Source organism: Ranitomeya imitator, chromosome 1, assembly GCF_032444005.1.
Source record: "Ranitomeya imitator isolate aRanImi1 chromosome 1, aRanImi1.pri, whole genome shotgun sequence".
In the NCBI taxonomy this organism is placed as follows: domain Eukaryota; kingdom Metazoa; phylum Chordata; class Amphibia; order Anura; family Dendrobatidae; genus Ranitomeya; species Ranitomeya imitator.
The window spans coordinates 661,976,879-662,036,243 of record NC_091282.1 but is presented as its reverse complement, the minus strand read 5'-3'; the positions used below and the strand labels follow the sequence as shown (position 1 = coordinate 662,036,243).

Here is a 59,365-nt window from a genome sequence, read left to right as displayed (position 1 = left end):
TGTATACTATGTATATAGATGGCAATATTAGTATAATATCCGTATGTAGAAAAATGGCCGTATAATAGAGGGAAAGGATGGGCACTGAGCAGGCTAAATGAGGGCTATGTAGAAAAATTATATATAAAAAATATATATATACTAATGAAAGTGTAATTTAAGAACACATAACGTGTAAAGTGTCCACAATGGAAAAAGGTGCAAATAAACGTGCAATATAAAGCAAATCAGGCTAGAAGTACAAAAGGACTACTAAGTGATCAAACACCAGTAAACACACAACGTGTAGGAGTGGTGAAAAAATGAGCCCAAGATCACAGAAGCTGCTCAATGTAGAAATGACCATACGGCCACCAACGATAATTACCTCTGTTGTACCTGGAGGACCGGACACTTAGTTGGCAGAGGTAATTATCGTTGGTGGCCGTATGGTCATTTCTACATTGAGCAGCTTCTGTGATCTTGGGCTCATTTTTTCACCACTCCTACACGTTGTGTGTTTACTGGTGTTTGATCACTTAGTAGTCCTTTTGTACTTCTAGCCTGATTTGCTTTATATTGCACGTTTATTTGCACCTTTTTCCATTGTGGACACTTTACACGTTATGTGTTCTTAAATTACACTTTCATTAGTATATATATATTTTTTATATATAATTTTTCTACATAGCCCTCATTTAGCCTGCTCAGTGCCCATCCTTTCCCTCTATTATACGGCCATTTTTCTACATACGGATATTATACTAATATTGCCATCTATATACATAGTATACATATATATATTGCTCTTTATTTCTATTTTTTTGTATATTTTTTGCTTTCTTTTTTATATACACCTAGCCCTCTCTGTGTCCGTTACTATATTGCTGCTATTTTTATTATTCTGTCCTCCAGTTACAGGCACACTTTTTGTGGTTGCCTATTGTTGCCCTGTATAATATATATATATTTATGTAATAAAGGCATTTTAGTTCATTGTACCTTTCCTTGGTTTTATATTTTTATATATTTTTTATTATTTTACCTGGGTATTCTTTATACACCCATGTAGGGTTTTATCATAATCTTGATTTCCATACTTTAGGTTCTTTTTTTCACTCTTAGGCTACGTTCACATTAGCGTTCCGCTAATGTGCGTCGCTGTTGCGTCGGCGACGCAGCGGCGACGCGCCCCTATGTTTAACATGGGGGACGCGTGCGTTTTTTTTGTTGCGTTTTCCAACACGTGCGTCGTTTCCGACGCTAGCGTCGGACGCAAGAAAATGCAACATGTTGCATTTTTCGTGCGTCCGATTTTCGTCAAAAAACAACGCACACGTCGCAAAACGCAGCGTTTTTGCGTGCGTTTGCGCGCGTTTTTTTGTGCGTCGTGCGTTGCTTCGCCGACGCAGCGGCGCGCAACGCTAATGTGAACGTAGCCTTACACCGAATGGTCTGCCATTCATGATTAAGTAGTGGTCCTCTTGTATTTGCACATTTTGCACAACCTTTTAATTATTACTATTTCAGCACATCTGTGGGTGTCATATCGTCAGTTATTTGATCGACCGCTACTTCTGTCCCAGGTCCTACACTTGCCTTTCCTCGCTGAGAATAAACGTCTTCATCTGAATGGGTACCTGCGAAACCTCTTTAGACTAAATTTATCTCTCTCTGTGCAGGGGTATTGGACCTGGAGCAGTCTGAGGCAGAGAGGAAGAAGGGGGCCATGCAGCCACGAGAAGTGCTGCAGCTTCTGGAAGGAGATAGAACAGGGAAGAGAATAAGCTGTAGTGAGCGTGTAGGGATAGTGGAACACAGGAGAGTGAAGAACTGGAGAGTAAACTGCGACTGGGCTACCTCCCTACTGAGCGCAGACACCGGTAGCCGTAAGACCGAGGTTGTGAAGGACTCCACGGCTCACAGCAGAAATTGGTAGGACAGCTGGATTACAAGTCACCTGTCCGCCCTTACACATGACGACACAGTAGCGCATAGAGCCCAGGTCGTGACAGAGACCCTGTAAAAAGGCTCGAGCTACCTGTCGTACGGGTAGTGTCCTACCAACCTGGAGGACAGAGAGAACACATGAGGACCTTGTGAGAGGCTTAAGGCAGCAAGGGACTACACCACAGCGCTAGAAGGAAGGCTTCTAACCCCACCTGGTAAGGAGGACTCCCAACTTGCTTCCAAGCCAGCCGGACCATACCTGGACCTGTGATCCGGTACCCTGGCCTGTGGCTGCCTGAATTCATCAGTAAACCAGGTAAAGAGACTGCAGACCTGTGCCCTCCGTTTCTTGCTACACCACCCACCATCTTCAACTATACACCGGGAGCCCTGGGGATCCAGCTTCACCTGTGGGAAGCCATACCATCTTAGCTGCCATAACATCACCCCAGTGGACCCCTTTAAGCAGCGTCAGTCATATCTAACCGAGAACCATAGGTGGCGTCACAAACTTTATTCACAAAGCCCCTTTAAAGACTATCTCTTTTACTTGGGCACCCAGGCCACGGACCGAGTCGCCGCTGCCGTGACACATCCCTTTAAGTACCAGACCCAGCACCGAGTACTCCTAGGCCCTGGCGGGCGACTCAAAAGCAGACGGCTGGGGGCCGATGTTTATAGTCTGGGAAGGGGTTAATACCCATGCATCTTCCCAAGCTATGAATATCAGGCCGCAGCTGTATATTTAGCCTTTACTGGCTATTAAAATAGGGGGACCCCCCAAAAAATTATGTTGGGCCTCCTATAATAGCCAGAAAGGGTATGCAGACAGCTGAAGGCTGATATTCATAGCCTAGAGAGAGGTGTCATGGATATTGCCCCCCCTGGCTACAAATACCAGCTCCCAGCCGCCCCAGAAATGGCGAATCTGTAAGATGCGCCAATTTCGGCACTTAGCCTCTCTCTTTCCACTGCCCTGTAGCGGTGGCATATGGGGTAATAAGGGGTTAATGTCACCTTTGTACTGTAAGGTGACATTAAGCCCGGTTAGTAAAGGAGAGGCGTCAATAAGACACCTATCCATTACTAATCCTATAGTAGTGAAAGAGTTATAAAAAAGACACAGCCAGAAAAAAGTATTTTAAATTTTCTTAATTTCACCATACTTACAACCACTCCTAATTCCCCGAAGCCATCGATCACCTGCAAAAGATAAAAAATAATAAACCAACAGTATACTCCCTGGTCTGATGCAGTCCAATTAATAACGAGTGTCCCACGGTGATCTCCCCTATAGAACAGTGACATTGGGTGACATCACTGCTCTATAAGCCTCCTGTGAGGCACTGGCACAGATAAGGCTCCTGCAGTGCATCGCTTAAGAGGTTACCTGAGTTCATTCTCTCGCTTTACAGCAATACTGCGTGAGAATTTTCTCACACAGTGTTGCCAGCATATTTAGTATCGCCGCGTCCGTAACGACCCGACCTAGAAAACTGTCCCACTAGTTAACCCCTTTAGTGAACACCATTAAAAAAAAGGCAAAAAAACAATGTTTTATCATCATACCACCGAACAAAAAGTGGAATAACACGCGATCAAAAGACAACTATAAATAAACATGGTACCGCTGAAAACGTCATCTTGTCCCGCAAAAAACAAGCAGCCATATAACTCCATCACCAGAAAAATAAAAAAATTTATAGCCCTCAGAATAAAGCGATGCAAAAGAATTATTTTTTTATATAAAAGTTTTTATTGCATAAAAGCTACAAAACTTAAAAAAAAGAAAAATGAGGTATCGCTGTAATCATACTGAACCAAAAAATAAAACTGCTTTATCAATTTTACCAAACGTGGAACGGTATAAATCCCCCCCCCCCCAAAAAAAAAAAAAAAAAAATTCATGAATTGCTGGTTTTTGTTCATTCTGCCTCACAAAAATCGGAATAAAAAGCGATCAAAAAATGTCATGTGCCCAAAAATGGTACCAATCAAAACGTCACACTCGTCCCGCAATAAACAAGACCTCACATGACTCTGTGGGCCAGAATATGGAAAAATTATAGCTCTCAAAATGTGGTGACGCAAAAACTATTTTTTGCAATGAAAAGCGTCTTTTAGCGTGTGACAGCTGCCAAACATAAAAACCCGCTATAAATAGTAAATCAAACCCCCCTTGGTTAGGGAAAAATAATAAAATAATTTTTTTAAATATATTTCCATTTTCCCATTAGGGTTAGGGCTAAAGTTAGGGTTAGGGATGGATTACGTTTACGGTTGGGATTAGGGGTGTGTTGGGGTTAGGGGTGTGTTGGGGTTAGGGGTGTGGTTAGGGTTGGGATTAGGGTTAGGGGTGTGTTTGGATTAGGGTTTCAGTTAGAATTGGGGGGGTTTCCACTGTTTAGGCAAATCAGGGCTCTCCAAACACGATATGGCGTCCGATCTCAATTCCAGCCAATTCTGTGTTGAAAAAGTATAACGGTGCTCCTTCCCTTCCAAGCTCTGTCGTGCGCCCAAACAGGGGTTTACCCCCACATATGGGGTCCAATTTCTCTTGTTACCCTTGGGAAAATAAAAAATTGCGGGCTAAAAGATCATTTTTGTGGGAAAAAAATGATTTTTTTTATTTTCATGGCTCTACATTATAAACTTTAGTGAAGCACTTGGGGGTTCAAAGTGCTCATCACACATCTAGATAGGTACCTTAGAGGGTCTAGTTTCCAAAATGGGGTCAATTGTGGGGGGTTTCCACTGTTTAGGCACATCAGTAGCTCTCCAAACACGACATGGCGTCCTATTTCAATTCCAGCCAATTTTGCATTGAAAAGTCAAATGGCGCTCCTTTCCTTCCGAGCTCTGCCATGCGCCCAAACAGTGGTTTACCCCCACATATGGGGCATCAGCGTACTCAGGAAAAATTGTACAACAACTTTTGGGGTCCAACTTCTCCTGTTACCCTTGGTAAAATAAAACAAATTGGATCTGAACTGAATTTTTTGTGAAAAAAGTTAAATGTTCTTGTGGCACCCCTAGGGGTATTTGCCACAAAAATAGTTACTGACAGTAAATGCAAATACTAAAATAGCAAGACTGCACTACCACCTCTGGCCAGAAGGGGGAGCTCCAGAGACTCCCCTCGATCCATTCTGGTCTGAGAGAAGAACTGGCAGTTGGGCTAAGGAGCTGAAAGTGAGAGGTCATACAGTTGAATCTCTAACAGCCCTGTGACTGTTACCAGGCCTAAATCACCGGCCTGAGGAGAAGAGGGATAGAGAAAAAGGACATTGTGAGAACCGGGTAGCATTAATCACTACCCAGAACAGGCGCAAAGACGGATACCGGATCCGTGGCTGTATTCATTACATATAATACAGCAACCGGAAAAATGTGAGGTGATATCAGCTTCACTAGGGTCGGACGCAGCAACAGACACAGAGTTCAGCGGTACTCCTGGAGGGGGTAAGCCGATAAAAGGACTCGGGTTGCCCGTCGAACCAGGACCCGGAGGGGACAGATTGGGCCGGCAGCCAGTTCACATACAGCAGCAGGGCCACACAGAAATTGCGTACAATAAGAGGCGAAGACCCCGGCAGGGTAAAAGTAACTCAGAGTTCCCATACAGACTCCGGTGACAGGACTGGTTGTAAATCCTTTTTTGTTAAAGTAAACTGGTTAAACGTTTCAGTGCCTCAGTCTTTCATTTGGACAATAGCCATCTATCCAGGATTGGGATCATCACCGCTGGGAGAACCTGCTGCTGATCAAGTAAGTGCCTGTTCCCTCACGATACCCTTTACACTGTGCATTGCCTGAGGCCACAGCACCGGGTCAAGCCACCCGTGACACCCCCCTCAAGAGACAGACCCCATTGGTCTGGTGCTGGGTACCCCGGTCTCTTGGGCGTTACAATTGGCGTCACGAACAGGATCTAGCCAGCCTGTATACCGGGTATTGTGTGCCGTGATTGGAGCCCAAAACTGTGAAAACTTGGATGAAAAATCTTGAAAATTGACTTTATTAAAGAAAAATCCATTCCCCATTGAAAACTATTGAAAGTGACTTTTCCCCATTGGTTATAATGGAGTAAAGATGGCCGCCATCCCCTGAGGTAATCACTTCATAACCGTTAGGCACGAGACTGTTAATTGAGCTACGCCATCACCTGAGCCCCAGTCTAACTGAAAAACTTCAGAATCCGCCATTATAGAGCGCGGTGGGTGGGAGCAGCAGGGGGCGTGTCATTGTGGGCGGCACCAAGCTGAGCGCTCTGACATCAGAGCAAGGGGAAAATCGATCCTGCAGCACAGCGGAACGAATCTACACTATCCCGACGGAAGCGGAGGACCGGAAGGGTCCGGATTAACTAAGGGGGCACAGTATGTCGCAGCACGGAGACGCCGCAGCACCCGGCGACGCTAATGCAGCTGAAAGACAGAGTGTCGATAGAGAGTCCGGTAGCGCAGCGGTGCAAGGAGTGGCGCCCATCATGCCGGTGCTGATGCCATATACCCCGGGTGGCCCATGGCTTCCAATGTATGAAGGTGAGCCTAATACCCTTGATGATTTCAGAGAAAAGATGCTGGCCCATTTTGACATGTTCCCTGTGGGTGAAGTTCAGCGTGTTAGTCTCCTGATGATGCAGTTAAGTGGCCATGCTAAGCGAGAAGTCACAGCGTGGGCAGCTGATCTAAAAGGCACTGTTGAACGCATATTTGCTGGATTAAAAGCTACATTTGAAACCACTGCCAGCAGCAAAGCTAAAGTACGATTCTTTAATTGCAAACAAAAAGTTAATGAGGGCGTGAGAGACTTTGCCTTAAACCTGCAGGAAGCCCTTAAATCACTTACACTGGCTGAACCCATTTTTAACACCGGAGCGGATAAACTGCTAAGAGATCAATTTATTGAGGGACTCTACACCCCTTCTCACCGGGGGCATGTGAGCATGCTTGTTTTTAAGAACCCTGAATTGACATTTGCCCAATTAAAGGAGAGCGTTATACGTCTCCAGCTGGCAGAGGCACCTCGGGATCAGGATCCTGCGCAACTCATGGCAAAGGCTCCTCAACAACATGGAGTACCAGTGACATCAGCTATGTCCGGGGCCATTGCTAAGCCCCTGGGGCCCAGTACTAATGAGGCTCTTCAACAAAAGCTTGACTCTTTAACTGATGTTGTTGCTTCAATGGCTAAAACCATGCAGGAGATGAGAGGACCCAAGATGGAGTTGTCAAACCGTAGAGAAGGTGTTCCATGGATGAGACCCCGGAGATACCCGACATGGAGAGGACGACCCCGCGACCGCTACCAACCGGATGGACAGCCCATTTGCCGCCGTTGCCAGCAGCCAGGCCACTTTGCACGAGATTGTGATTTAAACGGGAATCCCCTGGGAATGCGGGCCGCTTCGCAGGAATGAACTTTCAAGGCCCAACACCCTGGCACGACAGGTACATCGGAGGACGACCCATTATCCCTATCGTGCTGGACGGAATGCCCCTCAACGCTTTGCTGGACACAGGTTCCCAGATTTCATCTATACCGTATATCCTTTATAAGAGGTACTGGGCTGATGCAGATATTGATAAAGGGCCCTCTGATGTTGAACTAGATATATGGGCCAGTAATGGTAAGTTGGTACCGAAACTAGGATTCAGGGAGATGACCATAAAGATTGGTAAAGTAGAATTGAAGAAACAGGGTATAATTGTTGTTGATGTTGACCGGCGGAACTGTGAACCAACTGTATTGATAGGAATGAATGTGTTAGAGAACTGCTTTTCCGAAGTCATTTCTGTCTTACAGCAAATTGCTGAAACTGCCCAATCCTGCCAGCAGAGAGTTCTCCGGAGGGAAATAAAAGTATTGATGTTAAGGCAACAGGTAGAAGTTGCAGGTGGAGAAATCGGCAGTGTGAGGGTAAGTGATCCAACGTCTATTGTAATCCCACCAAAAACAGAAATGCTGGTATGGTGTAGAGCAGCCATTGGTACTAAGGGACGAGATTATCAAGCCTTAATAGAACCAGTGTACACCGACAGCAGGCCCACTATACTCACAGCACGAGGGATAGTCGAGGTACACCGGGGACGAGTGCCGGTACGACTTTTGAACTGTGGAGAGGAAGAGGTTACTTTGCCAAGGTATGCTACAATGGCAAAGCTATATACTGTTGACAACAATGCCATCACAACCATTGAGCCCTTAGAACCAACCTGTCAGGTGGAAGGCAATGGCTCAGATGGAGAAATGGAGGATTGGTGCCAACAGCTACACGTGGGCATAAATTCAACACCTACCCATCAAAAACAAGGGGTGTATAGGCTAGTGACGGAATATGAACAAGTCTTCAGTAAACACCCATTGGACTTCGGACGGATAGAAGGGGTAGAACACACAATCCCCACCAGTGACCATCCCCCAATAAAAGAAAGATATAGACCCATACCGCCCGCTCACTATCAATGTGCAAAAGATATGCTGAGGGAGATGAAACAGGCCGGGGTAATAAGAGACAGCTGTAGCCCCTGGGCGGCCCCTCTAGTGATTGTCAAAAAAAAGGACGGAACCATGAGAATGTGCGTAGACTACCGGAAGATTAATAACATCACCCATAAAGACACCTACCCCTTGCCTAGGATAGAAGAGTCCTTAACTGCTTTGAAATCTGCTATTTATTTTTCCACCTTAGACTTAACAAGCGGGTATTGGTAAGTCCCTGTGGCTGAGCGAGATAAGGAAAAGACGGCATTCACCACACCAATGGGTCTATGTGAATTTAATCGCATGCCGTTCGGACTCTGCAACGCATCCGGTACCTTCCAGCGGCTGATGGAATGCTGCCTCGGACACAAGAACTTCGAGACCGTCCTCCTGTACCTAGATGATGTGATCGTCTACTCAAAGACTTACGAACAACACTTAATAGACCTGGCAGAAGTGTTCGAAGCCTTATCCAGGTATGGCATGAAAGTCAAGCCATCCAAATGTCACCTTCTCAAGCCAAAGGTACAGTACCTGGGACACATCGTGAGTTCGGAGGGAGTAGCACCAGATCCCGAGAAAATAAGCGCCATAAGGGATTGGCCAAGACCTACCAGCGCAAAAGAAGTGAGACAATTCCTGGGATTGGTGGGTTACTATCGCAGATTTATAAAAGGATTTACCAAGTTGGCAGCACCCTTGCAAGACACCTTGGTAGGGCAGACGAAGAAACCTTCAAACCGAAACCCTCCTTTTCAGTGGAACGACAAAAGGGAAGACTCCTTTGAACAACTAAAGAAGGCACTAACCGGAGAAGAGGTTCTGGCATACCCAGATTACCATCAACCTTTCATCCTCTACACCGATGCCAGTAATGTGGGACTAGGAGCGGTGCTGTCACAAAAGCAAGAAGGTCGGGAGAAAGTCATCGCCTTTGCAAGTAGAAAGCTCCGGCCTACTGAAAGAAATTCAGAAAATTACAGCTCCTTCAAATTGGAACTACTGGCAGTAGTTTGGGCTGTGACTGAACGTTTCAAACACTATCTGGCCGCTGCAGAATTTATTGTCTATACTGACAACAATCCGTTGACCCACCTGGACACAGCCAAATTAGGTGCGTTAGAACAGCGATGGATAGCCCGGTTATCTAATTACAACTTCAAGATCAAGTATCGAGCAGGTCGCAAGAATGGAAATGCCGATGCCCTATCCCGGATGCCACACTTGAGAGATGTAGAAGAAGAAATGGGGGAGCTTGAAGAAATTGAACTACCAGCCTTCCATCATCCCAAGGCAAAACATCATCAGTCAAGTACCTATCAGAAACAACAAGAGGTGAATTTAAATCCGTTAGCACACCATAGATGGGCTGACACCCAAGACAGCAATCCGGCTGTGAAGTTGGTGAAGGAATTGTTAACTGAGCAAAGTGCATATCCCGATGAGGATGCCCCAGAAGAGACGCATCAACTCTGGAAAGAGAGAGGCAAAATGTTCCTGTATCAAGGGAAGCTCTGTAGAAGGTACACCAATCCGAAAACACATGAATTGGTTTGGCAGATTATCGTGCCTAAACAAGATGTCAAGATGGTCCTCGAAGCTTACCATAATGGTGCTGGTCACTTCGGTTGGAAAAAGTTAGAAGTACTTCTAAGAGAAAGATTTTATTGGGTCGGGATGAGAAAATCAATCGAACAGTGGTGCAGAAATTGTGGCCCATGCAACCTCAGAAGAAACGATCAAAAGAACCAAAGAGCACCACTGCAGCCCATAATCACCAAACAACCACTTGAACTTGAAGACACAAAAGAGAATAGTAAAACCAAAAACACTCAGTTTGAAAAAATGTTGCAGTAATCCGCAAGTGCTAGTAAAAGATGTAAAAAACAGGGTATTTGGTTGATACGTTTTTTGCAAAAAATGTATACTAAGCTGCTCTACCAATCTTCACGGTATACCCTTATCAGAGCAGTCCTAACTAATGTATGCAATCCCTATCTGATGTATTTAAAAACCTGATCATCTGTATATAACCTGTGTGAACAGGGTTCAGAGAGGAAAAATCCATGTGTGCATACAGGGTAGAACAGCTTTTGTGCAGATAGCCCAAGAGGAGTGGTGGAACTCCCCAGTCTTGTAGACACAAGAGAACAATTATGGAAACAGGAACACATGGGCTACTTGCACAGTGAACAAGTCTGTATGATCATGTTCACACACCACCAAGAAACCTGAAGACACAAAAGAGAATAGTAAAACCAAAAACACTCAGTTTGAAAAAATGTTGCAGTAATCCGCAAGTGCTAGTAAAAGATGTAAAAAACAGGGTATTTGGTTGATACGTTTTTTGCAAAAAATGTATACTAAGCTGCTCTACCAATCTTCACGGTATACCCTTATCAGAGCAGTCCTAACTAATGTATGCAATCCCTATCTGATGTATTTAAAAACCTGATCATCTGTATATAACCTGTGTGAACAGGGTTCAGAGAGGAAAAATCCATGTGTGCATACAGGGTAGAACAGCTTTTGTGCAGATAGCCCAAGAGGAGTGGTGGAACTCCCCAGTCTTGTAGACACAAGAGAACAATTATGGAAACAGGAACACATGGGCTACTTGCACAGTGAACAAGTCTGTATGATCATGTTCACACACCACCAAGAAACCTGAAGACACAAAAGAGAATAGTAAAACCAAAAACACTCAGTTTGAAAAAATGTTGTAGTAATCCGCAAGTGCTAGTAAAAGATGTAAAAAACAGGGTATTTGGTTGATACGTTTTTTGCAAAAAATGTATACTAAGCTGCTCTACCAATCTTCACGGTATACCCTTATCAGAGCAGTCCTAACTAATGTATGCAATCCCTATCTGATGTATTTAAAAACCTGATCATCTGTATATAACCTGTGTGAACAGGGTTCAGAGAGGAAAAATCCATGTGTGCATACAGGGTAGAACAGCTTTTGTGCAGATAGCCCAAGAGGAGTGGTGGAACTCCCCAGTCTTGTAGACACAAGAGAACAATTATGGAAACAGGAACACATGGGCTACTTGCACAGTGAACAAGTCTGTATGATCATGTTCACACACCACCAAGAAACCTGAAGACACAAAAGAGAATAGTAAAACCAAAAACACTCAGTTTGAAAAAATGTTGCAGTAATCCGCAAGTGCTAGTAAAAGATGTAAAAAACAGGGTATTTGGTTGATACGTTTTTTGCAAAAAATGTATACTAAGCTGCTCTACCAATCTTCACGGTATACCCTTATCAGAGCAGTCCTAACTAATGTATGCAATCCCTATCTGATGTATTTAAAAACCTGATCATCTGTATATAACCTGTGTGAACAGGGTTCAGAGAGGAAAAATCCATGTGTGCATACAGGGTAGAACAGCTTTTGTGCAGATAGCCCAAGAGGAGTGGTGGAACTCCCCAGTCTTGTAGACACAAGAGAACAATTATGGAAACAGGAACACATGGGCTACTTGCACAGTGAACAAGTCTGTATGATCATGTTCACACACCACCAAGAAACCTGAAGACACAAAAGAGAATAGTAAAACCAAAAACACTCAGTTTGAAAAAATGTTGCAGTAATCCGCAAGTGCTAGTAAAAGATGTAAAAAACAGGGTATTTGGTTGATACGTTTTTTGCAAAAAATGTATACTAAGCTGCTCTACCAATCTTCACGGTATACCCTTATCAGAGCAGTCCTAACTAATGTATGCAATCCCTATCTGATGTATTTAAAAACCTGATCATCTGTATATAACCTGTGTGAACAGGGTTCAGAGAGGAAAAATCCATGTGTGCATACAGGGTAGAACAGCTTTTGTGCAGATAGCCCAAGAGGAGTGGTGGAACTCCCCAGTCTTGTAGACACAAGAGAACAATTATGGAAACAGGAACACATGGGCTACTTGCACAGTGAACAAGTCTGTATGATCATGTTCACACACCACCAAGAAACCTGAAGACACAAAAGAGAATAGTAAAACCAAAAACACTCAGTTTGAAAAAATGTTGCAGTAATCCGCAAGTGCTAGTAAAAGATGTAAAAAACGGTTCACACAGGTTATATACAGATGATCGGATTACTGCAACATTTTTTCAACCACTTGAACTTGTAGCCATTGACCACGTGAAGTTGACACCAAGCCGGTCTGGCTATGTCTATGCCTTGACCATCGTGGACCATTATTCACGCTTCTTGGTAGTAGTACCCGTAAAAGATCTGACAGCAAAAACAGCAGCCAAAGCATTCCAAACGTACTTTTGTAGACCCCATGGATATCCGGAACAGGTTCTCACCGACCAAGGTACAGCCTTTGAATCAGAGATCTTCAGAGAATTCTGTAATATGTATGGTTGCAAAAAGATCCGGACGACGGCCTATCATCCACAAACAAACGGCTTATGCGAGAAGATGAACCATATTGTAATAGAACTACTAAAGACTTTACCTGAGGCAGAAAGGAATCAATGGCCAGAGAAATTGCCTGACTTGGTGGATCTGTATAATCATGTCCCGGTGAGTTCCACCAATTGCACCCCAGCTTACCTTATGCGTGCAAGACCCGGCCAATTACCAATCGATCTAGAAATGGGAATTCTGAAACCAGACGCAGAAGTCCAAGACTCCAATTGGGATATGATACGGCAAAAGCAGTATCGCCAAGTGCAAGAGAGTGTGGAAAGAAGCCTTCAGCAAACTAGAGAAAGACAAGAGCGAACTTTCAACCAGAATGCTCTAGCGACCCCATTAAGACCGGGTGACCAAGTGCTCAAGAGAAATCGTCGAACCAATAAACTGGACAATCAGTGGGAAGCCGTACCCTACACAGTTTTACCAACAAGAGTGGATAATCCTAAAATGTGTCTCATTAGCAAAAACGGAGGCTTAACATCTGTACTAGTGTCAAGAGACAATCTTAAATTATGTCCGGAAGCATTGAAAGAGCCAGACGTTGTCCAGCCAGAACCAGAAGTTATTCAACCCATACAGGTTCAACCAGTAAAGGAAAAAGAAGAGGAAGTGTATCACAGCTGTATAGGAGACTTTCCCAAAACCCTACTAACATACCATGGTGCAGTAGTGGTTCCCATGGTGGCCTTTTACCCAACACCGAACCCAATACCAGAAGTCCCAAGACAGGAAGAGGCTGGCCCCGTACTACAGGAGGTTCCAGGCCAGGAAGAACAGATTCCTGGTCAGAGTAATCCCATTCACGGTGGACTTGCCAACTCCATAGTCGTGGAATTATCTTTAGCAGAGCGGGCAGATACTACATCCGCAGTAGACAGTAGTACACCACATGAAGAGACACCGCTATTACGTAGATCACAGCGTAGTACCCAGGGTCAATTACCGGCCAGGTATGCAGATTACCAACTATAAAGCTCATAATGTGAATTGTATATATGTTATGCCGTCTATAGTTAAACAGAAAATGTAGTATAGTCATTGTTATCAGTCTGCAACGTTTAAGCCCAGTGCCTACAGAGACTTGTCTGTATGAACTTCTTGCATATTCTTGAACTTTTTATCAGCCCGGAGGCACTAAATCAAAGCTCCGGAAAGACTGCTTTTTGAACTTTGCTTTTTGCTCTTTTTGAACTTTCTTTAGACTTTATATTGATAACTCCGTTGGAAAAATGGAACTAAATTCCTGGACACTAAGTACAGTGCCTTTCCTAATACCTTCAAGGATAGAACTGTATTAATGGACGCTATTTGAAGTGACTTTTTACAGAACTATATTTTTGTTTCCTTGAGTGGTTTTTGTAACTTTTCATTTTTAAGACTCTGTACATATTAATTGTTATTTCAAAATGTTATTGTCCCACAGTCCCGGAGTACTGTTCTTAACTAAGGGGGAATGTGGCACCCCTAGGGGTATTTGCCACAAAAATAGTTACTGACAGTAAATGCAAATACTAAAATAGCAAGACTGCACTACCACCTCCGGCCAGAAGGGGGAGCTCCAGAGACTCCCCTTGATCCATTCTGGTCTGAGAGAAGAACTGGCAGTTGGGCTAAGGAGCTGAAAGTGAGAGGTCATACAGTTGAATCTCTAACAGCCCTGTGACTGTTACCAGGCCTAAATCACCGGCCTGAGGAGAAGAGGGATAGAGAAAAAGGACATTGTGAGAACTGGGTAGCATTAATCACTACCCAGAACAGGCGCAAAGACGGATACCGGATCCGTGGCTGTATTCATTACATATAATACAGCAACCGGAAAAATGTGAGGTGATATCAGCTTCACTAGGGTCGGACGCAGCAACAGACACAGAGTTCAGCGGTACTCCTGGAGGGGGTAAGCCGATAAAAGGACTCGGGTTGCCCGTCGAACCAGGACCCGGAGGGGACAGATTGGGCCGGCAGCCAGTTCACATACAGCAGCAGGGCCACACAGATATTGCGTACAATAAGAGGCGAAGACCCCGGCAGGGTAAAAGTAACTCAGAGTTCCCTACAGACTCCGGTGACAGGACTGGTTGTAAATCCTTTTTTGTTAAAGTAAACTGGTTAAACGTTTCAGTGCCTCAGTCTTTCATTTGGACAATAGCCATCTATCCAGGATTGGGATCATCACCGCTGGGAGAACCTGCTGCTGATCAAGTAAGTGCCTGTTCCCTCACGATACCCTTTACACTGTGCATTGCCTGAGGCCACAGCACCGGGTCAAGCCACCCGTGACACCCCCCTCAAGAGACAGACCCCATTGGTCCGGTGCTGGGTACCCCGGTCTCTTGGGCGTTACATTCTTTTTTTTAAACATTCCAAAAATTCCTGTGAAGCACCTTAAGGTTAATATACTTCTTGAATGTGGTTTTGAGCACCTTGAGGGGTGCAGTATTTAGAATGGTGTCACACTTGGTTATTTTCTATCATATAGACCCCTCAAAGTGACTTCAAATGTGATGTGGTCCCTAAAAAAAAGTGGTGTTGTAAAAATGAGAAATTGCTGGTCAACTTTTAACCCTTATAACTTCCTAACAAAAAAACATTTTGGTTTCAAAATTGTGCTGATGTAAAGGAAACATGTGGGAAATGTTATTTATAAAGGATTTGTGTGACACATCTCTATGATTTAGGAGCATGAAAATTCAAAGTTGGAAAATTGCGAAATTTTCCACATTTTCGCCAAATTTCCATTTTTGTTCACAAATAAACGCAAGTCATATCAAAGAAATTTTACCGCTATCATGAACTACAATATGTCACGAGAAAACAATGTCAGAATCACTGGGATCCATTGAAGCGTTCCAGAGTTATAACCTCATAAAGGGACAGTGGTCAGAATTGTAAAAATTGGCCCGGTCATTAACGTGCAAACCACTTCGAGGGTAAAGGGGTTAAACATATCCCATTGATTTTGACACTTTTTTCCTGACATATTGTACTTTATGATAATGGTAAATTTGTCATTATTTTCTGCGTTTATTTATAAAAATATCAGAAATTTTACAAAACTGGCAAAAAATTTGCAACTTGTGGTATCTACTATATAATTGTCTAAGGGTCATTTCCGTCTGTCTTTCTGTCTGTCACGGATATTCATTGGTCGCAGCCTCTGTCATGGAAATCCAAGTCACTGATTGGTCGTGGCAAAACGCCCACGACTATTGCCATGACCATTCAGCGACGGCCACAGTCTGGCAGCGAAATGGCCGCTGATTTACTGCCCTGCAGTCAGCACTGAGCGCTCACACAGGGTTAATGCCAGTGGTAATGGACCGCGGTGTTACGCACTCTGTTACCGCAGCTATTAACCCTGTGTGACCAACTTTTTACTATTGATGCTGCGTATGCAGCATCAATAGTAAAACGATCTAATGTTACAAATAATTTCTCACCCTCCGACGTCGCCTGCTGTCCTCGGCAGTGCAAGCGGCAGGTTCCGATGCCAAGGATGCTATGCGAGAAGGACCTGCCATGATGTCACGGTCATGTGACCGCGACGTCATCACAGGTCCTGCGCTCATGCCAACTCTGGGACCGGAAACTGCCGCGTGCACCGCACACAGGCGCCAGGACTTCGGAAGGTGAGTATATGTTTATTTTTTTATTTTGTCTTTTTTAACCATGCATATAGTGCCCACATTGCTATATACTACGTTGGCTGTGTTACATACTGCGTGGGCTCTGTTACATACTACATCTCTGTGCTATACACTATGTAGCTGGGCAATATACAACGTGACTGTGCAATATACAACGTGACTGTCCAATATACTACGTGGCTGTGCAATATACTACGTGCTCTGTGTTATATACTACGTAGCTGTGCAATATACTATGTGGCTGTATCAATTCTGTTATATACTACGTCGACTGTGCAATATACTACGTGGCTCTGTTATATACTATGTGGCTGACCAATATACTACATACCTGTGCAATACACTTTATATACTACGTGGCTATGCAATATACTACGTAGCTATGCAATATACTACGTACCTCTACAATATACTACGTGGCTATGTTATATACTATGTGGCTGACCAATATACTACATACCTGTGCAATACACTACGTGGCTATGTTATATACTACGTACGCTGTGTTACATACTACGTAGCTATGTTAGATACTACGTCGGTTGTGTTATATACTACGTCACTGTGCAATATAGTACATAGCCTGTGCTGTATACTACCTACATATTCTAGAATAGCCGATACGTTAGAATCGGGCCACCATCTAGTAATATAATAGTCCAGTTAGTCATGAAACACAAAAAACATTAATAAATAATATTTCCCTCATGTCTGCTTTCATCAGTGCCATTTGGAAAATGTTGTTTTATTTTGTTAGAATTTTAGTATGTTTAAAAATGTAGAAGTAATTTTTCGTGTTTTCAAGGAAATTTACAAAACTTGTAAATTAAGGACCTTTTAAGTTTTGAAGTGACTTTGGGGATCTTATATGTTGGAAACCTCCAAAAGTGATACCAATTTAAAATCTGTGCCCCTCAACATATTCAAAATTGCTTTCAGGTAGTTTATTAACCTTTCAGGTGTTTTTAAGGAATTAATGCAAAGTGGCATAACAGGAATGAAATAGTTTATTTTTACCACCAAAATGTTGATAACTTCTGAACAGACTGCTGTAGTCGCGAGACTTTAAGGCCGCTATTTGGCCATGAATTTCCATCGCAGACATTTGGACCACACGATCAAGATCCCAGGATGCTGATGGGTTTAACCCCTTAACGACCGCCGATATGCCTTTTAACGGCGGCCGCTAAGGGTACTTAAACCACAGCGCCGTTAATTAAAGGCGCTGTGGAAAAAGTAAATAGCGCCCCCCAGAGTCGGATTTTCTCCGGGGTCTCGGCTGCCGGGGGTAGCCGAGACCCCAGAGAACATGATTCGGGTTTTTTTTTTACCGACCCCGCATTTGTGATCGCCGGTAATTAACCGTTTACCGGCGATCGCAAAAAAAAACCCGCGATTTATTTTTAATTTCTCTGTCCTCCGATGTGATCGCACATCAGAGGACAGAGAAATGGGGTCCCAGGAAGCCCCCCAATACTTACCTGTCTCCCCCGGTGCTCCTCGTGGCTCCCGATGGGCGCCGCCATCTTCAAAATGGCGGGCGCATGCGCAGTGCGCCCGCCCGCCGGCCGGGAGAATCTTTGGGGTCTTGGCTGCCGGGGGTAGCCGAGACCCCAAAGAACATGATCGGGGTCGGTTTTACCGACCCCTGTTTTGCGATTGCCGGTAATTAACTGTTTACCGGTGACCGCAAAAAAAAAAAAAGCAAAGTGTAATTCTCTGTCCTCTGATGTGATCGCACATCAGAGGACAGAGAAATAGGGGGATTCGGGGACCCTATCATACTCACCGGTGTCCCTGGGTCCTCCTGCTGCTCCTCCTGGCCGCCGGGGAAAAGAAAATGGCGGGCGCATGCGCAGTGCACCTGCCATCTATCGCCATCTGCCGGCCGGCAGGAGAAGAGCACTTGGGGCTAAAATTAGGGCTAGGGTTAGGGTTAGGGTTCGGGCTAAATTTAGGGTTGGGGCTAAATTCAGGGTTAGGGTTGGGGCTAAATTTAGGGTTAGGGTTGGGGCTAAATTTAGGGTTAGGGTTGGGGCTAAATTTAGGGTTAGGGTTGGGGCTAAATTTAGGGTTAGGCTTCTTTCACACTTACGTCGGTACAGGGCCGTCGCAATGCATCGGCCCGACATACCGACGCACGTTGTGAAAATTGTGCACAACGTGGGCAGCGGATGTAGTTTTTCACGCAACCCCTGCCCAATCTATGGCCTGGGGAGGAGGGGGCGGAGTTACGGCCACGCATGCGCGGTCAGAAATTTGCGGATGCGACGTACAAAAAAAACGTTTCATTGAATGTTTTTTTGTGCCGACGGTCCACCAAAACACAACTGATCCAGTGCACGACGGACGCGACGTGTGGCCATCCGTCACGATCCGTCGGCAATACAAGTCTATGGGCAAAAAACGCATCCTGCGGGCACATTTGCAGGATCCGTTTCTTGTCCAAAACGACGGATTGCGACGGATGCCAAACGATGCAAGTGTGAAAGTAGCCTTAGGGTTAGGGTTGGGGCTAAAGTTAGGGCTAAAGTTAGGGTTAGAGTTGGGATTAGGGTTAGGGTTTCGATTAGGGTTGGTATTAGGATTAGGGTTGGCATTAGGGTTACGCTTGGGATTAGGGTTAGGTTTGGGATTAGGGTTAAGGTTAGGGTTGTGATTAGGGGTGTATTGGGATTAGGGTTAGGTTTGAGGTTAGGGTTGAGATTAGGATTAGGGGTGTGTTGGATTTAGGGTTTTGATTAGGGTTATGGTTAGGGTTGACATTAGGGTTGTTTTGGGGTAAGGGTTGTGATTATCGTTAGGGTTAGTGATTAGGATTATGGATCGGGTTGGGATTAGGGTTAGGGGTGTGTTGGGGTTAGGGTTGGAGCTAGAATTGGGGGGTTTCCACTGTTTAGGTACATCAGGGGGTCTCCAAACAGGACAGCCAATTTTGCGCTCAAAAAGTCAAATGGTGCTCCCTCCCTTCTGAGCTCTGCCGTGCGCCCAAACAGTGGTTTACCCCCACATATGGGGCATCAGCGTACTCGGGATAAATTGGACAACAACTTTAGTGGTCCAATTTCTCCTGTTACCCTTGTGAAAATAAAAACTTGGGGGCCACAAAATCTTTTTTGTGGAAAAAAAATGATTTTATTTTCACGACTCTGCATTCTAAACTTTGGTGAAGCACTTGGGCATTCAAAGTTCTCACCACACATCTAGATAAGTTCCTTGGGGGGTCTAGTTTCCAAAATGGGGTCACTTGTGGAGGGTTTCTACTGTTTAGGTACATCAGGGGCTCGGCAAACGCAACATAACGCCCGCAGACCATTCTATCAAAGTCTGCATTCCAAAACGGCGCTCCTTCCTTCCGAGCTCTGCCGTGCGCCTAAACAGTGGTTATCCCCACATATGGGGTACCAGCATACTCAGGACAAATTGGACAACAACTTTTGGGGTCTGATTTCTCTTGTTACCCTTGTGAAAATAAAAACTTGGGGGCTAAAAAAATCTTTTTTGTGGAAAAAAAAATCTTTTTTTATTTTCACGACTCTGCATTATAAACTTCTGTGAAGCACTTGGGCATTCAAAGTCCTCACCACACATCTAGATAAGTTCCATGGGGGGTCTAGTTTCCAAAATAGGGTCACTTGTGGGGGGTTTCCACTGTTTAGGCACATCAGGGGCTCTCCAAAGGCGACATGGCGTCCGATCTCAATTCCTGCCAATTCTACATTGAAAAAGTAAAACGGCGCTCCTTCACTTCCAAGCTCTGCGGTGCGCCCAAACAGAGGTGTACCCTCACATATGGGGTATCGACGTATTCAGGAGAAATCGCACAACAACTTTTGTGGTCTAATTTCTCCTGTTACCCTTGTAAAAATAAGAATTTGTGGGTGAAAAGATCATTTTTGTGTAAACAAATACGATTTTTTATTTTCACGGCTCTACGTTATAAACTTCTGTGAAGCTCTTGGGGGTTAAAAGTGCTCACCACACATCTAGATAAGTTCCTTAAGGGGCCTAGTTTACAAAATGGGGTCACTTGTGGGGGGTTTCTACTGTTTAGGCACATCAGGGGCTCTCTAAACGTGACATGGCGTCCGATCTCAATTCCAGCCAATTCTGCATTGAAACGGCGCTCCTTCACTTCCAAGTTCTGCGGTGCGCCCAAACAGTGGTTTACCCCCACATATGGGGTATTGGCGTATTCAGGAGAAATTGCATAACAAAATTTATGGTTACATTTCTGTTTTTACACTTGTGAAAATAAAAAAAATGGTTCTGAATTAAAATGTTTGCAAAAAAAAGTTAAATGTTAATTTTTTCCTTCCACATTGTTTCAGTTCCTGTGAAGCACGTAAAGGGTTAATAAACTTCTTGAATGTGGTTTTGAGAACCTTGAGGGGTGCAGTTTTTAGAATGGTGTCACACTTCGTTATTTTCTATCATATAGACCCCTCAAAATGACTTCAAATGTGATGTGGTCCCTAAAAAAAAAAGGTGTTGTAAAAATGAGAAATTGCTGGTCAACTTTTAACCCTTCTAACTCCCTGACAAAAAAAATGTTGTTTCCAAAATTGTGCTGATGTAAAGCAGAAATGTGGGAAATGTTATTTATTAACTATTTTTCGTGACACATCTCTCTGATTTAAGGGCATAAAAATACAAAGTTTGAAAAATGCAAAATTTTAAAAATTTTCGCCATATTTCCGTTTTTTTCATAAATAATCGCAAGTAATATCGAAGAAATGTTACCACTAACATGAAGTACAATATGTTACGAAAAAACAATCTCAGAATCAGCGGGATCCGTTGAAGCGTTCCAGAGTTATAACCTCATAAAGTGACAGTGGTCAGAATTATAAAAATTGGCTCGGTCATTAAGTACCAAATTATCTCTGTCACTAAGGGGTTAAAGAGGGAGCCCCCACACTGTTAACCATCTAGATGTTGTAGTGATTGACAGCAGCATTTAAGGGATGAAGCGACTATTGTCGGTACCAACACTGATAATGCATGATGCAGCAAGTTGTCAGCTATAGTGTACAGCTGAGAGATATAAGATCGTCACCCGTTGGGGAATGCTACTTTCTTATATGACCGGTCAGTAAAAAGACGTATTGGTGGTCACTAAGGGGTTAAAGTCAGCATAGACCAAGGCAGGGTTCAGGAAAACAGAAGCAGAACCTTCCTGGCTTAACAGAAAACAAAACAAACAAAGTGCCACAGGGTCCTTTCTCTGCAGGTTCCACCTGCAGACACCTGGCAATGTCCTCCGCTCCTCCTGGAGCCAAGTAAGAGTGTTCCCTCTCACAACACACCACACAGACTGTCCCTCATGTCCAGGTATCTAACCAGGACCATGTGATGATCACATGATCGTGACATCACTGCAGGTCCTGCTAGTACACATGCCGCAAGAGGGAATACGGTGAGCACCCTCCCTCCCACTCTATGCATGCTCACATAAAACCAGCCCATTGTAACTTTAAAATTAACCCTCTCAGTACTTAGCATGCTGGAGGCAAAAATGATCTGGTTCTACATCACTGACTGTAGTATATGCAGTGACACCTATCTCCCTTCATACACTGTGTCAGTGAATCATTATATATATAAAAACAATACCGGTCATACGTACAAGAATATAACTATTATAACACTGCCCCCTATGTTCAGGAATATAATTACTATAATACTGCCCCTATGTACAAGAATATAACTACTATAATACTGCCCCCTATGCACAAGAATATAACTACTATAATACTGTCCCCTATGTACAAGAATATAACTACTATAATACTGCTCCTATGTACAAGAATATAACTACTATAATACTGCCCCTATGTACAAGAATATAACTACTATAATACTGCCCCCTATGCACAAGAATATAACTACTATAATACTGCCCCTATGTACAAGAATATAACTACTATAATACTGCCCCCTATGCACAAGAATATAACTACTATAATACTGCTCCTATGTACAAGAATATAACTACTATAATACTGCCCCCTATGCACAAGAATATAACTACTATAATACTGCTCCTATGCACAAGAATATAACTACTATAATACTGCTCCTATGTACAAGAATATAACTACTATAATACTGCCCCCTATGCACAAGAATATAACTACTATAATACTGCTCCTATGCACAAGAATATAACTACTATAATACTGCTCCTATGCACAAGAATATAACTACTATAATACTGCTCCTATGTACAAGAATATAACTACTATAATACTGCCCCCTATGCACAAGAATATAACTACTATAATACTGCTCCTATGCACAAGAATATAACTACTATAATACTGCTCCTATGCACAAGAATATAATTACTATAATACTGCTCCTATGCACAAGAATATAACTACTATAATACTGCTCCTATGTACAAGAATATACCATCTGGACACGTTAAACGCGAAACGGCCATAGTCCTGTTCTTTTGCCTGCATACCTGTATTCGTCCTGCCATCAAAAACCTTGTCCATGAAAAGCTTTCTTAAATAAAGGACTTAGATTTTTATGACACGGTAAATGGCGTGTTGCTGCTTTTTTCTCTATTTTGGATAACTACTATAATACTTCCCCCGTGTACAAGAACATAATTACTATACTACTGCTCCTATGTACAAGAATATAACTACTATAATACTAAGCTTGCATTTAATGTGGTCTTGCTTTTAGTTCATTTAGGAGGCCTTTATGGCACAGCGAATATAAAAAACGTAGTGTAGGACTGCCCCAATATGAGAATGCCGTGAAGAGGCGGGGTGGCTCAAAGAATTGATCAATTGTTTGCTAAATGTCTCATTTTGAAAATACAGTTAGAAATTAATATGTGCATTTGCATTTTATGTATTGCGTCTTAACCTTAGGCTGCGCTGGCTTCTCCCCTTTTTTGCTCTGTTATTGGTAAGTGGCTGACCACCACTGTTGCCGTGCGCCGCGCCGGGTTATGTGCGCCATTCTTTCTGTGTCTCAGTGATTGATAGGCTGCTGTACACACACACAGCAGCCCTGCCCTGCCTCCGGCTTTGTTTAATTATGCACCTGTGTCTCAGCCTGTCTCACTCTTTATCTGTGGTTCTGGATGGGCAGTGTGGAGGTTGGATCTGAAATGTCTGTCTGGACCTGGTCAACCTTTATCCTCGCTTGCCTACTCTGGCGCCATGGGGGTGACTCAGTAATGCTCCAGGTACAGCATGCTTTTAATGTGGTCTTGCTTTTAGTTCACTTAGGAGGACTTTATGGCACAGCGAATATAAAAAACGTAGTGTACGACTGCCCCAATATGAGATTGCCGTGAAGAGGCGGGGTGGCTCAAAGAATTGATCAATTGTTTGCTAAATGTCTCATTTTGAAAATACAGTTAGAAATTAATATGTGCATTTGCATTTTATGTATTGCGTCTTAACCTTAGGCTGCGCTGGCTTCTCCCCTCTTTTGCGTTACTATAATACTGCTCCTATGTTCAAGAATATATCTAGTATAATACTGCCCCTATGTACAAGAATATAACTACTATAATACTGCCCCCTATGTACAAGAATATAACTACTATAATACTGCTCCATATGTACAAGAATATAACTACTATAATACTGCTATGTTTAAGAATATATCTAGTATAATACTGCCCCTTATGTACAAGAATATAACTACTATAATACTGCCCCTTATGTACAAGAGTATAACTACTATAATACTGCCCCTATGTACAAGAATACAACTTCTATAATACTGCTCATATGTACAAGAATATAACTACTATAATACTACTCCTATAATACTGCCCCATATGTACAAGAATATAACTACTATAATACTGCTCCTATGTTCAAGAATATATCTAGTATAATACTGCCCTTATGTACAAGAATATAACTACTATAATACTGCCCCTTATGTACAAGAATATAACTACTATAATACTGCTCCTATGTCTAAGAATATAACTACTATAATACTGCTCCTGTGTCCAAGAATATAACTACTATAATACTGCTCATATGTACAAGAATATAACTACTATAATACTGCCCCCTATGCACAAGAATATAACTACTATAATACTGCTCATATGTACAAGAATATAACTATTATAATACTGCCCCTGTGTCCAAGAATATAACTACTATAATACTGCTCATATATACAAGAATATAACTTCTATAATACTGCCCTCTATGTAGAAGATGTGGTAGATCGACTTACTCATCTGTACATGGAGGTAGACATGGGAACGCTGTCTCTTCAAGGCTGGATTCACATCGCATTAGTGCCAATCGTTTAACAGATCTGTTAAATAGATGTGTAATGCTGATGCACAAAATCTCTTTTTTTTCAACAATCGTGCTAACGCATGCACTAACACATGGTACCATTGCATTGGCATGCGTTAGCAATAGAGGTCTACGCACCGCAAACGTGTCCGCTCACTGTGTGTTAGACCTAATGTACCCGAAAACGCGGTAGACCACGTTCGACGGTGTATCACAAAGTAACGCATCATCGCTAACGCATGCCGGTTTTGACATGCGTTAGGATGCGTTACAATGATGGAAGTCTATGGGCGCGTTAACGGATCCGTTACATAGCGTTAATGAAGCTAAGTAACGGATCCGTTAAACGGATCGCCCAAACGCAATGTGAACCTAGCCTAAGATCTTCACTGGTCAGTTTTATATGCGGCATGAATCATGGTGAAGTACAAATAAACATAGCCCTTTGGGGAAAAATAGGAAAACAAAACAGAGTGGTAATACAAAGCACAGTCCTTGTGGTAGCAGGGATCCACACAGTTCAGGTTAGCACAAACACGTCTCTGGAGTTAGAATCTGCAGACACACTGAACATTGAATGCCTCAGGAGGCTATTTAAACCACAGACTATACGATTTGGTGGAGATAAGGTGGACAACCTCCCACCAGCTCTACAGTTATCCACAAAAAAAAAAACTCAGTCCTTAAAATGGCCTATTAACCACTCTCAACACATAATGTGCTGGAGCAAACTTCTGGGTTTCAAATCACTGAAGCTAATAGCCTCAGTGAAACGTATCTCTCCTCCAGCACTTTGCCAGTGACTTTGTCACAAATAATATAAATAGTATAATACTGCTCGTGTGCATATTTAGTAATGAATACATACAGGTCACATTAGTTTATCTTATTTAATAGTGTACATTGATAATACATCCCCTCCCGTCTGCTCCTTCTGTATATGGCAGGAGACCCTGTATATACACAATGTGGGGGTCCCAGAAGTCTGTCACTATGTACAGGTCTGTTGGAGATGAGTCATGCAGAGAAATCCAGGTCATGTTTCAGTCTGGTAGGACAACACTCCGCTATATCGATGACGTCCGCCAAGTTTTTGGCGTCTCTCCAATTGAGCTTCGGAGGAGACACCAGTAAGTGGAGTGAATACGCCAACATGCACCAACTGACTCATAGACATGAGTAAGACCTCCCCATGCCGGAGAACCCCGATGTGGCCATCCTCACAAGGTGCTCTCTAGGGTGTTGTAGTTGTCTTTGAAGTTCTTCAGCTCCAGGAAGTGCTTGGGTCTCTTGCTCTTCTGGCTGGAGGGCAGGTAGGTCACCTGGATGGTAGGAGTCCCAGCGGACTCAGGAGACGAAGTCAGGTCCTTGACAGCAGAATGGCGGTGCCTGTGGCTTCCAGCCTCCCTGGTCTGAACACTGGTGAAGAAAGAGAAAGTAGGGGTCAATAATGCAGCTCAATGATACACACTGTGACGCTGGTTGTGAAAAGGTGCCTTACAATGCCGATAACTCTGCCAGCGCCTCCATGAACTTCTCGTGCTCCAGCCTCCCGTACACCTGGAAGATACAATAAATATGAAGCAGTCACGCCATGGCGGTGGTCTGGGCCACCTGTCTGTGGAAATCCCACCCAAAGTGACCATTTACCTCCTCCCAACCTGTTGGCAACTATATTTTATGGGCGAGCTCAGCTCCTGAGTCAGTGCCATACGTCGTTTGCCGTGGTGCGGTTATAGCGTCCCCTATTACCAGGAGACATAACCTAAGTAGCGTCCATGAGGAGGAAGCTCTTACCCCAGTGCCGTACCGTGCAGAGTCATAACCCTCCGTCAGGGAGTCCAATAATGTCTTCCGCACCCCTTTGAAGGGTGAGCTGGCGTTGGTCATTTCCAGCAGGTAGGCCTGGAAGTTCTTCCCCACTGAAGATTTGGGGAATTTTCCGTTCTCCTGAAAGGGGATGTCTACAAGGAAGGATGGAGAGATGATGAGTGGATGGCGCCACCAAGAGAACAAGGAATGAGGCCCCTCATCTGTACTAGTGAAAGATGCTGCAATCACGACTATGGCACATCTCTCACCTAGCTCTGATACACTTTAACAGCCCTTCAAGAGTGCGACCCGGAGTCCTGACACCACGGCTCAGGGCTGTATGGAGCTGCTTCTCTCTAATCGCTAGGAGGGCAATTACCTGACTCTTTCACAGCATCCAGTGTCTTCATCCTGTAAAGGTAGTTGTAGCCGCCTGGAAGACACAGACACGAAGAGTTACGGGAAAACCCGATGGGAGAAGAAGATGCCCAACATGGTGGTGGTGGTTGTGGCACCCATCCTCACCTGGAGAGCCCAGCTGTAGCATCCGCTCGTCCCCCTCCGCCAGGAGTTGTGGCTCAAACCTTATGTCCTGCACCTTAGAGAGACGGTTATCAATTTCCTCCCGCAGGTCCTGCAGTAAAAGAGAAGAAACATGGCAGAGAGATTAGTCGGGAGGGCCCACAACTGGAGAAAGGGAGCACACCCCACTCAGGAAAAAATGGGAGCAACACCACTGGAAGAAGCAGAGGAGCAACATCACTGGAATAAAGAGGGGAGCAACATCACTGCAAAAAAGGAATTGTGCATTCCCCACTGGAAAACGTGGAGGAGAGAGGCGATGGGAGAGGGGATGAGAAGGAGAGAAGATAGGTGAGCACATCCAACTGACCGCAACATTTAGAGTGTTTACCTTGGGTGCATTATGTCCTACAGGCACGTGGGGGCCTCGACGAGACTTCATCGCAAATCGCATGATCTGTCTCTTCACAAAGATGAACATGAGGACGAACAGCTGAAGAGAGCAAAGGGTTAAATAATACAGTGACCTGCCAGTAATCCGGAATCCTGCTAACAGCTCGACATCAGTGCAGCCAGGTGACCCATACTCATTCATTGTCCCCTCTATGTGGCTCCCCTGTTCACTCGCCATCCCTTCCCATGCAGCTCCCTGCTCGATTGCCCACTGCCCTCTGACACACCCCGCTCTCTCAAACACTTTGTCAACCCTTTGCTCACTCACCCAGTCCCCCCCCCCCCCTGCACAGTTCCAAGCTCCCTCTCCTACTGTTCCCACAGCCCCCTGCTCATCAAGTGTCCTCCTGCACGGCTCCATCTCCCACTGTTCCCACAGACAGCCCCCTGCTCGCTCTTCCCCTGTACAGCCCCAAGCTCCCTCTCCCACTGTTCCCACACACAGCCCCCTGCTCAGTCACTGTTCCCCCCGCATGCCCCCCTGCTTGCTTGCTTTTCCTCCACAGAGCCCCATTTGCTTGCTGTTCCCCGCAGAGCCCCCTGCTCGCTCGCTATTCCCCCGCAGAGCCTTCTGCTCACTCACTGTCTTCTTTCACATCCCCCTGCTCTCTTTCTGTCCTCCGCACAGCCCCCTGCTCTCTGTCCCATCCGCAGTCCCCTGCTTTCTCTCTCACTGTCCCCTCCGCACAGCCCCCTGCTTTCTCTCACTGTCCCGGGCCCTCCGCACAGCCCCCTGCTTTCTCTCTCTGTCCCCTCCGCACAGCCCCCTGCTTTCTCTCTCACTGTCCCCTCCGCACAGCCCCGCTTTCTCTCTCACTGTCCCCTCCGCACAGCCCCCTGCTTTCTCTCTCACTGTCCCCTCCGCACAGCCCCCTGCTTTCTCTCTCACTGTCCCCTCCGCAGTCCCCTCCTTTCTCTCACTGTCCCCTCCGCACAGCCCCCTGCTTTCTCACTCTGTCCCCTCCGCACAGCCCCCTGCTCTCTCACTGTCCCCTCCGTACAGCCCCCTGCTTTCTCTCTCACTGTCCCCTCCGCACAGCCCCCTGCTTTCTCTCTCACTGTCCCCTCCGCACAGCCCCCTGCTTTCTCTCTCTGTCCCCTCCACACAGCCCTCTGGTTTCTCTCTCACTGTCCCCTCCGCACAGCCCCCTGCTTTCTCTCTCTGTCCCCTCCGCACAACCCCCTGCTTTCTCTCTCACTGTCCCCTCCGCACAGCCCCCTGCTTTCTCTCTCTGTCCCCTCCGCACAACCCCCTGCTTTCTCTCTCACTGTCCCCTCCGCACAGCCCCCTGCTTTCTCTTTCTGTCCCCTCCACACAGCCCCCTGCTTTCTCTCTCACTGTCCCCTCCACACAGCCCCCTGCTTTCTCTCTCACTGTCCCCTCCACACAGCCCCCTGCTTTCTCTCTCACTGTCCCCTCCACACAGCCCTCTGGTTTCTCTCTCACTGTCCCCTCCGCACAACCCCCTGCTTTCTCTCTCACTGTCCCCTCCGCACAGCCCCCTGCTTTCTCTCTCTGTCCCCTCCGCACAGCCCCTGCTTTCTCTCTCTGTCCCCTCCGCACAGCCCCCTGCTTTCTCTCACTGTCCCCTCCGCACAGCCCCCTGCTTTCTCTCTCACTGTCCCCTCCGCACAGCCCCCTGCTTTCTCTCTCACTGTCCCCTCCGCACAGCCCCCTGCTTTCTCTCTCATTGTCCCCTCCACACAGCCCCCTGGTTTCGCTCTCACTGTCCCCTCCGCACAGCCCCCTGCTTTCTCTCTCACTGTCCCCTCCGCACAGCCCCCTGGTTTCGCTCGCACTGTCCCCTCCGCACAGCCCCCTGCTTTCTCTCTCACTGTCCCCTCCGCACAGCCCCCTGGTTTCTCTCTCACTGTCCCCTCCGCACAGCCCCCTGCTTTCTCTCTCACTGTCCCCTCCGCACAGCCCCCTGCTTTCTCTCACTGTCCCCTCCACACAGCCCCCTGCTTTCTCTCACTGTCCCCTCCGCACAGCCCCCTGCTTTCTCTCTCACTGTCCCCTCCGCACAGCCCCCTGCTTTCTCTCTCACTGTCCCCTCCGCACAGCCCCCTGCTTTCTCTCTCACTGTCCCCTCCACACAGCCCCCTGCTTTCTCTCTCACTGTCCCCTCCGCACAGCCCCCTGCTTTCTCTCTCACTGTCCCCTCCGCACAGCCCCCTGCTTTCTCTCTCTGTCCCCTCCACACAGCCCCCTGGTTTCTCTCTCACTGTCCCCTCCGCACAGCCCCCTGCTTTCTCTCTCTGTCCCCTCCGCACAGCCCCCTGCTTTCTCTCTCTGTCCCCTCCGCACAGCCCCCTGCTTTCTCTGTCCCCTCCGCACAGCCCCCTGCTTTCTCTCTCACTGTCCCCTCCGCACAGCCCCCTGCTTTCTCTCTCACTGTCCCCTCCGCACAGCCCCGCTTTCTCTCTCACTGTCCCCTCCGCACAGCCCCCTGCTTTCTCTCTCTGTCCCCTCCGCACAGCCCCCTGCTTTCTCTCTCACTGTCCCCTCCGCACAGCCCCCTGCTTTCGCTCTCACTGTCCCCTCCGCACAGCCCCCTGCTTTCTCTCTCACTGTCCCCTCCACACAGCCCCCTGGTTTCTCTCTCACTGTCCCCTCCACACAGCCCCCTGGTTTCTCTCTCACTGTCCCCTCTGCACAGCCCCCTGCTTTCTCTCACTGTCCCCTCCGCACAGCCCCCTGCTTTCTCTCTCACTGTCCCCTCCGCACAGCCCCCTGCTTTCTCTCTCACTGTCCCCTCTGCACAGCCCCCTGCTTTCTCTCACTGTCCCCTCCGCACAGCCCCCTGCTTTCTCTCTCACTGTCCCCTCCGCACAGCCCCCTGCTTTCTCTCTCACTGTCCCCTCCGCACAGCCCCCTGCTTTCTCTCACTGTCCCCTCCGCACAGCCCCCTGCTTTCTCTCACTGTCCCGGGCCCTCCGCACAGCCCCCTGCTTTCTCTCTCTGTCCCCTCCGCACAGCCCCCTGCTTTCTCTCACTGTCCCCTCCGCACAGCCCCCTGCTTTCTCTCTCTGTCCCCTCCGCACAGCCCCCTGCTTTCTCTCTCTGTCCCCTCCGCACAGCCCCCTGCTTTCTCTCACTGTCCCCTCCGCACAGCCCCCTGCTTTCTCTCACTGTCCCCTCCGCACAGCCCCCTGCTTTCTCTCTCTGTCTCCTCCGCACAGCCCCCTGCTTTCTCTCTCTGTCCCCTCCGCACAGCCCCCTGCTTTCTCTCACTGTCCCCTCCGCACAGCCCCCTGCTTTCTCTCACTGTCCCCTCCGCACAGCCCCCTGCTTTCTCTCTCTGTCCCCTCCACACAGCCCCCTGGTTTCGCTCTCACTGTCCCCTCCGCACAGCCCCCTGCTTTCTCTCTCACTGTCCCCTCCGCACAGCCCCCTGGTTTCGCTCGCACTGTCCCCTCCGCACAGCCCCCTGCTTTCTCTCTCACTGTCCCCTCCGCACAGCCCCCTGGTTTCTCTCTCACTGTCCCCTCCGCACAGCCCCCTGCTTTCTCTCTCACTGTCCCCTCCGCACAGCCCCCTGCTTTCTCTCACTGTCCCCTCCGCACAGCCCCCTGCTTTCTCTCACTGTCCCCTCCGCACAGCCCCCTGCTTTCTCTCTCACTGTCCCCTCCGCACAGCCCCCTGCTTTCTCTCTCTGTCCCCTCCGCACAGCCCCCTGCTTTCTCTCTCACTGTCCCCTCCACACAGCCCCCTGCTTTCTCTCTCACTGTCCCCTCCGCACAGCCCCCTGCTTTCTCTCTCACTGTCCCCTCCGCACATCCCCCTGCTTTCTCTCTCTGTCCCCTCCACACAGCCCCCTGGTTTCTCTCTCACTGTCCCCTCCGCACAGCCCCCTGCTTTCTCTCTCTGTCCCCTCCGCACAGCCCCCTGCTTTCTCTCTCTGTCCCCTCCGCACAGCCCCCTGCTTTCTCTGTCCCCTCCGCACAGCCCCCTGCTTTCTCTCTCACTGTCCCCTCCGCACAGCCCCCTGCTTTCTCTCTCACTGTCCCCTCCGCACAGCCCCGCTTTCTCTCTCACTGTCCCCTCCGCACAGCCCCCTGCTTTCTCTCTCTGTCCCCTCCGCACAGCCCCCTGCTTTCTCTCTCACTGTCCCCTCCGCACAGCCCCCTGCTTTCGCTCTCACTGTCCCCTCCGCACAGCCCCCTGCTTTCTCTCTCACTGTCCCCTCCACACAGCCCCCTGGTTTCTCTCTCACTGTCCCCTCCACACAGCCCCCTGGTTTCTCTCTCACTGTCCCCTCTGCACAGCCCCCTGCTTTCTCTCACTGTCCCCTCCGCACAGCCCCCTGCTTTCTCTCTCACTGTCCCCTCCGCACAGCCCCCTGCTTTCTCTCTCACTGTCCCCTCTGCACAGCCCCCTGCTTTCTCTCACTGTCCCCTCCGCACAGCCCCCTGCTTTCTCTCTCACTGTCCCCTCCGCACAGCCCCCTGCTTTCTCTCTCACTGTCCCCTCCGCACAGCCCCCTGCTTTCTCTCACTGTCCCCTCCGCACAGCCCCCTGCTTTCTCTCACTGTCCCGGGCCCTCCGCACAGCCCCCTGCTTTCTCTCTCTGTCCCCTCCGCACAGCCCCCTGCTTTCTCTCACTGTCCCCTCCGCACAGCCCCCTGCTTTCTCTCTCTGTCCCCTCCGCACAGCCCCCTGCTTTCTCTCTCTGTCCCCTCCGCACAGCCCCCTGCTTTCTCTCACTGTCCCCTCCGCACAGCCCCCTGCTTTCTCTCACTGTCCCCTCCGCACAGCCCCCTGCTTTCTCTCTCTGTCCCCTCCGCACAGCCCCCTGCTTTCTCTCTCTGTCCCCTCCGCACAGCCCCCTGCTTTCTCTCACTGTCCCCTCCGCACAGCCCCCTGCTTTCTCTCACTGTCCCCTCCGCACAGCCCCCTGCTTTCTCTCACTGTCCCCTCCGCACAGCCCCCTGCTTTCTCTCTCTGTCCCCTCCACACAGCCCCCTGCTTTCTCTCTCACTGTCCCCTCCGCACAGCCCCCTGCTCGTTTGCCAGCCCTCCTTCCTGCTTGCTGACTGTTCCAAGTGCTTTATGTGGTGCTGACAGTTATGAGGGTTTGGGTGCAGTGAGACAGCAGCCCATTGTATTGGTGCCCTGGGAAACCTCCCCGTACAGCTCTCCCGTCCTCTTCCTCACCAGGCTGCCGTAGGCCATGATCAGCACCACGTTGACCCCGGACAGCCAGTTACTCTCTTTGTGCTGTGTCTTCACCATCTTTTTTCTTCGTTTTTAATTATTTTTTCCGTCTTTGTCACGTGACCCTTTCAATCCGCAAACCACGCCCTTGCCATCAGCTATCCAATCACTTCCAAGATCGAGTTGTGGAACGCACAGCCCTGTGAAACGCATCCTGGACGCGTCTTGGCGCAGCCTAGCGTACGTGAGAGGGGGCGGAGCGGAAGTGCGGTCACGTGGTGTCAGAGCGGAGGAGCCGCAGGTGAGGACGGAGCTTTTCTCGAAGCTCGGTGGGAGGGGGTTAATATAATGTCGGTGGCGGAGGCACGGCGGTAGTAGTCTGCTGGGAGAGCGACCCGGGCTTCGACCGTGGCGGTCCGAGAGCACAATGCGTCTCCGCGGCTTCTCCCGCGCTGCGGCCTATTAGGCCGGGTGAAGCCTCGGGCTGGAGTAGCGGCGGTTGCCGCCTGGGTCGCCGGTTTTTCCGGTCTTTTTTCCAAACTCCTTATTGGATGAGATCAGTCCTGGGTAATCTCTCCCAGCAGTGATGGCACGGGCTGCTGGGACTTGTAGTTCATCCCCCGTAATGTGTCGGGGTCCGTGGCGAGGATGACCCCCCCCCCCCCCCCCGATGCTGTGTCCCCTCGGGGTCTGCGGAGAGGATCCCCCTCGCTGTTTGCCCCTCAGGGTCTGCGGTGAGGACCCCCGTGCTGTGTCCCCTTGGGGTCTGCGGTGAGGACCCCCCGTGCTGTGTCCCCTTGGGGTCTGCGGTGAGGACCCCCCCATGCTGTGTCCCCTTGGGGTCTGCAGTGAGGACACCCCCCCCCCGTGCTGTATCCCTTTGGGGTCTGCGGAGAGGATCCCCCTTGCTGTTTGCACCTCAGGGTCTGCGGCGAGGACCCCCCCCCCCCCCCGTGCTGTGTCCCCTTGAGGTCTGCGGTGAGGACTCCCCGTGCTGTGTCCCCTTGGGGTCTGCGGTGAGGATCCCCCCCGTGCTGTGTCCCTTTGGGGTCTGCGTAGAGGATCTCCCTTGCTGTTTGCCCCTCCGGGTCTGCGGCGAGGACCCCCCCATGCTGTGTCCCCTTGGGGTCTGCGGAGAGGATCCCCCTTGCTGTTTGCCCCTCAGGGTCTGCGGTGAGGCCAATCCCCCCCCCCCCGTGCTGTGTCCCCTTGGGGTCTGCGGCGAGGACCCCCCCCATGCTGTGTCCCCTTGGGGTCTGCGGAGAGGATCCCCCTTGCTGTTTGCCCCTCAGGGTCTGCGGTGAGGCCAATCCCCCCCCCCCCCCCCGTGCTGTGTCCCCTTGGGGTCTGCGGTGAGGACCCCCCCCGTGCTGTCCTCTTGGAGTCTGCGGTGCGGTGAGGACCCCCTTCCTGTTTGCCTTTTGGGGTCTGCAGTGAGAACCCTCCCGTTTGGGGAGTGTCCCCTTGAGGTTTGCGGTGAGAACACCCCCGTCTTGGGGTGTGTCCTCACAGGTCCTGCGGTGAGAACCCCCCTGTGCTGTCTCCTTGGGGTCTGCGGTGAGGATCCCCTTGCTGTATGCCCCTTGGGGTCTGGGGTTAGGACCCCCCTGTGCTGTGTCCCCTCGGGGTCTGTGGTGAGGATACCTTTGTGCTGTGTCCCCTCGAGGTCTATGGTGAGCGCCCCCTTGTGTTATGTCCCCTTGGGGTCTGCGATGAGCCCCATGTCCCCTCGAGGTTTGCGTTTAGGACCTCAGGCCCTTCACCTCTGTGCTGTGTCCACTCGAGGTCTGCATTTAGGACCTACCTTGTGCTGAGTCCACTCGGGGTCTGCGGTAAGGACACCCCCCGTCCCCTAGGGGTCTGCAATGAGGACCCATCCGCGTGTGCTGTGTCCTGTCGAGGTCTTCAGTGAGGGTCCCCTGGAGGTCTTTGCTGAGGACTTCCCCCTCTTCCCTGTGCTGTGTCCCCTCAAGGTCTGCGTTGAGGACCCCAGCCCCCCACTTCTGTGTGGTGTCCCATTGGGGTTTGCATTTAGGACCCCCCATGTGCTGTGTCCCCTCGGGGTTTGTGGTGAGGACCCCCCTTGATAGGATACAGTGACAGGAGAAACAGCTCCTTATATAGCCGTGGCCGACTCTTGTCCTGCACCTGTTGTCACACATCACGTTAGACGACTTGTCGTGCGGGGGACACCGGGTAACGTAAGACTGTGAGGCTTATCCCTCTCATGTCAAAATCCTCTGCGTGACGTGTCGTGTGAGCAGCACTGTGTTGTTGGCACAGCTTATTTTCCTTTTTTTAAATCAGTTATACAGCAGTGGCCACGGTGATCCTCTGTGTGCTGTCACATGGTTTTGCCAATACTCTGCTCTCTATGAATGCTGCGTCTGCACCTGATGTAGGACTTGGGTCCTGCAGGGGGCGCTCTCGGCCCATTCTGGGCCTGGTGCTGGAGGGGAGGGGGTATGCTCCAGGTATATGAGGCCATGCTAGCAGCCCAGTCCTAGGGGGGTATCATACAGGATAAGTATTGTATAGATCTGCTGGCCTTTTGGGGTCCCCAGCTTTAACCCTCTCTGCTTCCCCTACAGAGCTGTAACTTGTAAATACTGTTATTTGTATATACTGTAAATGATGACCTCGGTGGCCACGACCCGCACCCGGGGAACCTGGGAACAGACACAGAACCAGACGCAGCACAAGCAAAGGCCTCAGGTAATGGCAGTTCCCCAGGGGCAGCATCCCCTCTCACACATTCCCTATCCTACTGATGTCTCCTCTCCCTGTCTAGGCCACCGCAGAGCAGATCCGGTTGGCACAGATGATTTCGGACCAGAATGACGCTGACTTTGAGGAAGAAGTAAAACAGGTGAGTGTGTGGCCAGAGCTGAGTATTTGTTATAGCATCAGCGCTGACCTCTCCTTATCCTGTGGTTTGGTGTCATGATTCTCTGTTGCATCCCATTCTGCAGACATTGCCTTTGCCCCTCTGTTCACCTCCATCTTTCTCTCCTCAGCTAATCGACATCACGGGGAAGAACCAGGACGAGTGTGTGATTGCACTTCACGACTGCAATGGCGATCTGAACCGCGCCATCAATGTCCTGCTGGAGGGGAACCCCGACACGGTGAGCGATGCACGAGAGAGATGTGTCTGTAATGGCTGCCACTCTGGCTGTGCCCCCTGACATGCTGTGTTGTACCCCCTACAGCACTCCTGGGAGATGGTGGGTAAGAAGAAAGGAGTGTCTGGACAGAAAGAGACAGGGCAGGCCGAACAGAGCGAGGAATCGCGAGAGAACCGTGACAGAGAGCGCGACTACAGCCGCAGGCGTGGCGGGGCACCGCGGAGAGGGCGCGGCGCGAGCCGCGGCAGAGAGTGTGAGTGACTGGTACTAACCAAGTGACTGCTGCAGCCTGTCAGTCTGTGTCCTGCCGACTGACCATGATACTTTCTCCTCTTGCAGTCCGGGCACAGGAGAACGGTTTGGAAGGTGGCAAATCTGGCGGCTCTTCGGGCAGAGGCACAGAGAGAGGACGCCGAGGGCGTGGCCGGGGCAGAGGTCTGTGCCCATGTCCTCAGGCCCCCACAGGTGACAGACGGGCGGCTCCTCCGGGCTCTAATGCTATTCTTTGTTTGTTTTTTCTGGTTAGGTGGATCAGGAAGAAGAGGCGGCCGCTTCTCTGCGCAGGGCATGGGGTACGTGTGCCCGACCGTTTGTGCTCATGTGTGATTCTGTCTGACACGTCCCTTGATTATTTCGGACCCTTTCTTCCAGGACCTTTAACCCCGCAGACTATGCTGAGCCCTCCAGCACTGAGGACAACTACGGGAACAGCAGCACTTGGAATAACGCTGCCAGCTTTGAGCCGGATGATGGAACAAGTATGTCCCACTGCCCCCCTGCGGTCCTTATGCCCCTACCATGCGACCACCGAGGGTGGTGATGCTGTGGCCACGTATGGGGAGGAGGGGTGTGAGGAGATTCGGGGAACCGCCTGTTCTTCAGCTCAATCTGATTTGTCTTTGTTTTGTTTTTTTGTTTTTTTTCCCTTTTTGTTTCAGGACTTGATTTCATTGGGGGTGAGGGGTCAGATTATCCCCGAAAATTTTCCACTGCTCCTGGTATGACATATCCAGGTGCACTCACTGCCCCTGACAACCTCGTACTTCTGACTGTTGTGTGTTTTATCTCCCTCCTAACCTGTCCCTCCCTGCACGGGGCCGGGCTGTGTGTGGACAGCATGGACTGCACCCCTCTGCAGCTGCCCTCACTGTGTGTGCAGATTCTGGAACTTGTAGTTCGCTCTGGACAAATGACTGCCGCTGGTAGTGGCCCCTACGTGGCATGTCCTCTGGCCAGTGGCACTCTGTACAGTGCCTGCGGGGGTGACTGGGGTCATGGCTGCTCACAGTTCTTGACTTGATTAATGTATTTTCTGCTTTTTTTTTTTTTTTCTATGGCAATATAATAGTCTACTCCAGTTACATCCAAAGCTGCATACACAGGAAAAAGTGGGGAGACCCTAGGCTATACTCATGGGGAGTACATTAGAGATTTGGGTGGTTCTTTTAGGGATGGGAGTAATGAAGTTAATGAACCTCTCTTCAAGACAGTGGAATCAGTAGAATTGTGAGCGCAGCTCTGGGTGTGAGTGGAGAGAAGACTCAATGTGATTAGTCCTCTCTGTGAACAGAGGCTTCTACCCTGTGGCAGACACTGGTGTCATCTCATGGTGTGGTGTCACTCTGGATTACTCATCGCTCCAGGGCGTTAATATTTTTCAATTTGGATATGGCATGTGTGTTAATTTTGCAAATCTGGGGGTGACTGCTGCCGGAATGGGTCTGGGGACTTCTGCCTACCTGTATAATTCCCCTTCCATGTGCTTTTTTTTTACCAGGTGCCTGGAGGACAGCCACAGAGGAGTGGGGGACCGAGGACTGGAATGAGGATGTGAGTGCAAATCCCACATAGAATTCTGCAGCATTGCAGGTGAACTCTGCCAGCAGATGAGTCGGGTCATGAGCTTTTTTTTTAATTTTGTTCAGCTTTCTGAAACAAAGATCTTCACAGCGTCCAGTGTTTCTTCTGTACCCCTTGCCCCTGAGAGTGTGACGATCACTGCGGGCCAGAGGTGAGTAACTGGCAGCCTGAGAAGTGGTCCCTACATGCTGGGGTCCCTTATACGTGACACAGCCTCCATTTGCTCTCTCTACAGGATCGACCTGGCAGTTTTACTAGGGAAGAGCCCGTCATCCCTAGAGAACGAGGCCTCCAGTCTGGACCCTGCACAGAACCCCACCCTATCCCAGCCCCTCGTGTTCAGCAACTCCAAGCAGAGCTCCCTATCCCAGGCCAGTCCTGGCAACTCCTTCTCCCACAGCAGCATGGCAAGTATCACCGCCAGGTTACTACTGCTTATATGTATGGTGTCCTGTGTATGCGCAGCTCTGGGTGTGACTGGATCAGATGTATCTGGAGAGCTGTGCTATAAGTTGGGTAGGCTTTTTCTGCCATTTGTTTCCATGATTACCATTCTGAGGTCGCTGTAGTCTGCACCATGTACGGGTCTGTGCCGTGCAGCATGCCAGTAGACCCCTTTTGGCTTTGTGTGGCCATTAGGGGGGGACAGCGCATGCAATAAGAACTGTTGCCTCTCACCACTGCCTGTCACTTTCTGGCTGACTATTGTGTGGGGGCACTACAACGTTCCTGTCCGCTCTGCATGTTGCAGGCCCTTGTCCAGCTGTCCTGGTAACCGTGCTCCTATTTTGCAGGTCAGTATGCTGAGTAAGGGCTTTGGTGAGGGAGAGCCCAAGGGCGGCACCACCACGGGATCTCAGTTCCTGGAGCAGTTTAAGACTGCACAGGCCCTGGCACATCTTGCCGCTCAGAACTCGGACTCCGGTGCCACATCCTGGGACCTGGGCTCCTCGGCGCAGACCTCCGCCCTGGGGCAGTTCGGTAAGACTTCTCTATCCTGGGCTCGTCTGGACATGAGGGGACGATTCACTAAAAGTGATCTCTCCCCACAGATCTGAAGAGCTCATCGGATCCCTTCACCAAGCGCCAGAGCTTCTCCCCAGCCTCCACCATGATGGACGTGTACCTGCAAGAGAAGGCAACCGCCACCAGCTCTCCCTCTGCAATGCCGGTGTGCCCATCCTCCCCTCTGATGAGCAAAACGAACCATCCCCCCCAGATGTCCCCAGTGTCGCCTGAAAATCAGTCGGGAAGTCCGCAACCGGCCCACCATAAGATGAAAGTGCAGAGGAAGAAAACATCCCTTACGTCAAAGGTAGTGGTTGTCTGTGTGTATCTGGTTACATGGCATCTACAGGACAGGTTAGGCCCCCACTAACCAGATTGTGGCCAGTATTCCCATACATACACCTGGGCCCACACACACACACACACACACACACACACACACACACACACACACACACACACACACACACACACACACACACACACACACACACACACACACACACACACACACACCTGCATCTCCAAGACAGTGGTATCCTCTTCTTTACATCTCCTGTTTCTCTGCAGATTCCAGCTCTGGCCGTGGAGATGCCGGGATCAGCCGATATGGCGGGGCTCAATCTACAGTTTGGTGCTTTGCAGTTTGGGTCTGAGCCAGACCTCCCAGAGTATGAGTCCTCTCCGACCACCAACACGACTGTGACCCAGGCCCAGAGCAGTCTCTACACCAGCCCGGCAAGGTGTGACATTTGGTGTGCCACGAGGGAGCTGGTGCACGGCAGTAGTGTATCTTTTAAATGCTATCTATAGCGGCAAAGGCAGTATGGCTTGTGGACGACACCACTGATCACTTCCTCCATGGTCTGTGTCTCTTTACCAGCTAACATCTTCTGCTACCGAAGGGGGGGGTTCTTGCTGTCCGGTCATTGGGGGGGGGGGGGTGTTTGGTTGGGCTGGGGGCTGCCTCTCAGGAGGTGATGGTAATCGCAGTCTGCTGTGGGTATAACAGGTGCCATCTCTTGCAGTGAATCTTCCAGCAGTGCAATCAGCAGTCAGAGTCCCGAGTCTGCATACCAAGGAAGCGGCATCCAGACCACAACATTTACCTCACAGAGCAGCACTCAGGGCCCCTTATATGAACAGAGGTCCACGCAGACCCGGCGCTACCCTATCTCCTCCACCACCTCCTCACCACAGAAGGAGCTCAGCCAGTCCAAGGTACTGTATGTTGGAAACACAGTGCGGGGATGTTCTTCTCTGCAGCATGACAGTAGACCCTTTTTGGTAGCAATTGTGGCCATCAGGGGGGGACAGCGCATGCAATATTAAGTGTGCCCTCCACGGCTGTCAGTCCAGTGTCCTGGCTGTCTGGTCTGTGGGCGGTCACTACATCTGCAAAGATAACGTACTGCCTGATTGGTCCTTTATGTCGTGTCTCTTCTCTCCTCGTAGAGTGGCTACAGCTCGCAGACGTCCGCCATGCAGACTCCTGTATCAGGAGAAGGTATGTCCTCCTTTTGTTGGGGTACGATGGCAACGGACACCCGTAGACCCTTTCTGGCTGTATGTAGCCATAAAGGGGGGACAGTGTGTCGTACAGTAATCAGAGCGGTCATATGAGGTGTCACGTGTGGTGTGGTGCCTGGGACTGGTCTGTACAGCGATAATACAGCACAATGGCTACCCTAACCTCCACTTTTTTTTTTTTCTTCCAGTTCCCTCAGCCCCCACAATTAAAGCCGATTCATCGTCTGCTTCCAGCAGCATAGTCTCCCTCAGCGACTCCGTGTCTGCGTCCTCCTTACTGACCACCGCCGGACCCCACCAGTCTCAGCTGAGCAACCTGAGCCACACTGAGGAGCTGCAGAACCCGGTCTCAGTTCAGCTTAGCAGGTAGTGTGTTCAAGAGTGGGCATCCCAAGGCCACCCCCCCCCCCCCCCCAGAGACAGAACCACAATAGCTGCCTCTCCTCTTGTCTCTTACAGTACGTTACCCCCTCAGCACCAGACGCCTGTATCCTCCACAGTACGAACCTCATCGTCCACACCTCTGGTGAGTTGTTGTCCCGTGTCCTGCATGTAAGTTGACCCTTCTGGCTGCTCCCATGGCCTTGAAGGGGGACAGTACATGCTAGAGCAGCTGGATCTGCTGTCATGTGGCCACCCACGTGGTGCCCGCTGGCCACAGCATCCGTACACCTGTACACCGCATCGATTACATGTTATGTATTCCATAATGTACCTGTCTCTTTCTGAGCAGCACACCAATGTGGAGAGCGATGTTAGCCTACATTCAGTTGCCACCTTCTCTACGGTGCCCAGTACCATCGCCAGCGCTGCACCCGTGTCCTCCTCCCTCAGCGTCAGCAGCCTCGGCCTGGGGCTCAGCACCAGCTCCACCATTGCTCCCTCTGCTCGAAACTCCATAGCCACCACGTCAGGTACTGCACCTGCCACTGTGCCCTATGCCAGCCTGTGTGCCAGGCTGTGCAATATTAACCCTTTTGTCTTTTGCGTCTCGCAGGTAAAGCACCTCCAAACTTACCGCCTGGTGTTGCACCGCTGTTACCAAACCCATACATTATGGCTCCCGGTCTGTTACACGCTTATCCCGTAAGTTCTTGTAGGTCTGTGGTGGTTCCTGTACACTGCTGCTGTTGTCCTATGGAACTGTTCTGTCTGGCTTTATACAGCATTTGACAGCTGGCTGCAATGCTCATGAAATAGTTCTTGCTGGGAAAGAGAGGAGAGAATGGTGGGAGTGATGGCTGGTAATGCAGAAGAGGGGCAGGCACCTTTACCGCGGTCGGCAATTAACATGCACGCTGTTGTGTTTCCAGCCCCAGGTCTATGGCTATGATGACCTGCAGATGTTACAGACAAGGTTTCCCCTGGTGAGTGATGCACTGCGGACCTCCACACCACCCCCGGGCCAGTTTCTCCACTTCCGGTTAACTGACTGCTCTGCTCTCTGCTTTGTAGGATTATTACAGCATCCCTTTCCCCACACCCAGCACCGCGCTCACTGGGAGAGACGCCAGCCTGACAAGTAACCCCTATTCTGGTAGGTGTACCTGTAGTGGGAGTGTGCCTGGCCCCCAGGGCAGTTGCCTCCATTTTTCTGGCCAGTTGCTGATGACTACCTTCTCTTTTCCCCTCCTTTTAGGTGATCTCTCAAAGTTCGGTCGTGGAGACGCCTCTTCCCCGGCTCCAGCTACCACCTTGGCGCAGCCGCAGCAGAGCCAGACGCAGGGTCACCACACCACACAGCAGACATTCCTGAATCCTGCGCTGCCGCCCGGTTACAGCTACACAAGTCTTCCCTACTACACCGGGGTACCGGGTCTGCCAAGCACCTTCCAGTATGGACCCGCCGTATTCCCAGTGAGTTCCCATTTCCGTTAGTAAACGGTGTCACCCAAAGCTGTTTTTGGGGAGGGGGAGATGGGAAGCCCCTGAACATAGCATCTTATACACACGAGCCGCCCTATATTCCTGTGGTTCGGACATGAAGCCCCTGTATACGGGCAGTGGTGAACTGTCAGAAGTCCTGCGGATTTGGAATGGACACCTGGCCTTGGGGGGGGGGTCCGGCACCTCGGATGTATTTTAGGGGGAGTCTGCTTTTTGGACGTCTGGACCTCCATTCTGTGTTTAGCGTAGCATTGATTGGAGGGCAAGGGTGGACCAGAGTGTGGTCAGGGCTGGTGTTTCCTATACGGGCCCCCAGTGGATTGCTGCTGCCTCCGTTCAACCACGAGGTCCCTAATGGAGGGTCTCCGTTCGCCGCCGACCATGCCGGGCTTGTGATAATTCATCTTTGTTGCCTGATTTGTACAAATCTTGATACTTAATAAAAGTATTTTCAATAAAGTGTGGCCCATCTGCTCTTTCCGAGCCGTCCTTTATTGGGGGGGATGAGTGGGTGGATGCGGGGTCTGACCCCTGTGACTGTAGGTGACACATGGTGGATGGCAGCGGCTGTATCTTCCTTCCTACGCCTCCAGGTATGTCCCGGCGTCGCCTGCCTACCATCTGTGTGGGCTCCCCGTCACTCCCTACAGGACCCCTTTCCTGGACAAACGGGCATGATACCACGCAGGCAGCCGATGCCGCCTCACCCTCATAGGCTCTGTACACCTCTTGTCTCCCCTCCAGGTGGCACCTACCACATCAAAACAGCACGGAGTCAATGTCGGGGTGAATACAACTGCTGGCGCCTTCCAGCAAGCGCCAAGTTACGGCTCTCATGCCTACAGCACCGGTAAGGAGATGCCACCCATGTTCTGACAGACTCCTGGGGGTGAGATGTAGATTTGGGGTGAGCAGTGATTGCCCCCTTCTCCGCACCCCCTTCCTGCTCTTTTGTGCCTGTGTCCTAACTTTTCCCTGTAGCAGAGCGTCTGCCCCCCGCTGGTGGTCCGAGCAGCAGCAGGTCCCGAGCTGTGGGGTCTCTGCAGCGGCCTCTTGTGTTGTGACGTCGGAGGGGCTCGGCTTGTGGTGGGGGAGGCATGGGTGGGGGGTCCCCGGGATCCCTTCCCATGCTGAGGGCTGTGTCTGTTCGCAGGCTTTGAGGACTTGGGCCAGGTTTCCAGCGTGGGTGATTTCTGTAAGGGTGCATTTAGTGGGGCTTCTGCTGCTCAGAGCAAACCTGCTGCTGCTTGCACCAATGGACCCGGCGCTGGTAAGTGCTCTCTGCTTCTTTGCCCTCTTGCCCGCCCCGCTTTGCCTCTTCCTCTCTTATATAGCAGCCATCTCCTAATCCTCCACTCCTTTAGGCCCCAGCTTGACCCCTCTGTATCCTCGTGCATTAATCCCGTACCCCAGCCTAATTTCCACCTGCCCCAGTTATTGGGTTGCTGAGTGCCAGGTGTAGAAGGGGTTGATCATGCCTACATACAGGGTAGAGGGGTACAGCCGGACTTGCTCAGCACATGCTCCTCTGCTGTCCCTACAGGCGTGTCTGTCACCTCCAGTAACACCGGTGTGCCGGATATCTCTGGCTCAGTCTATTCCAAGACGCAGGTAGGTGATTGGAGGAGCGCTGCTGTCCCCTGCTGGGAAGATGGGGCTTTTACTTTAGGGGCTGGATACTCACAGCTTGTATCCTCTCCTCACAGCAATCATTCGAGAAGCAGGGATTCCACACTGGGACCCCCGCCACCTCCTTTAACTTGCCCTCCGCTCTGGGCAGTGGTGGCCCCATGAACCCGGCCACTGCGGCGGCATATCCCCCGGCTCCATTCATGCACATTCTGGCTCCACATCAGCAGCCGCACTCTCAGATACTGCATCACCACCTCCAGCAGGATGCTCAGGTAACTGGGTGTCACTACCAGCAGAATTGTGAGCGCAGCTCTGTAGTATACAGGATGAACACAGTGACTGCACCAGAATAGTGCGTGCAGCTTCGGGGTGTCAGGTTACATTCCCACCATGAGCTTTTGATATATTTTTGCTGTGTGAAAAACACAGCGTCTTAACAGTTCCAGCTAAGTGGATGGGATTTATCGAAATCTTCCCACTGTGCTTCTTTTTAATGCTGTTTAAATTAACCTGCGGGGCATGTATTTCAAATCTGCAGCATGTCCGTTTCTCTTGAGGGTACGCTGACTTTTCTGTGCGGATTTTACCCATAGACTTGCATTAGATACGGAAATTCCGTAGGTAAAAAACGCACTTGCGTTTTTAGTGAATTTCCACTACAAAAATGCATGTAATTCATACCGAAGCATGTCAATAAAGTTTTGTAAAACAAATAACAAGAAGTATCACAAACCAAGCTGCTTCATTTAACTCCTTAGTGACCACCAATACGTCTTTTTACTGACCTGTGATAAGAGACTAGCATCCCCATACAGGTGGCAATCCTGTAGCTTTTAGATTTACACTATAGCTGACAACTTGCTGCATCAGCCACGATCATTGTTGTTATTGTTATTATTATACATTTTTATAGCGCCATTTATTCCATGGCGCTTTAAATGTGAATACGGGGCAAATATAGTATAGACAAATACATTTAAACATGAGCAAATAAGGCACACGGGTACATAAGGAGGGAGGACCCTGCCCGCGAGGGCTCACAGTCTGCAGGGGATGGGTGATGAAACACTAGGAGAGGGTAGGGCAAGTTGTGTGGCGGTTCAGTAACTTCAGGATCGCTGGAGGCTTGTCGGAAGAGGTAGGTCTTCAGGTTCTTTTTGAAGGTTTCTATGGTAGGCGAGAGTCTGATATGTTGTGGTAGAGAGTTCCAGAGTATGGGGCAGGCACGGGAGAAGTCTTGGATGCGGTTGTGGGAAGTAGAGATGAGGGGAGTAGAGAAGGAGATCTTGAGAGGATCGGAGGTTGCGTGTAGGTAAGTCAAGGGAGACCATGTCACAGATGTATGGAGGAGACAGGTTGTGGATGGCTTTGTATGTCATTGTGAGGGTTTTGAACTGGAGTCTCTGGGCGATAGGAAGCCAGTGAAGGGCTTGACATAGGGGAGAGGCTGGGGAATAGCGGGGAGACAGGTAGATTAGTCGGGCAGCAGAATTTAGGATGGATTGGAGAGGTGCCAGAGTGCTAGAGGGGAGTCCAGAGAGTAGGAGGTTGCAGTAGTCGAGGCGGGAGATAAGGGCATGCACTAGCGTTTTAGTGGTGTCGCGGTCAAGGAAAGCACGGATCCGGAAAATATTTTTGAGTTTGAGACGGCAGGAGGCACCGATTATGGTTGTTTAACCCCTTAAATGCTGCTGTCATTAGTGACTACGGCATCTAGATGGTTAACAGTGTGGGGGCTCCCTCTTTAACCCCATTGGCACCCTGAGATCTTGATTCCGCGGTCCTGATGTTTGCCATGGCAGTTCACAGCCAAATAGTGGCCTTAGTCTTCCAGCTACAGCGGCCTGTTCAGTTGGTGAAAATTAACTTTTTCATTCCTGTTATGCCACTTTGCATTAATTCCTGAAAGCACATGAAAGGTTAATGAATGAACAAGCTGAAAGCAATTTTGAATACGTTGAGGGGTGTGGTTTTAAAATGACATCACTTTTGGGGGTTTCCAATATATAGAACCGCCAGAGTCACTTCAAACCTGAACAGGTCCCTAGAAAAATACATTTTAATTTCCTTGAAAAAATGAAAAATTACTGCTACATTTTTAATTCCTTTCCGACATCGAGCGTAATAGTACGCTGATGTCGGACTCCCTTCCTTTGATGTGTGCTCCGGCAGTGAGCCCACATCTTTCCGGGGACATGTCAGCTGTTTTGAATGGCTCACATGTGCCCGCAATTAACCAGTTAAATGCCGCTGTCAAACTCTTGACAGCAGCATTTAAATTGCGCTTCCGGAAATATGTATACCATTGACCCGTCACGTGATCGCGGGTCACCGGTGTGTTGGCATGACAACCTGAGATCTCTTGGAGACCTCTATGGTTGTCAGTGTCGGCTTGCTGTGAGCGCCACCCAGTGGTCGGCAATCATAGCAAGTGGAGTAAATCTGCTATGTAGAGGTGATCTGAACATCGCCTCTATGTAGCAGAGCCGAACGGGTTGTGGCAGCTTCTAGTCTCGAAGCATGCCAAAAGTAAAGAAAAAAAAATTTTAAATATAAAAGTTCAAATCACCCCCCTTTTGCCCCATTCAAAATAAAACAATAAAAATAAAATCAAACATTAACATATTTGGTATCTCCACTTTCTGAATCGCCCGATCTATCAAGGGAAAAAAAAAGGATTAACATAATCACTAAACGGCGTTGCAAGAAAGTCAAAACAACAGAATTACGTTTTTTCTTTGGTCGCCGCAACATTGCATTAAAATGCAATAACGGGCGATCAAAAGATCGTATCTACACCAAAATGGTATCATTAAAAATGTCAGCTCGGTGAGCAAAAAATAAGCCCCGACCCAACCCGAGATCACGAAAAATGGAGACGCTACGGGTATTGGAAAATGGCACAATCGTTTTTATTTATTTATTTTTACACAAAGCTTGGAATTTTTTTTCACCACTTAGATAAAAAAGAACCTAAACATGTTTGGTGTCAATGAACTCGTAATGACCTGTAGAATCATAATGGCAGGTCAGTTTTAGCTTTTAGTGAACCTAGCAAAAAAGCCAAACAAAAAAACAAGTGTGGGATTGTACTTTCAATTTTTTCTCATTTTCAAAACATGGCAAAACTAAGGCCGGGATCACACATACGCGAGATACGGCCGAGTCTCGCAGGTGAAATCCCTCTAGCGCTGGCACTCCGGAGCGTGCGGCCGCACAGCAACACATGGAGCTGCACGCTCCACTCCCAAGTACCGGCGCCAGAGGAGGGATTTCACCTGCGAGACTCGGAGGTGTCGTTCAAAAGTACAACTCGTCCCGCAAGAAATAAGCCCTCACATGGTCATATTGACGGAAAAAATAAAAAGTTATGGCTCTGGGAAGGAAGAGAGCGAAAAACTGTAACGCAAAAATGAAAAAAGCTCTGGGGGTTAAGAGGTTAAACCTTCTAAAATGCCAACAAAACAAAAGAACATTTTACAAATGGTGCCGATGTAAAGCAGACATGAGGGAAATGTTATTTATTAATGTTTTTGTGTGGTATGACTATCTGGTTTAACCCCTTCACCCCAAAGCCTGTTTTCACCTAAGTGACAGGGCCAATTTTTACAATTCTGACCACTGTCCCTTTATGAGGTCATAACTCTGAAACGCTTCAACGGATCCTGGTGATTCTGACATTGTTTTCTCGTGACATATTGTACTTCATGATAGTGGTAAAACTTCTTCGATATGACTTGCATTTATTTGTGAAAAAAACTAATTTGTCGGAAATCATGAAAATTTAGCAATTTTCAAACTCTTAGTTTTTATGCCCTTAAATTAGAGAGTTATATCACATAATATAGTTAATAAACAACATTTCCCACATGTCTGCTTTACATCAGCACAATTTTGGAAACATAATTTTTTTTGTTAGGGAGTTAAAAGTTGACCAGCGATTTCTCATTTTTGCAACAAAATTTGCAAAACCATTTTTTTTACGGACCACCTCACACTTGAAGTGACTTTGAGGGGTCTATATGACAGAAAATGCCCAAAAGTGACACCATTCTAAAAACTGCACCCCTCAAGGTACTCAAAACCACATTAAAAAAGTTTATTAACCCTTCAGGTGCTTCACAGGAATTTTTTGAATGTTTAAAAAAAATTGAACATTTAACTTTTTTTTTCACAAAATTTTTACTTCAGGTCCAATTTGTTTCATTTTACCAAGGGTAACAGGAGAAATTGGACCACAAAAGTCGTTGTACAATTTGTCCTGAGTACGCCGATACCCCATATGTGGGGGTAAACCACTGTTTGGGCGCATGGCAGAACGCTCGGAAGGGAAGGAGCGCCATTTGACTTTTCAATGCAAGATTTGCTGGAATTGAGATCGGAGCCCATGTCACGATTGGAGAGCCCCTGACGTGCCTAAACAGTGGAAACCCCCACAAGTGACACCATTTTGGAAAGTAGACCCTCTAAGGAACTAATCTAGATGTGTGGTGAGCACTTTGAACCTCCAAGTGCTTCACAGAAGTTTATAATGTAGAGCCGTAAAAAAAAAATTTCATATTAATTTTCACAAAAAATGATTTTTTGCCCCCAATTTTTTATTTTCCCAAGGGTAACAGGATAAATTGGACCCCAAAAGTTGTTGTGCAATTTGTCCTGAGTACGCTGATACTTCATATATGGGGATAAACCACTGTTTGAGCGCATGGCAGAACTCGGAAGGGAAGGAGTGCCATTTGACTTTTCAATGCAAAATTGGCTGGAATTGAGATCGGACGCCATGTCGCATTTGGAGAGCCCCTGACGTGCCTTAACAGTGGAAACCCATTTTGGAAAGAAGACCCCCTAAGGAACTTCTCTAGATGTGTGGTGAGCACTTTTAACCCCCAATTGTTTCACTAAAGTTTAGAATGTAGCATTGTGAAAATTAAAAAAATAATTTTTTCTTTCCACAAAATGTTTTAGCCCGCATTTTTTTTTTCCCAAGGGTAACAGGAGAAATTGGACCACAAACGTTATTGTCCAATTTGTCCTGAGTACGCTGATACCCCATATGTGGGGGGGAACCACAGTTTGAGTGCATGGCAGAGCTCGGAAAGGAAGGAGCACCGTTTGAAATGCAGACTTAGATGGAATGGTCTGCAGGTGTCATGTTGCATTTGCAGAGCCCCTGATTTACCTAAACAGTAGAAACCCACCACAAGTGACCCCATATTGGAAACTAGACCCCCCAAGGAACTTATCTAGATGTGTTGTGAGAGCTTTGAACCAACAAGTGTTTCACTACAGTTTATAACGCAGAGCCGTGAAAATAAAAAAAAACATTTTTTTCCAAGAAAATGATATTTTATCCCCTATGTTTTTATTTTCCCAAGGGTAACAGGACAAATTGGACCCCAAAAGTTGTTGTACAACTTGTCCTGAGAACGCTGATACCCCATATGTTGGGGGGGAACCACTGTTTGGGCACACGGGAGAGCTCGGAAGGGAAGGAGCACTGTTTTACTTTTTCAAAGCAGAATTGGCTGGAATTGAGATCGGACGCCATGTCGCGTTTGGAGAGCCCTGATGTGTCTAAACAGTGGAAACCCCCAATTCTAACTGAAACCCTAACTCCAACCCTAACCATAGCCCTAACCCTAATGGGAAAATGGAAATAAATACATTTTTTTACATTTTATTTTTTTTCCCTAACTAAGGGGGTGATGAAGGGGGGTTTGATTTACTTTTATAGCAGATTTTTAGGGTTGGCAGCTGTCACACACTAAAAGACGCTTTTAATTGCAAAAAATAGTTTTTGCATCACCACATTTTGAGAGCTATAATTTATCCATATTTTGGCCCACAGAGTCATGTGAGGTTTTGTTTTTTGCGGGACGAGTTGACGTTTTTATTGGTAACATTTTCGGCAGATGACCTTTTTTGATCGCTTTTTATTCCGATTTTTGGGAGGCGGAATGAACAAAAACCAGCAATTCCTGAATTTCTTTTGGGGGGGGGGGGGGTGGGGGCGTTTATACCGTTCCACGTGTGGTAAAATGGATAAAGCAGTTTTATTCTTCAGGTCAGTACGATTACAGCGATACCTCATTTATGTAATTTTTTTTATGTTTTGGCGCCTTTACACAATAAAAACTATTTTATATAAAAAAATAATTGTTTTTGCATCGCTTTTTTCTGAGAGCTATAACTTTTTTTATTTTTCTGCTGATGATGCTGTATGGCGGCTTTTTTTTTGCGGGACAAGATGACGTTTTCAGAGGTACCATGGTTATTTATATCCGTCGTTTTGATCGCGTGTTATTCCACTTTTTGTTCGCCTGTATGATAATAAAGCAATGTTTTTTGCCTTGTTTTTTATTTTTTTTTTTTTGCGGTGTTCACTGAAGGGGTTAACTAGTGGGATAGTTTTATAGAGCGGGTCGTTACGGACGCGGCGATACCAAATATGTGTACTTTTTATTTTATTTTTTTTAATTTACATAAATAAATGGATTTACTGGGAAATTTTTTTTTTTTTATTTGGGGATTTTTTTTTTTTTTTTATACATTCTATTTTTTTTTTTACTTTCTACCATTGTCCTAGGGTGGGACATTACTGTATTAGATCAGATCGTTGATCTGACACTGTGCATAGCACTCTGTCAGATCAACGATCTGACAGGCAGTTTTAGCTGGCTTTCCGGCACCTGCTCTCAGCAACTCAGCAGGCGCCGGCTAGCCAGGTCATTTCATGACCCGGAAGGAGTCCGGCGGCCATCTTGGATCCGGGGACACCTTCCGGGTCACCGGAGCAACACGATCTCATTGCGTTGCTCCGGTGGGAGAGCGCAGGGAGCCCCCGTCCCTGCGCAATCCCCCTCTATGCCGCTGTCACTACTGACAGCGGCATCAGAGGGGTTAAATGCCCGCGATCGGCGATAGCGCCGATCGTGGGCATTGCTGCGGGGTGTCAGCTGTCATATACAGCTGACACCCGCACCCGATCACCGCGGCGCTCAGCGCGAGACCGCAGTGATCGGTGCGCCGTACTAGTACTGCTGCTGGCACAAATGCAGTGCCGGCAGCGCAGTACTACTACGGCGCATGTCACGAAGGGGTTAAAGGGATAATCATTCAGAGTTTAAAAATTGTCAATTTTTTTAATTTGTAGCAAATTTCTGATATTTTTATCAATAAATGCAAAACGTATCAACCTAAATTTCCCATTATCATAAAGTAGGAAGCCCACCACGCAAAACGCGCGTCGGGGCCACAATAGGTAGACACTGCGGCACTTTATCTTTGGATGTTGTTTGTGGGCCTGCCCGCTTTCCCAGTTACATGAGCCCCTGGGATTACTTTATGCTTTAATATTTATCAAGGGAAGGTTTATGGACCCACCACCACCTTATTACAATGAGTTGGTATGCTTTTAATGGTCACCTCTGAGATTTGCCACCATTATCCTGCACTACATTCAATGTGTGCATGCCGCTGGACACGTGCAGTACCCAGTGTCTGTTTTTTTTTTTTTTTTGTCTTTGCCTGCCATCTTAATAAGCTAAATGAATAAGTGTTATGTATTTGTACTCACCCTTATGATATGTGTATGTTGTCAATAAACTTTTTTGATATATTTATAAGGAGACACTGGTTTTCCTTTATCTAGACATTACACTTATTTCAGGGCATTTAACTCCTTTCTCGTATAGGTTCTCATTATCATAAAGTAGTTTGTGTCACAAAAAAAAAGTTTCAAAATCAGTGGGATCTGTTGAAGTGACACTGGTCCGAAATGGCCCTGTCACTAAGGGGTTAAAGCATGGCACTGTTAAAACAGGAAAAAAAAATGCAAGTAACCATATTAAAAATAGGTGCAAAAATTCTGCAACATCATCTCATTGTGGGAATGTAGCCTCATAGAGGAGGTAACCCAAAATCCCATAGAATTTTCTTGCTCTGTGCATCAGTAGTGGGGGTCTTTCCCATAATGAGGGTTCTGAGGTGTTTTCTGCTGTCTTCACAGACTGGCTCCGGACAAAGAAACCAAGGCGCCTCCATGCCACAGAAGTCTCAGGCCAGCAAGTCTGCGTACAGCAGTTACAGCTGGGGGTCGAACTGAACTGCAGATCTTATAATCTCCCTCTCCTAACCGAACCACAGGATCAGCACATGAGACCTCCGCGTTCTCTGCAGCCCCTCCATGCTGAGCCTTTGCCGGCCTCTCCCCTCCCCTGCCCCTCCTTGTATGTAACATAGAATTTGTATTTTCCTTCCAGTTTTCTGCAGCCGGATTATAAAACGTTTGCTATTTTGAGGGGGCGGCCGGTTCTGTTTTTTTTTTTTTTTTTTTTTCCTCCCTCTCATGTATTTTTTTTTAACCTCAACGTGCAGAGGTGAGTGAGGGGCCTCCGTGCTCTGCCGCCTCTGTGCCCTTCGGAAGGATTGCTATGAATTCTGCATTGTATGAATCATTAGTTGATGTGTTTTTTTTGTACTGTGTTATAAATTTAATGGATAAATGTGTCTTGTATATATAAAAGGAAAACACAGCTGCATCTCTGCTGCTCTGAGCCTTTATTACACCTCCACACCGCTCCGAGCCTTCATTTAAATCCTACGCGACGCTCCAAACCTTTTGCACTTCTCTGAGTGTTTATTACTAGTGATGACCGAGTGTACTCGTTGCTCGGGTGACCTCAGAGTATTTGTTATTGCTCGGAGATATAGTTTTCATCTCCTCAGTTGCATCATGATTTACGGCTTCCAGATAAGCTGATACCATGTGATGAATGCCTGTTTGTTAGGGAATCCCCACATGTATTCAGCGTATCTGGCAGCCGTAAATCATGCAACTGAGGCGATGAAAACTAAATCTCCGAGCAATAAGGGTATGTGCGCACGTTGTGGATTTTGCTGCGTTTCCGCAGCTGTGGATCCGAAGCAGTTTCCCATGAGTTTTACAGTACAATGTAAACCTATGGGAAACGAAATCCGCAGTGCACATGCTGCGGAAAAAACGCGCAGAAACGCAGCGTTTTTTTTCCGCAGCATGTCGATTCTTTGTGCGGAATCCACAGAGTTTTTACACCTGCTCCAATAGAAAACTGCAGATGTAAAACCGCAGCGGAATCCGCAATAGAAACCGCGATAAATCCGCAGGAAAAACTGCAGCAGTTTTGCACTGCGGATTTATCAAATCCGCTGCGGAAAATTCCACAGAGGAGCTTTCTACGTGTGCACATATCCTAACAAACACTCAGAGACCACCTGAGCAACGAGTACACTCACTCATCACTATTTATTACACCTCCACTTTGAGCCTTAATTACGGTACATCTCCACACCACCCTGAGCCTTCGTTAAAAACAACAATGCCGCTCCGAGCCTTCATTAAAAACCTGCGCCGCTCTACGCCTTCATTAAACACCTCTGCGCCGTGTCTTCATTAAAAACCTCCGCTCCACTCCGAGTCTTCATTAGACATCTCTACACTGCTCCAAGCCTTCGTTACACTTCTGCACCGCTCCGAACCTTCATTAAACACCTCTGCTCCGAGTCTTCATTAAATACCTCTACGCTTTTCCAAGCTTATTAGAACCTTCAAATTTTTATTCCATCCACCACGGCTCTGCCTTTTGTTTTATACATCTGCATTTCTGAGTTTTTATTCCACCCTCTGTGTGCCTCCGCGCCCTCGTTCCACCCTCCGTGCGCCTCCGTGCCCTCGTTCCACCCTCCGTGCGCCTCTGCGCCCTCGTTTCACCCTCCGTGCGCCTCCGCGCCCTCGTTCCACCCTCCGTGCGCCTCCGCGCCCTCGTTCCACCCTCCGTGCGCTTCCGTGCCCTCGTTCCACCCTCAGCTCCCTCGTTCCACCCTCTGGGCGCCTCTGCACCCTCGTTCCACCCAACGCGCCCTCGTCCCAGCCTCCGTGCCCTCGTTTAACCCTCCGCGCCCTCGTTCCACCCTCCGCGCCCTCGTTCCACCGAGCCCTTTTTATTTAATGAATTGCACGTGCTTTTTCTTCAGCCTCTCGGAACTTGGTATTTTGTAGGTGTGTGCTTTTTTGTAATTTTCCTCACATTCCTTTCTTGTGCAGCTTCTCTTCTGTTATACGCTTTTTGTCACAGCCGTGCTTAGGCTACGTTCACATTTGCGGCTTTGGACGCAGCGGCGTCACCGCAAAACAACGCACGCGTCATGCTTCCCTATCTTTAACATTGGGGACGCATGTGCGTTCGTTTTCATGCGTTTCGGTGCGTTTTGCGACGCATGCGTCCTTTCGACGCACCTGGCAGTGCGTTGCAAACGCAACATGTTGCATTTTTTTCTGCGTCCAAAATTTTTAAAAAACGCGTCGCACTTGCGTTGTATTTGCGTCGTCGAAACTTCAAATCCTCCATTGAAGTGTATTGGCAACGCAGAAGACGCAAGTACTTGCGTCTTTCGTGCGTCGTGTCCACAGCCGCAAATGTGAACGTAGCCTTAGTTAGTTTTTCTCTCTGCTCCTTCATGTTGTAATCTGATCCTGGCGCGGACGCTCACGGTTCGCAGGATGCTTCCCACTGGTCCTTGTTAGTCTTTATCTGGCTCTGGATAAGAAAATCGGTGCACCGCTGCCGCAAACCCACGCCAGACTGCTGCATGATGTGACTGTGGTTCTACAAGGATCTCGCATTTGTGCAGCACCATATGCTCCAGCACCTGACCTTACTGCGGCCAGACCACTATAGGGGTAGACCTCTGAACGGGTGGTGCCACGCTCTGTCCCTTGGGAGCTGTAATGCCAGGCTAGCAGGGGAGAGGCTCTGGTGCGCACAGCTCATACTGCCGCATACACTGTTGGTGAAAGCGCAAGCTGAAGAAGGATGGTCCTCGTCGGCTCCTGCTGGCTTTCAGACGCTGAGGTGTTTACAGAAGTGACGTATCCGTACGCATCAAGCTTGTGCGTACTCTTGCATAAGTGACCTCAAAGACTGGCGGAAGTAGTTTCCCTGCTTTGTGTGGTTGGCGGAAGTGGCAGTGCTAGCGCTTTTCGTGTGACAGGCGCGGACATGAGCGTGTTCGAGCTGTTCCGGAGGTTCTTCCACCCCCCGGGGATGAGGTGAGGTGGGCGCTGTGTGCACCAGACCGGTTTATTCGGGGCGTGTTCTCACATGCCGTGTGATTTTAGGGATCCGTTCTTCGGGGGGATGATTGAGGAGGACGAAGAAGACGAGGAGGACGATTTCTTCCTCCATTCCCCAGGATTCGGTCAAGAGCCGCCATCTTCGCGCATTCGACCTCCGGTTGGAGACCCCTTCGGCTTTGATGATATTTTTAGAGATTTTAATGAACTGTTCGCAGATTTCGGGTCTATGATTCGGGACGTCCCCCGTAAGTGAAAGCTGTTATATGCAGCTCTAGGTGTGACTGGAGCGTAACCTGAGGTGACAGCTGCGTTGTATGCTGCACTGGGTGTGATTGGAGTGTAACGTGGGGTCACAGCTGCGTCGTGTGCAGCTCTGGGTGTGACTGCAGTGTAACATGAGGTGAAGGCTGCGTTATGTGCAGCTCTGGGTGTGACTGGAGCGTAACCTGAGGTGATAGCTGCATTATGTACAGTTGTGGATCTGACTGGAGCGTAATGTGAAGTGACAATTGCGTTGTATGACGCTCTGAGTGTTACTGCAGTTAACATGAGGTGATGGATGCGTTATATGCAGCTCTGGGTGTGAGTGTAGTGTAACATGAGGTGACGTCTGCGTTATGTGCAGCTGTGTGTGTGTGACTGGAGGGTAACCCGAAGTGGTGGCTGCGTTATATGCAGCTCTGGGTGTAACTGGAGTGTAACCTGGGGTAATAGCTGCATTATTTACAGCTGTGGGTATAACTGGAGCATAACATGAGGTGACAGCTGCGTTATATGCAGCTCTGACTGTGACTGGAGTGTATCCTGATGGCTGCATTATGTACAGCTGTATGACGTCGTTATGTGCATCTCTGGGGGGTTACTGCAGTATCTGGGCTCATCACTCACTCTCCCTGTCTCTCAGGACTCCCTGGGGCTGAGCCCCATCATCGGACCCCTGGAGGTTCATTGCGAGATTTCATGTTGAAGTTTCCAGACTCGCACCTGCCCAGAGAGCAGCCGCCTCCGTCCGTGGCCCCCGGCCCCCACTCATCTCTCGGGCTGCCAAGATTGCCATCTAGATGGGTATGTGGGGAGATGCATTTGTGTCACTATGGGGTGTCTCTCGCTGGTCCATCATCACATTGTCCTCTTACACTTCACAGTGGGAGGACATTGCCATCACTTCGCCTCCTGGAGACACCAAGCAAGATAAAAGTAAGTGCTCCCCTGCTGCTTCTCCTCGGGACTCAGTCCTTGTCCTTGCATACCAGTATATATTGGGGCCCTCTGGTGAAGGGCTGGTGTACTGCAAGGTGTGATGTCACCGCTGCCCCTCGCTTACCACTCTTCTGTTCTGCCGTCCAGTCCTAGACTCAGAGGTCTCTTCCCGCGGGCTAGATTCTATCCTGAGACCAGAGGAACAATCACCATCATCGTCATATTTCCGTAGCGTCTCAGTCTCCAGAGTGATGAGACCTGATGGGGTGAGTCTGGCGGTTTGCTATTGTCTGCTCGTATAACCTCCATTAACTTTGGTACTGGGGTACTGTCTTTCTGCTGCAGACGGTTGAGGAGAGGAAAACAGTGCGGGACAGTGACGGTAACACCACCACCACAGTGACGGTGACGGGTAGCGATCCGCCCATCGGTAAGTTCTCCATCCTCTAGTGACAGTAAGGGGCTGTGCGTCTTCTGTCCACTATACTTTACACTCTCCTTTCTTTCAGTAGATGAGACTCGGGACCTGCGCCGGTCACTGTCCGATCTCTCTGATTCACAGACTATTCTGAGCCGCCTCCTGCAGCAATGGTTCTCCAACTGAGAACATAGTGTCTGGGACCCCTTCTGCAGCTGGATTGCAGGGATCACGTCTCCACAAAAGACGTATAACATCAGCCTTGCTCTAGAGACATCCCCTGCAGTGTCACCTACTTCCTGGCTAATAACAGATGACAACACTTTGCTGTGTTGCTGCCCCCTGTGTCCTGTCCTGGTCATGCTTCTATTATTAAATTTTTGTACAGGGTTTATATATGAGGCATCGGGAAATGGAGGAATAAATGTCTGCTGCCTGGGACTGAGCACTCCGCAAGGAGTCCAGGGGTGCGAGGTGATGATTTCCCTGGAGGTGCAGGATATTGGGTTGAATGCTGATAGCTGTGGATTACTTGGGTCGCTGTGCTCGGTGCTGCCGTCAGATAGCGCTCTGACTCTGGTTATTTGTATTAGGCTGCCGTCACACTAGCATTATGTGGTCAGTATTTTACATCAGTATTTGTAAACCAAAACCAGGAGTGGAACAAATAGAGGAAAAGTATAATAGAAGCATATGCACCACTTCTGCAGTTATCACCCACTCCTGGTTTTGGCTACAAATACTGATGTAAAATACTGACCAAATACTGCTAGTGTGACGGCAGCCTTAGACTGTTTGGGGTTGTGATACTCATGTCGCTATTTCATGATTGTGCATGTTATGATCTATCCCCTCGAAGTTTCCTGTTACTCCCTGCCATTGCTGCTGCTTGGTGTACAGTCAGGCAGCTGCTGCTACAGGCCTATGTTTAGCAATCCACATAATTAGACTTGGTACTCACCATGTCTGAGGACCACCAGAAAACTCGGCCACTTCTCTGAAATATGGGTATGTGAGGTTCCTATTTATGGGAGTGTGCTATGGTCCCGTCGGGCTTGCAGCCGCCATTGAGCTTGGTTATATAAACTGTACATTTTGCATTTCCCATTAACTGTAGTTGAAGAAAGGGAAAGAGGTGAGTAGTTGAGCCTCCTCGGGACAAAAGTATTGGTCCCTACCTGCCTGTAGCATGGCTTTGGGGGCATATGAGGCTCGTCAAGAATATTTATCCACCAACAAGAACTTACTCAGAGTTAATGCTAAAATCCTCTCTGATCCAGATCCTCCGACCACAGCAAATGTGCAAACCCCTGCCTCATAGGAAGGCTTTGGCAGTCAGTGCCTGTTGCTGTACACCTTTATGGTGCCCTGTGCATTCTTCCACTCAATAATCCCCAATGTGGCTCCACCTACCGACAAATGGAAAAGGTCTTGGAAAATGACAACACAACTTACTTTTGGCATCGCTGGCATAGTGGAGATCCATTTTCTTCCACTGCTTAGTCAACGCCGTGAAAACAAAACCAACAAACAAATGTAGAATTGCGCTTTTTAGTTTTCATTTCCACAATTTTACTGGAAAATAGAATAAAAAAATCTGTGAAAAAAAACCATGACAGCAAAGGGCATAAAAGGTTTATAAAAAATACAGTATCGGTCCAACCAGAACCATCGACGGCTGGAGGACAATCCTTGCAATTCCGAAAACAATGTCCTCTTCCCAGATGTACTCTTGTCGAGGGGTCTACCTATGCATCGCTGCATACTCGTTGGGGAAGGAGGAAATTACCAGTTTAAAACCGAACAGTGACGAAACACAAGACGTGTTCTGTATAAGCCTGCTGCTCCTCCACGATCTGTCATCTCCGCCAAAAAATCCTTAGGTTCCTGCCAAAGTTAGATGGAAATAACCCCGATTACCACCAAGTGCTAAATATTAAGACATCACAAGAGTCACAGGGTTAATGAGTGATGTAAAATGCCACATCCCTGACCAGGAAACAAAAAGGTACTGTTAGGGCTGTGGAATTGGTAAGCTAAACCACCGATTCTGACTTCTCAATTTCCTTGAAGCCGACTCCACAGCACTGGACACTACTGAGCATGTACATAAAGTGCAGCACAGATTCATCTCATCTATGACTCCACAGCACTGGTCACTACTGAGTATGTACATAAAGTGCAGCACAGATTCATCTCATCTACGACTCCACAGCACTGGTCATTACTGAGCATGTACATAAAGTGCAGCACAGATTCATCTCATCTAAAAGCAGAGATCCTTATATCGAGAACAGAACAGATATTTATAGAAAACTTCATAACTTTCCCAAATTATTATGAAAACATTTACAGCTCATCATGCATTTTACTACTGACCCCAAAGTATTATATATTTTTGTTGTTGGTCCATTTTCCACCGACTCCCCCAAACTGGACGCAGACTCCACAGTCCTCTGTACTGTGCAATGTGTATATATATATATATGTGTATATATATCTGGAGAAGTGGTACTGTGCAGTGTATATATATATATATATATATATATATATACAGAATAATACATATACTGAGAATTACACCCAGTATACAGGACAGGAGAAGTGGTACTGTGCAGTGTACATATACAGAATAATACAGATACTGAGAATTACACCCAGTATACAGGACAGGAGAAGTGGTACTGTGCAGTGTACATATACAGAATAATACAGATACTGAGAATTACACCCAGTATACAGGACAGGAGAAGTGGTACTGTGCAGTGTACATATACAGAATAATACAGATACTGAGAATTACACCCAGTATACAGGACAGGAGAAGTGGTACTGTGCAGTGTATATATACAGA

The 59,365-nt window shown here is 48.2% G+C and overlaps 3 protein-coding genes across 6 annotated transcripts; 2 read left to right on the top strand and 1 right to left on the bottom strand.

Moving 5' to 3' along the window:
* Window positions 1–25,666: 25,666 nt before the first annotated feature.
* Window positions 25,667–32,910, bottom strand: C1H1orf43 (chromosome 1 C1orf43 homolog). 2 transcript variants are annotated; one of them, XM_069728901.1, is made up of 7 exons: window positions 32,736–32,910; window positions 27,516–27,617; window positions 27,128–27,236; window positions 26,982–27,035; window positions 26,588–26,754; window positions 26,292–26,350; window positions 25,667–26,209 (listed from the first exon to the last, which is right to left on the bottom strand). In XM_069728901.1, the coding sequence occupies exons 1-7, from the start codon at window positions 32,811–32,813 to the stop codon at window positions 26,011–26,013; spliced, it is 768 nt and encodes a 255-aa protein (XP_069585002.1). In that variant the 5' UTR covers window positions 32,814–32,910; the 3' UTR covers window positions 25,667–26,010. The 2 variants fall into 2 exon arrangements, with proteins under 2 accessions (XP_069585002.1, XP_069585003.1); XM_069728902.1 differs by lacking the exon at window positions 27,516–27,617 and having other exon boundaries at window positions 32,736–32,898.
* A 66-nt stretch (window positions 32,911–32,976) lies between these two features.
* On the top strand, window positions 32,977–52,320 carry UBAP2L (ubiquitin associated protein 2 like). 3 transcript variants are annotated; one of them, XM_069728899.1, is made up of 29 exons: window positions 32,977–33,036; window positions 35,327–35,450; window positions 35,527–35,604; window positions 35,753–35,863; window positions 35,948–36,116; window positions 36,203–36,298; window positions 36,390–36,435; window positions 36,515–36,621; window positions 36,802–36,861; window positions 37,641–37,693; window positions 37,789–37,874; window positions 37,959–38,130; window positions 38,518–38,704; window positions 38,776–39,038; window positions 39,302–39,474; window positions 39,760–39,952; window positions 40,187–40,238; window positions 40,450–40,627; window positions 40,721–40,787; window positions 40,995–41,175; window positions 41,259–41,347; window positions 41,575–41,628; window positions 41,717–41,798; window positions 41,901–42,118; window positions 42,893–42,998; window positions 43,302–43,418; window positions 43,692–43,759; window positions 43,855–44,052; window positions 51,789–52,003. In XM_069728899.1, exons 2-29 carry the CDS (start codon window positions 35,367–35,369, stop codon window positions 51,882–51,884), a joined length of 3,384 nt encoding a protein of 1,127 aa, XP_069585000.1. In that variant the 5' UTR covers window positions 32,977–33,036; window positions 35,327–35,366; the 3' UTR covers window positions 51,885–52,003. The 3 variants fall into 3 exon arrangements, with proteins under 3 accessions (XP_069585000.1, XP_069584998.1, XP_069584999.1); XM_069728897.1 differs by lacking the exon at window positions 43,302–43,418 and having other exon boundaries at window positions 51,789–52,320; XM_069728898.1 differs by lacking the exons at window positions 43,302–43,418; window positions 43,692–43,759; window positions 43,855–44,052 and having other exon boundaries at window positions 51,789–52,166.
* Window positions 52,321–54,721: 2,401 nt separating this feature from the next.
* On the top strand, window positions 54,722–56,905 carry HAX1 (HCLS1 associated protein X-1). Its single transcript, XM_069728896.1, has 7 exons — window positions 54,722–54,866; window positions 54,936–55,138; window positions 55,798–55,958; window positions 56,039–56,090; window positions 56,241–56,359; window positions 56,439–56,523; window positions 56,606–56,905. Exons 1-7 carry the CDS (start codon window positions 54,817–54,819, stop codon window positions 56,695–56,697), a joined length of 762 nt encoding a protein of 253 aa, XP_069584997.1. The 5' UTR covers window positions 54,722–54,816; the 3' UTR covers window positions 56,698–56,905.
* The last annotated feature ends 2,460 nt before the right edge of the window (window positions 56,906–59,365 follow it).

Coding starts and splice junctions, on each gene's coding strand:
- C1H1orf43 (XM_069728901.1), bottom strand. CDS start 32,813: ATGGTGAAGACACAGCACAAAGAGAGTAACTGGCTGTCCGGGGTCAAC. Junction 27,036..27,127: donor GCTACAGCTGGGCTCTCCAG/GTGAGGATGGGT, acceptor TGTGTCTTCCAG/GCGGCTACAACTACCTTTAC. Junction 26,351..26,587: donor CTGCACGGTACGGCACTGGG/GTAAGAGCTTCC, acceptor TGTATCTTCCAG/GTGTACGGGAGGCTGGAGCA.
- UBAP2L (XM_069728899.1), top strand. CDS start 35,367: ATGATGACCTCGGTGGCCACGACCCGCACCCGGGGAACCTGGGAACAG. Junction 36,299..36,389: donor AGGGCGTGGCCGGGGCAGAG/GTCTGTGCCCAT, acceptor TTTTCTGGTTAG/GTGGATCAGGAAGAAGAGGC. Junction 39,039..39,301: donor AAACATCCCTTACGTCAAAG/GTAGTGGTTGTC, acceptor GTTTCTCTGCAG/ATTCCAGCTCTGGCCGTGGA.
- HAX1 (XM_069728896.1), top strand. CDS start 54,817: ATGAGCGTGTTCGAGCTGTTCCGGAGGTTCTTCCACCCCCCGGGGATG. Junction 54,867..54,935: donor TTCCACCCCCCGGGGATGAG/GTGAGGTGGGCG, acceptor GTGTGATTTTAG/GGATCCGTTCTTCGGGGGGA. Junction 55,959..56,038: donor CAAGATTGCCATCTAGATGG/GTATGTGGGGAG, acceptor TACACTTCACAG/TGGGAGGACATTGCCATCAC.